Consider the following 71,470-nt stretch of genomic DNA (forward strand, 5'->3'; position numbering starts at 1 on the left):
AGACAGGAGCATGGGCGTTTCAGGGCCAGCCACAGCAACTTAGCAAGACCCTGTTTCAAAATGAAGAATAAACCGGGCGCGTGGTGGCGCACGCTTGTAATCCCCGCGCTCGGGAGGTGGAGACAGGAGGATCGCGCAGGTTCGAAGCCAGTCTCGCTGGCTTAAGAGACCCTGTTTCCACATAAAACATAAAATAGGTCTGGGAGTATAGCCCGGAGGCAGAAGGGTTCCATCCCCAGTATCACTAATAATTAATAATAATAATAATAATAATAATAATAATAAGGACTGGGGGAGTCACTCGGATGTAGAATGCCCCTGGATTCAATTTCCAGAACCAGAAAAATTAAGTACCCCTTCCCCAAAAGAGTGGAAAGTGATGAGAGGAAAGCATGTCGACAGAGCCCAAAATGGACATGATGGAGTTCTGAATGTGGTTTACACCAGGGAGTGTTAGGATCTGAACATATAGTGTTGATTCACGAAGGCAAAACAGTCAAATATCAGGGCAAGATCTGAGGTGCGCGCGAAATCAGAGGCCTTGGTGGCTGAGGAAAGGGGGGAGGTGCTATCAGGAAAGCAGCGGAGAGCAAGATGCCCGGTGCTAATTGCCTCTGGTAAGCAGGAAGAGGCGGATATAAACGAAGAACGGTGAGCACCAACGCCCGGTGCGTCTGGGGGCAGGAGAGGGTGGCAGGTTGCTGGGAACGGTTGGTCGCTGGTCAAAGTGGTAACTGGGGATCTGAGCTCGGCAGTGACGCGCGGCCCTCACGTGACCGGGAGCCTATGTCTGCCCAAGTCCCTCTCGTCCTGGTCCTTTTGCCTGTCCAGACACCATCTCCCTATTACCGTTGGGTCGAGAGGGAAAGCAGAAAGAAGTAAGTTCCCTCCATCCTCTGAAATCGCTGTGAGTGTCTGTGCGGCCTGGTAACCCTGGGAACAGATCCGGATGGCTGAGTCCAGGCCTTTCCGCAGGCTCCAGCCCCGCCCCCCCGCGCCCACAATTTTGGAGCAGAAAATGGTGGTCTTGGGGGTTGGGGGAGAAGATGAGTGAAGCCCCCTCACTGGGAGGGGATGTCCAGACACTTGGAAATTTTCTACGTAACCCCCCACCACGGCTTCCACGTTCCCCCCAGAAAAGAACTGATGAGCTTGTGGAGGGATGGGGCGGTGAGGACACAGAGGACCACGCTGGATGTGCGTTCTGGGCGAGGAGGCGAACCCCAAGGGGGCCGGCCTGGGGGCGACGGCTGATGCCCAGAGAGGGGGTGTGCGTCAGTCCGCCCGAACCTCCTCCCTCTCCCCGCCCCCTACCCTGTCTGGCGTCGGTGTGCAGGTCTGCAGGTCGCAGCGGGGCACCTCGAGGAGGGGGTGCCTAGGGACCCTCGGGTGGGAGATGTCCGGTTCGGGGAAAGGGTGAGAGGTGGCCTAGGCAGGGGTGCGAGGGAAGACGCGGGATGGCACAGAGAGTGCGGGCCCCACCGCCCCGCCCCTGTCACTGCGGGAGAGGCCAGGGCAAGGCCTGCTGGGAAAATGGTGGGCTCCCTGGAAGGAGGGGGCTGCCGAGAGGCGACCGGGCCGGGCGGCCTCGGCGTGAGCGCACGTTTAATTTAAGGACCCGCGCTCGGCATCGGGGAAGGGCAGGTAGCAGAACCCGGGGGCTGGTCCAGCCGCCACGTATAGCGATTCGATTCTGGCTTTTCTTGTCTCCCAAGAATAACCGTGCCCGAAGACGAAAACTGTCAGCATGGAAAAATCATGCCAAGAAAACGAAGAGCAGCAGCAGAGCGCGCCCAAGGCCGATGAGGAGCCTCTGCTGGAGGAGGAGCAGTCTTCGGAGAAGCAGAGCTCCGAGGAGGAGCCGTCCTCGGAGGAGCAGTCCTCGGACGACGAGGAGGAGTTCTTCCCGGAGGAGCTCCTCCCGGAGCTGCTGCCCGAGATGCTGCGGAGCGAGGCGCGGCCTCCGCGGGAGCCGGGGCCCCGCAGGGACCTGCTGCAGGAGCGCCCCCCCATGGAGCAGCCCCCGTGCGGCGTGGGCAAGCACAAGCTGGAGGAGGGCAGCTTCCGAGAAAGGCTGGCCCGGTCCCGCCCGCAGTTCAGGGGGGACATCCACGGCAGGAATCTAAGCAACGAGGAGATGATCCAGGCGGCAGAAGAGATGGAAGAGATGAAGAGAGTCAGAAATAAGCTGCTGATAATGCACTGGAAAGCCAAACGGAGCCGCCCCTACCCCATCTAATGGGTCGCCTCTCCTGTTCTCACGACAGCAGAATCGCCGCCCGGACTCTCTGTCTGCGTCCTCCTAGATGCTATTTGGGACTCGTTGTGCCCCTGTCTTGGACGTGTCCTCCCTCGTAACCGGCATAAAATTGGCTTTGTTTGTTTGTTTGTTTTTAACCCCCTGAAGTCCGAGTCCCCCCTCTCATTTGCATGGAAAGATGTACATTATATATTGTGAAGTGAAAAAAGCAATTTTCAAAAGTATATAGAGTATCCTTTTTGTAAAAAAAAAAATCCCACACACATATATTTATATATTAATATGCAAAGAAAAACTGAAAGTATATACTTAAAAGTCTTAACAGTGGCGGTCACATGATAGGTCATTTATATATTTTTTTTTAATTTTGCTTCATCTGATTTCCCATTTTTCCGGACAAGCATATTCTATTTGTGCTGCAAAAGAAATAATATAGTGGAAAAAAATGTGGAAAGGTGTTGAAAAAATTATCTGTTGATCAGCTTATAAAGACAATGTGGCTCAATAAATATCTGTCAGAACTTAAAGTGAATCATATGTTTCTTCTAAATTTCCGAGGCAGAAATTTAAACACCGGTATTATATTTAAAGGTGATATTTTCCCACTGGACGTGGTGGCGCACACTTGTAAGCCTAGTATTTGGGAGGCTGAAATGGGAAGATGGCAGGTTCGTGGCCAGCCTCAACAACTTGTGAGGTCCTCTACAATTTAGTGAGACCCTGTTTCAAAAGAAAGAATAAAGCCGGGCGTGGTGGCGCACGCTTGTAATCCCCGCGCTTGGGAGGCTGAGACAGGAGGATCGCACAGGTTCGAAGCCAGCCTCAGCTACTTAGTGAGGCTCTCAGTAACTTAGTGAGACCCTGTTTCCAAATAAAATATAAAAAACAGGTCTGGGAGTATAGCCCGGAGGTAGAAAGACTCTGGGTTCCACCCCCAGTACCACAAAAGAAATAAAAATAAAAAAATAAAGAAAGAATAAACACCAGGCATGGTGGCACAAGCTTGTAATCCCCATGCTTGAGAGGCTGAGGCAGGAGGATCGCACAGGTTGGAAGCCAGCCTCAGCTACTTGGTGAGGCTCTCAGCAACTTAATAAAGACCCTATTTCCAAATAAAATATAAAATAGGTCTGGAAGTGTAGCCTAGAGGTAGAAATCCCCTGGGTTTCATCCCCAGTACCACAAAAATAAATAAATAAATACAAAAAATAAAGAATAAAATGGGGCTGGGGGTGCTGCTCAGAGGTAGAATGCCCCTGGGTTCCATCTCTAGTAATAAATAAATAAATGAGTAAATAGATAAGATTAGGACCTGTCTTGCAGTGCTGCTGTGGAACCAGATCATTTAGACATGATGTAAGCTGGGTCTTTTTTCCCCCACCTAATGTGCAGGTGAGAAAAAGACCCCAAGTCCTATAGAGTCCCTTCAGACACAGGGGATAGTGCCAAAAGGAGCTCTTACTGATGTTCACAAATTCCTATGAGATTTCGGGTAAGGGCCACCTTCTGTTCGTGCCCACATCCTGCTCTACCTGCCAGGTACAGCTGCCCATTCTGGATGCTGCTCCTGTCATCGGTCCCCATCCCTGCTGATGCCTTCAACATGCAAACCCTCGGCTGTTGCCCTCCATTTCCTGGTAAGCAGAAGCTGCGCCGTGTCTCCTGCAGGTAAGTGGAGAGAATGCCCCCTTCAAGCTTGGGTATAGCACTTATCCAGGTGTATCCAGAATGCCCCCTTCGGGCTTGGGGATCCATTTATCCAGCACTTATCCATCCCAATCCTGCTTAAACCTTGGTATTTTAAAGAATGCTTAGTTTAAAAAGCATTCAGGGGAGCCAGGTGTGGATACGCTTGTAATCCCAGCATTTGGGAGGCTGAGACAGGAGGACTGCGGTTCAAGGACAGCCTCAGCTATTTAGTGAAGCCATTTGAAACTCAGTGAGATCCTGTTTCAAAATAAAGAATAAAAAATAGGGCTGAAGGTTTAACTTGGAGGTAGAATGCCTCCAGGTTCCATCCCAAGTACTGAAAAAAAAAAAAAAAAAGGAGCAGGTCTGGAATCCCAGTACCCAGGAGGCTGAGACAGAAGGATTGCAGCTTCGAGGACAACCTCAGCAATTAGTGAGACTCTCGTCAACTTAGCGAGACCCTGTTTCAAAATAAAAATGAAATAAGGTTGGCAGTGTAGCTCGGAGGTAAAATGTCCCTGGTTCAATCCCCAGTAATACACACACCCACTGCAGAGTAACCCCGGTGTGGTGGCTCACACCTGTAATCCCAGTACTTATGAGGCTGAAACTGGTGGATCACAGGTTCAAGGCCAACCTCAGCAACTTAGTTAGACCCTTAGCAATTTAGTGAGCCCCTGTTCCCAAATAAAATAAAAAGGACTGGGAATATAGCTAAGAGATTGGATGCCCTTGGGTTCAATCCTCAGCACCAAACAAACAAAAAATAAACAAATAGGCTTGGGATGGAGCTCAGAAGTAGAACTCCCCTAGGATTATTCCCCAGTAACACACACACAGACACACACACACACACACACACACACACACACATACACACACACAGGAAAAACGCAGGCCCTCTGGTGCTGAGGGTATGGGGGGGGCCTTCCCCAAGCCACACTCCTCTTGGGGGCCGGCCTGCCTTTGCTTCTTCTGCTCCAGCCGGCAGCAGGCACCAGGCCCTCCAGGGCTGGTGGCCGGGCTGCCCTGGACAGACTTACCTGCAGGAGGGCGACTGTCCCCGCTGCAGGGCAGGGCACGTGGCCTGTCCCGCCTTTGACCTTTCTCTCTTTTTTTTTTTTGGTGGTACTGGGGGTGGAACCCAGAGGCTTTCTACCTCCGGGCTATACTCCCAGACCTTTTTTATATTTTATTTGGAAACAGGGTCTCACTCAGTTACTGACAGCCTCACTCAGTAGCTGAGGCTGGCTTCGAACCTGCACGATCCTCCTGTCTCAGCCTCCCAAGCGCGGGGATTACAAGCTTGCGCCACCACACCCGGCTTAGAGACCTATTTTATATTTTAATTTGGAAGCAGGGTCTCACTAAGGTGCTGAGAGCATCACTAAGTAGCTGAGGCTGGCTTCGAACCCGTGTGATCCTCCTGTCTCAGCCTCCCAAGTGCTGGGATTACAAGAGTGCACCACCACGCCTGCCTTATTCTTTATTTTGAAACAGAGTCTCAATGAGTTGCAAAGGACCTCACCAAGTAGCTGAGACTGTCCTCAAACAGCGATCCTCCTGTCTCAGCCTCCCAAATGCTGGGATCACATGCATGTGCCACCACGCCCGGCTTGCCCTTTCTCTTTTGAGGATGGTTTTGTAGAGGAGGTCAAGGCCCAGAGCTTCCTGACTGGGAACACTGGTCAGGACAGCCTTTGGGCATGGGGCGTGACCCTCCCCTCAGGCCAGTGAAGTAGCCTCCAAACCAACTGGGGCAAAGACGAGGCTAGCCAGCAGACAAGACGTCACCCATGCGTCTCCCACCCACCTTGCTCAGCCTCCCAGAGCGCCTGGGATATGCCCTGGCCTGTTGTGTTGGTTCTGGGATGACTTAGCTCAGTGTCTGCCTGGCACAGGGCAGCTGATGTGTGAGTCAGCCCAGGCCCACGAGTGCGGGAGACCCCAGCTAAAGGGAGCTGGCAAAACACATGGTCCCGTTGGGAATAGTGGCACATACTGTGATTCCAATACTTGGGAGGCTGAAACAGGAGAATCACAGGTTTGAGGCCAGCTTCAGCAATTTCATGAGACCCTCTACAACTTAGTGAGACCCTGTTTCAAAATAAAAAATAAAGGCAAGCATGATGGTGCATGCTTGTAATCCCAGCATTTGGGAGGCTGAGGCAGGAAGATTGTGGTTTGAGGACAGCCTCAGCGACTTAGTGAGGCCGTTGGCAACTCACAAAGACCCTATTTTTTTTTTTTGTGGTACTGGGGTTGGAACCCTTCTATCTCCGGGCTACACTCCCAGGCCTATTTTATATTTTATTTGGAAACAGAGTCTCTTAAGCCAGCGAGGCTGGCTTCGAACCTGCGCGATCCTCCTGTCTCTGCCTCTCAAGTATGGGGATTACAAGCGTGCGCCACCACGCCCGGCTACCCTATTTCAAAATAAAGAATAAAAAATAGAGCTGGGGTTATAGCTCAGAGGTAGAATGTCTCTGGGTTCAATCCCCAGTCTCTCTCTCTCTCTCTCTCTCTCTCTCTCTCTCTCTCTCTCTCTCTCTCGCACGCACACACGCACACACACACACGATGGGAGTGTAGCTTAGGAGTAAGCCTCCCTCTTCCCCCAGATTCAGTCTCCAAGACCACAAACAAGAAAAGGCACAGCCGGGCGTGATGGCGCACGCTTGTAATTCCCTGCGCTTGGGAGGCTGAGACAGGAGGATCGCACGGGTTCGAAGCCAGCCTCAGCTACTTAGTGAGGCTCTCAGCAACTTAGTGAGACCCTGTTTCCAAATAAAATATAAAAAAGGTCTGGGAGTGTAGCCCGGAGGTAGAAAGCCTCTGGGTTCCACCCCCAGCACCACCAAAAAAAAAAAAAAAAAAAAAGAAGACACACATGGTCCAACAAGTCAGGAGAAAGGGATGTCACCTCCTTTGAGAACACAGACACACACTGCAGCCCCAGTCTGTGCCTTGGGGCCAGGAAAGTCTAGTATAATCTGTAACTGGTGTGAAAGTTTTCAAGTTTTTGTCATAGTAGAGACTAAAGCCAGAGGAGTTCCACCACTAAACTGCATCCCCAGTCTTTTTCTTTTTTTGTGTGTGTGTTGGGGATTGAACCCAGAAGTATTCTACCTCCAAGCTACACCCCCCCAATCCTATTTTAGTTTTTATTTGGAAACAGGGTCTCACTAAATTGGGAAGGGCCTCACTGAGTTGCTGAAGCTACCTTCGAACCTGCGATCCTATTTCAGCCTCCCAAATACTAGGATTACAAGCATGCACCACCATAACCGGCTCTCAGCCCTTTTTATTTTTATTTTGAGACAGGATCTCACTAAATTGCCAAGGCTGACCTCGAACTTGCAATATTCCTGCCTCAGCCTCTCAAGTTACTGGGATTACAGGTGTGTGCTAGAACTTGGTGTGAAAGTTGTTGGGTTTTTTTGGGGGGAGTACTGGGAATTGATTCCAGGGGCATTTTGCCTTTGTGCCATGTCCCCAATACTTTATTTAATTTTTTGGTACTGGGAATTGAATCCAGAGGCATTCTACCTCCAAGCTACACCATCAGCCCTATTTTATTTTTTAATATTGAAAACAGGCTCTCACTACATTGCTGAGACCCTTGCCAAGTTGCTGAGGCTGGCTTTGGATACTGCAATCCTCTGTCTCAGCCTCCCAAGTACTGGGATTACAAATGTGCTCCATGACACCCAACTCTTATTTTTTATTTTATTTATTCACTCATTCATTCATTGTTGCAGTACTGGAGATGGAACTCAGGGGCATTCGACCTCCAAGCTACACTCCTAGCCCTATTTTTATTCTTTACTTTGAAACAGGGTCTCACTGAGTTGCAAAGAACCTCACTAAGAAGCTGAGGCTGTCCTCGAACCGCCATCCTCCTGTCTCAGCCTCCCAAATGTTCCACCACGCCTGGCCTTTATTTTCATTTTGAAACGCTTTCGCTAAGTTCCTGAGGGTCTTGCTAAATTGCTGCCGCCAGTTTCAAGTCTGTAATCCTCCTGTCTCATCCTCCTCCATACTGGAATTACAGGTGTGTACCACTGTATCCTCTGAGTTTTCACATTTTTATTTTGCTCTGCACTATGTCCAACAGGCAGCTGTGCATATGTGATTGGAATTGTGGAAAGAGATTGGACTGTAATTATGGATCATGGCTGTGTACCTGGCACAGGGAAAAATATTCTACGAAGAATTTGTTGAATTGAATGAATGAATGATCCAATTGTATATATCCTTCTACCCTTTTTGTGAGTATATTTTCTTTTTTTAAAAAATTTATTTATTTTTTTAGTTGGTGCATTGTAGTCATATATCATTCACATTGGAGTACAAGACTTGAGAGGATATATAAGCACACATCATCCAATTAGCCCTCATCCAGCCCCCATCCCCTTCCTTCCCCTTCCCTCATCCCATGCTTGTTTGGTGATTAACTTTGATACATTTGTTTATGTACCTCCTGTGTTTTAAAGAGGCTCCGTCCTCCACTATTCCATACCCTCTGATTGGTCACATTAGTTGCTTCACTGTAGGGCCCTTTCTATAGCTCAACCTCTTTCTGTTGATTAGGGGAAGCATCTGATTTATATTTTTTGCAATATTTCTCTGTGCATGCCGCGTTGCAAGTACTGATCCCACTCTTGACGGCCCCAGTAGTGGCCTGGCTACCCAGTGGATTGATCCAGACCTCGCTGGCTCAAGCAGCGGCCTTGCCTCATGGGAGGCCGCAATTCTGGTCTCGCTGGCCCCGACACCAGCCTAACTCCTCAGCTAGCTCCGATCCCGGCCTCGGAGGCCGCAATAGCGGCCTTGCCTCACGGCAGGCTCCGATGCCAGCCATTGGCCCCGGCACCGGCCTAACCCCTTGGCAGGCTCCGATCCCGGCCTCGGAGGCCACAGTAGCGGCCTTGCCTCCTGTCAGGCTCCGATGCTGGCCGTTGGCCCCAGCATCGGCCTAACCCCTCGGCAGGCTCCGATCCCAGACTCCGAGGCCCCAGCACCGGCCTTGCCTCACGGCAGGCTCCGATGCCAGCCTCTCTGGCCCCAGCACTGGTCTAACCCCTCGGCAAGCTCCAGTTCAGGCCTTGGAGGCCTCAGTAATGGCCTTGCCTCATGGAAGGCTCCGATGCCGGCCATTGGCCCTGGCACTGGCCTAACTCCTCGGCAGGCTCTTATCCCGGCCTCAGAGGCCCCAGTAGCAGCCTTGCCTCATGGCAGGCTCCGCTGCTGGCCTCTGGCCCCGGTCGGCCTAACCCCTTTGCAGGCTCTGATCCCAGCCTCGGAGGCCCCAGTAGTGGCCTTGCCTCATGGCAGGCTCTGATGTCGGCCATTGGCCCCGGCACCGGCCTAACCCCTCGGCAGGCTCCGATCCCAGCCTCGGAGCTTCCAGCACCGGCCTTGCCTCACGGCAGGCTCCAATCCCAGCTTTGCTGTGTCCGTCGCCGCCTCACCCAATCCGAGCACCCTCTTCGCCCAACCATTTGTCCCACGTTCTCGATGGTGTGTGGTGGTAGCATTCTGCCTCTGGGGTCATTACTTCAAAGGTTCCAGGTGTAATGCATCAGATCTCTGCCTCTCCTGAGTACTGGCCACTGCCATTGCCACTGCCTCCACCATTTCAAATCTTTCCCAAGCTCTTTTTCCACTCTGAATGTTGCCCAGTGTTCCTAAGCATGCGCGACGGTAGCATTCAACATTTGGTGTAATTTCTCCAAAAAAATAAGGTTGGTAGGATCCGGTTTCTGCTCCTCCTGAATACAAGTCTCCACCACCATCACGGAGACCGCTTTCAACACCGCCTTTCTTCTTGGTCTCCGCTAGACTCTCTCCTTACAGGTGATGTTTCTAGATTCTTAACAATATAGAGAAACAGCAGTCCTCCTTCACGGAGAATTTTTCCATAAGTTCCAGTGCATTTGGATAAGTTTTGTCTACATCTCCAGTGTCCTGGCATCTGCAACGGCTTTCTTAACTCCTCTCCAATATTTTTCTTTTTCTTTTCCTGTTTTTTCTTTAGTTGGGCTCCTTGACGTTGCAATATGACTTTAACCACCTCGTGGTGTCTCAGCTAAGAAAGCCTGTCTCAGTTCGGCCTGGAAATCCACCACAGGTATCTGCTGCTGCTGGGAATGCCTTGGGTACAAGTGACACTCTTGGTTGCTCAGTGAGGCGGTCCTCCGACGTTTCACTTGGACTTCTACCTCTGGCACGTGCTGCTCAGTCGTCCGTCTCAGGTGTAAGCGATCCCTGGCTCACTCCATGGCGTCGCTGACAGGTCTCTGCTCAGGCTGAGGCGCCGTGCATCTCCAGGGCCGCTCCCCCTGCTCTTGTGAGTATATTTTCAAGCAGAAGTAGGATTCTATTATATGCACTGCTTTCTAACCTGTGTGTAGGCAGGTTTGGGACACTCACTTGTAATCTAGTGCTTGGGAGGCTGAGACAGGAGAATCTCGGATTCGCACCCAGCCTCAGCAACTTAGTGAAACCCTCGGCAACTTAGTGAGGCCATTCCCATATAAAAAATGGCTGGGTGTGATGGCACAGGCTTATAATCCCAGTACATGGGAGGCTGAGACAGAAGGATCCCAGGTTTGAGGATAGCCTCAGCAAGTAGTGAGACTCTCATTAACCTAGTGAGACTCTGTTTCAAAATAAAAATAAAAATAGGGCTGGGTATGTAGCTGAGAGGAAGAATAGCCCTGGTTCAATCCCCAGTACCACAAAAGAGGAAGAAGAAGAAGAAGAAGAAGAAGAAGAAGAAGAAGAAGAAGAAGAAGAAGAAGAAGAAGGAGAAGAAGGAGGAGAAGAAGGAGGAGGAGGAGGAGGAGGAGGAGGAGGAGGAGGAGGAGGAGGAGAAGAAAGAAGAAAGAAGGAAAGAAAGAAAGAAAAGCTAGCTGGATGCTATAGTACACGCCTGTAATACCAGTACTTGGGAAGTTGAGACAGTAGAATCCCAAGTTTGGATACAACCTCAGCAACCGAGAGATAACCCTGTTTCCAAATAAAAACTAAAATAGGACTGAGTGTAGCTCAGAGGTAGAACGCCCTGAGTTCAATAATACACACAGGGAAAAAAATCCTGTCTGTAAAAAGGTGCAATTTTATGAACACTTGCCTAGACAATACCTGTTTGGAGACAGATACAGAAAGAGAGTGTGGGGCCAGAATTGCTGGCTAACAAAGGAGGGGGAGGAGGGAAGCTGAGGAGGTAAGGCTTCCCGGAGGGTCCTGCCCAGGTAAGTAAGTACTGGCAGTGGCCAGTACTCAGGGGAGGCAGAGATCTGATGCATTACACCTGGGAATTATGTATATGCAACACATAGTCAGGTGTTTTTTCAGTGTTTCAAGTCACAAGAGTATATGCATGCATGTGTGTGCATGTGTGGATGTTATAAATGGATGCTCTTGGGGCATATGGTGGTACACACCTCTACTGGGTCTTTTAGTAAGTCACTGAGGTGAGGTGTCTCTGTGGCTGAGTTGGAGGCAGCAGGGAAGGCCATCTCAGGGCAAGTACCACCACGCCCGGCTGACTTAGACTTCTTATAAGGATGTGTTAAATGATTTTTCAGTATCTACCTCCTCTTTAAGTCAATGAACTCCTCCAGAACACCTGGATCTAATTTATCGGCATAGATGGTAACAGCAGAACAACAGTCTCTATGAACTCATTGAGCCACAGAGCCAAGATTGGACACAATTTCCTCTCTTCCAACCTCTGTCACCCACACCTCAGACTAGGGTGGTTCTGGGGTCCTTTAGAGAGTCCCTGAGGTGAGGCGTCTCTGTGGCTGAGTTGGAGGCAGCAGGGAAGGCCATCTCAGGGCAAGCGCTGTGCCCCGCCCTGTCTGGACTCCAGGAAGGCAGTCGCAGCTACTGCCAAATGGCATCCCTGAAACCAAGCAGAGGCCTGCTCTGCCTTCTCATGACAGAAGCCAGTACGTCCAGAGGCAAGGTGCTGGTAGAGAAAGGTCTCTATTAGGACGAGCTAGGTCGTGGGGGAACGGCCCGACTATCATCCGATGGCCGATCTTAGCTAAAAAGTACAGGTGACAACCTGATATAGGAAAAAAGTGTTGCTGGTACTGGGGGTAGAACCCAGGGGCATTCCACTTCTGAGTTACACCCCTACTTCTTTTAAATTTTATTTTGAAACAGGATCTCCTTGCTAAGTCACAGCAACTGGCCTCGAACCTTCGATCGTCTTGTCTCAGTCTCCTGAACACCAGGGATTGTAGGCATGGGCCACTGCATCTTACTATTGGGAATTTTAGGAAAGTTTTTTCTTTTCTTTTCTCTTTGTGTGTGGTATTAAGGATTGAACTCAGGGGCATTCTACCTCTGAGCTCCACCCACAGCTCGATTTTATTTTCTATTTTGAAACAGGGTCTCGTTAAGTTGCAGAGGGCCTCATGAGGTTGCTGAGGCTGGCCTTGAACCTGTGATCCTCCTATCTCTGCCTCCCAAGTACTGGGACTGAGGGAGTTTTGTTCTTTTCTTTTTTCTGTGGGTGGGGGTACTGGCTGCTGAACCAGGGGCATTCTACCTCTAAGCTACATTCCTAGCCCTACTTTATCATTATTTGGAAACAGACTCTCACTAAGCTGCCGAGGACCTCAGTAAGTTCTTATCTCAGCCTCCCAAATCCTGGAATTACAGGCATACACACCACACCTGGCTAAGGGAGTGTATTTTTTTGGCCCAGATGGATGGATGGATGGATGGATGGATGGATGGATGGATGGATGGTAGAGTAATCATCAATTCCACCGAGGTCTCTTTCTCTAACTCACATGCTGATGTTATCTGAGGTCACCAGATGCTCTGAGTTCTGAAAATCTCAAGAAAGATGAGCGACGAGGAGGTCTTAGGACCAATGTTTCTCTGGTTGCTTTATCTGGAACAACAGGGCTCCAGCAGGTCATCTCTTAACCATGCGGGTGCCGCTTGTCTTGAGAATTTAAATTGCTCGGGAAAAGGCAAAGAAAACAAGAAGGCAGAGGGCACAGGACGATTTGCAGTGGACAGGTTGACCCTTTAGCTGGCTTCCTTCCTCAGAGAAGGCCGCCTCAGCGGCGTGGGCAGCGTGGAGCCAGCGTGCTAGCGCGGGAAGGGACCTGACTCAGGGCAAGGAGAGGGAAGGAGGCCCCCGAGTGTCCAGAGCCCCGGAGGGTCCTGCCCAGGCGCTCCCTCTTCAGCCCAGCTGTGGGCCTGCCTTCCCTGGCCTGAGTGTTTCCTGCAGACTGAGTTGCTGCCCTCCCACCCACCCAGAGATGCTTCTTTGCTTCCTGGGCACAGACTGTGTGTGCGTGCGTGTGCCTGCGTGTGGAGATCATAGACACAGTCTCTAGGTCTCAGGCAGGATGCGGCCAGAAGCAGAAAAGAGCAGGCTCCGCCGGGTGCGGTGGCCACACCTGTGATCCCAGTACCCGGGAAACTGAGAGGACAGGAGGATCACAGGTTCGAAGCCAGAGGGTGGTGACTTAGTGGGACCCTAGGGAGGGCAGCTCCTGCAGTCCAGGAAAGCAAGGGGACTGGGAGGGGGAAGGGGAGAGGGAGGCAGGGCGGGGCCAGGCCTCTGCTTCTCCTGCAGAAGCGCAGCCCCACCTACCTTTTAGGAGGAAACCCCAGGTCAGGCAGGGAGAGGGGGAGGAGCCTCCCGGGTGCCCAGAGCCCCTGAGAGTGGGTGGTGGTGAATCCCTGCCCCAGAAACCACCCTGGGCTTCCTGGGATCCCCTGAGGAGTGCAGGGCCCTGGAGACTGTTGTCATGGCAGCAGCTGCCCTCTTTCTGCATGGCTGCCCTGCCTGCCTGCTGATGCTTTCAGCATGTGCTTCCAGAAAAGGTTCTTGCTTATTGAGGTTCTTTATAACTTAGTGAGACCCTATTTCAAAATAAAAGAATAAATTGGGCTGCGGATATGACTTAGAAGTAGAATGCCCCCTGGGTTCCATCCCTATTACCACACATATACACACAAAAAAAAGAAAAGAAAAAAAGAAGAAAAAAGTCCCTGCTCTTAGCCACTTAGGAAGACTATGTTGACCATTTTGCAAAGTAAAATTAAAAGGACTGGAGGTGTAACTTGGAAGAGGAAGCGTCCTGCTGTCCAGGAGCAGCTTTACAAAGCTTTTAAAGGCACTGCTTCTCAAGTCACAATACCTAGGTGCTTTATTTTGTTTTGTTTCGTAGTGCTGGAGGTGAAACCCAGGGCCTCATACTCTATTCATGCATCCTAGTCCAGTGCTCTACCCCTGAATCAAACTCCAGCAATATTTTTGTTGTTGTTGTTGTTGTACTAGGGATTGAACTCCAGTCCCATTTTTTAAAATTTGCAAACAGGGTGTTTCTTTGTTGCTGAGGGCCTTTTTAAATTGCTGATGCTGGCCTCACATTTGTGATTCTCCAGCTTTCCCAAGTAATGGGATTACAGTTTTACACCACTATGCCCATCTACCCCCAGCTCTTTAAAAATTTTTATTTTGCTAGGCATTGTGGCACACGCTTGTAATCTCCGCGCTTGGGAGGCTGAGACAGGAAGATGGTGCAGGTTTGACTCCAGCCTCGGCTACTTAGTGAGGCTCTCAGCAACTTAGCGAGACCCTGTTTCCAAATAAAAATATAAAATAGGTCTAGGAGTATACCCCAGAGGTTGAAGGCCTCTGGGTTCCACCCCCAGTACCACCAAAAAAATTTTTTTTTATTTTTATTTTTTTAATTTATTTTTTATTGGTGCACAGTATTCATACATCATAATGGAATTAAAAAAAACTTTTGTAGACATACATGCACACATCGCCCAATTAGCCCCTACCTGATCCCCACCCCGTTCCCTCCCCATCCCTCCATCCCATTTTTGGCTTAGTGGTTGACATCTAGTATTATAGCAATTTATCCAAAATTAACAATGATAATCTCACAGAACAGTTTCATTTGTCTGATACCAAACTTTTGATGACTTAAAGATAACATTTCAACATTCTTTTTGCTTTCTTTCTTACCAGAGAATATTTTTTCTTTTTCTTTTTTTTAGGTGAAACTATCATACATTTATTTACTTATTTTTCAGAAAAAAAAATCTATCCTAATGTGGAATATGGACTCTAGATACCCAAAATGATCTTGAAAAAGAACAAAGCTAGAAGATATATATTTTCTGATTTCAAACCATATACAACTACAATAATTGAAACAGTGTAGTACTGTTCTAAAGGCAGATATATAAAACATTGGAGTTAAATAAAAGCCTAGAGATAAGCCGGGCGTGGTGGCGCACGCTTGTAATCCCCGCGCTTGGGAGGCTGAGACAGGAGGATCGCGCAGGTTCAAAGCCAGCCGCGCGCGCTGGCTTAGGAGACCCTGTTTCCAAATAAAAATGTAAAAATAGGTCTGGGAGTGTAGCCCAGAAGTAGAAGGGCTTCCAGGAACCCCAGTACCACCAAAAAAAAAAAAAAGCCTAGAGATAAATTCATCTATATATTGTCAAGTTATTTTTGACAAGGTTTCCACGAACATTTGGTGGAGGAAATAATTATCTTTTAACTAAATATTGTTGAAAAATAATAATTACATAAAAAAGAATAAAATTGGACCCTTACCTAACACCATATACAATTATTAACTCAAAATAGATAAAAGACCTAAATATAAATCTTAAGACTATAAACTTTTAGAAGAAAATCTGGGTCATTAAACCTCACAACATTGAAATTGGCAGTGATGTCTTGGATATGATTTCAATGGCACAGGCAACAGAAGGGTAAAAAAACTCCCTAAAAATTAAAAAATATCGTATATCCAAAGACAATGTAAACAGAGTTAAAAGTTACTGATAGAATGGGATAAAATATTTCCAAATGCTATATCTGAAGGTATATTAATATTCCAACTAGAAACCTAAAAATTAGCAACAATAAAAGCAAACAATACAATTTAGAGATAGGTAAAAGACTAACATAAATAATGAATCTCCACAGATAACCAATCTTAGTTGTCTGTTGGATGGAAACTCTTGTTTCTCTGGCTCTGGTGTGTGTTACCTATTTCTTCTTTGTAGTTAATCTCTTTGAGTATTTTCTCTAGTGCTGGTTTTGAAGACATAAATTCCTTCAGTTTCTGTTTGTCATGGAAGCTTCTTATTTCTCCATCTAATTTGATAGAAAGTTTTGCTGGGTAGGAAATTTTTGGCTGGAAGTTGTTTTCTTTCAGAGTTTGGAATATGTTACTCCAAGCCCTTCTGGCTCTCATAACTTGGTTTGGGAAGTCTGGAGTGATTCTAATTGGTTTGCCTCTGAATGTCACTTGGCCCTTTGCTTTTGTTGCCTTTAAGATTCTCTGCTTGGTTCCACATTGGTCATTTTGACAATTATGTGGCGTGGGGATCCTCTTCTCCGATCCTCTCCATGTGGTCTAATCGGTTGTTTGTACTTTGAATTGAGGACTTTACTTCATTAATGGCATCCTTTATCTCTTTTTGGCTCTCTCTCAATTCTTTTCGAAACACCTCTATTATTTCTACAGTTATTTTCCTGATTTGATCTTCTAGAAATCTCTGAATTTCTGTTTTATCGGGTTCTGAAGTTGTGGGGTTGTGGGCATTCATTGCTCCAATGCTATTCCTCTTTCCCATGATTTCGGAAGTTTGTGCCTTCTCTGGGTTCTTCCCTTGGGTCACTAAGACTTTACTTAAGGTGCTCTGGATCTCGAGTCTGTGGTATCTCAGTCCTCACTACTCCTTTACTAGGTTGTATCGCAGAGTTTCAGACCCAGGGAGTCAATCGAGGCTGCTTTAGACCATGGGGAGGTGCCAGGTTGGGCATTCTCCTATGGTGTGATATCTCTGCCACCGCCACTCCCCCACTGGGTCAAGTCCCTGGGAGTACAGTACTTGGATTTCTTCTCTAGGAACCACAATTTGACTCACTGTTGTTGAGTGTGCCGATGGAGCTGTAGTGGACTTGGTGAATTCGCTGCTGCTACCGCTGGTGGCAATATGGTGCTGCTGCCACGCCCTCGGCCATGAGGCTGGTGTATTTCTTCTCTGGTTTTGCGCTCCGCTCTGAGTCCCTACAGGGTGTGCTGAGCCTAGCCACTGGGAGCTTTAGATGCTCCCTGCACCGAAAAATCTGCCGAATCCTGCCCGGCTGTTCTGCAGCGGCTCACCTCGGCTCGCTGTCCGCTGCTCCTCTCTGGAGCCTGGTGGGTTATTGAGTGCGTTGGTCTGGAGCTGTCCGGTGAACTCACCGCTGCCGCCGGCAGTAAGGCACTGCTGCCGCGTCCTCGAGCGTGAGGCCGGTGTTTCTCCTCTGTGGCTCTGAGCTCCGTTCTGAGTCCCCCTCCTCTTTGGGGCCTGGTGCTGCAAGGGAAGATGTCGCCCGCTGCTCCACGCCGCGGCTCCAGCCGCAGCACTGCGATCTGGTTTCTTTCTGGTGTCTCGTTTTTCCAGCCCTCTTTTTCTCTGTCCCTTGTAATTACATTTTTGTTTCTCTGCTGATGGTGTTTTCTGACTATGAAAGGCGCTGATTTTGTAGTAATAGAGATTGGTTGTTAGCGGGGCTCGTAAGCCCCGCTTTTTCTCCGTTGCCATCTTCCCGGAAGTTCTTTTTTTTTTTTTTTTTGAGAAAAGGTCTTGCTAAGTTGCCCAGGTTGGCTTCCAGCTAGTGGTGTTTCTGACTCAGCATGCCCAGTAGCTGAGAGTATAGGTGTATGCTACCTTACCTGGCTCCTGCCTGGAGAGTGTGTGTGTGTGTGTGTGTGTGTGTGTGTGTGTGTGTGTGTGTGAATGGGGATTGAACCCAGGGACATTCTATCTCTGAGCTACATTCCCACCCCTATTTTATCTTTTATTTTGAAACATAATCTTGCTTAATTGCTTAGGCCATCCTCAAACCTGTGATCCTCCTGTCTTAGCTTCCCAAGTACTAGGATTACAGATGTGCTCCATCAAACCCAGCTCCTGCCAGAATTTTATTTATATATGTATTTTTTGTCGAATTGGGAATTGAACCCAAGAGCCCTCTACAGCTGAGATATACCCCCCCAGCCCCACTTTTTTTAGTACCAAGGCTTGAACCTAGGGGCATTCTGCCTCTGAGCTGCACCCTCAGCCCTTTTTATTTTTTATTTTGGAACAGGGTCTCCCTAAATTGTTGAGAATCTCACTAAGTTGCTAAGGCTGGCCTTGAACCTGATATCCTCCTTTCTCAGCCTCCCAAGCACTGCAGTTACAGGCATGTGCCACCACGCCTAGCTCACAGCTCTTTTTAAATTTATTTTGAGACATAGTATCTCTAAGTTTCCCAACCTGGCATCAGGTTCCTTAATTATTGGGATTACAGAAATGCGCCAAAGCACCCAGAAACCAGTATATTAATGAATGTCAATGAGAGAACAAACATTATTTTGTGATTCCCAATCCTAATAAAAAAATTTCAGTTTTCACTAAGTATGATGTTATCTATAGTGTTTTTCTTAGGTGCCCTATTTCAGATTAAGAAATTTTCTTTTTATTCATAGTTTTCTGAGAGTTTATTTTTCTCAGTGTGTTGATAGAACATTTTATAACTGATCCTTCTGAAAGATTTGAAAGATTTGATTATAAATGAGTACTGAGCTTTATTAAATGCTTTTTTCTTTTTCCTTTTTTTTTGTTTTTGTGGTTTGTTTTTGTGGTACTAGAGATGGAAACCAGGGGCATTCTACCTCCGAACTACACTCCCAGCCCTATTTTATTTATTTATTTATTTATTTATTTATTTATTTATTTATTTATTTTGGTGGTACTGGAGTTCCTGGAAGCCCTTCTACCTCCGGGCTACATTCCCAGACCTATTTTATATTTTATATTTTTGAAACAGGGTCTCTTACACCAGCGAGGCCGGCTTTGAACCTGCGCGATCCTCCTGTCTCCGCCTCCCAAGCGCGGGGATTACAAGCGTGCGACACCACGCCCGGTGCCCTATTTTTTATTATTTGTTTTTTTGGGTTTTTTTTTTTTTTTGGTGGTATTGGGGGTGGAACCCAGAGGCTTTCTACCTCCGGGCTATACTCCCAGACCTTTTTTTATATTTTATTTGGAAACAGGGTCTCACTAGGTTGCTGAAAGCCTCACTCAGTAGCTGAGGCTGGCTTCGAACCTGTGCGATCCTCCTGTGTCAGCCTCCCAAGCGCGGGGATTACAAGCGTGCACCACCACGCCCGTCCTCTTATTTTATTTTTATTTCAAAACAGGGTCTTGTCACCAGGCTGAGACAGGAGGATCACACAGGTTCAAAGCCAGCCTCAGCTACTTAGTGAGACTCTCGGCAACTTAGTGAGACCCTGTTTCCAAATAAAGTATAAAATAGGTCTGGGCATATAGTAGAAAAGCCCCTGGGTTACACCCCCAGTACCACCAAAAAAAAAAAAAAAAAGGACTGAGGGTATAGCTGGGAGGTAGATTGCCCCTGAGTTCAATCCCGAATACCTCAAAAAAAAATTGCATCTAGCCAGGTGTGGTAGCACAAACCTGTAATCCCAGTACTTGGGAAGCTGAGCCAGGAGGATACCAAGTTTGAGTCCAGTCTCCGCAGTGTAAGGAGACAATCAGCAACTCGTGAGATCGTGTTTTGTTTTGTTTTCTTGAGATACTGAGGATTGAACCCAAGGGTATTCTACCTCCGAAATATACCCCAAGTCCTATTTTTTAAAATTCTATTCTTTATTTGGAAACAGAGTCTCACTAAATTGCAGAGAGCCTCACTAAGTAGTCAAACCTGTGACCAATCCTCCTGTCTTAACCTCTCAAGTGCTGGGATTACAAGCATGCACCATCACACATGGCTCCCAGCCCTTATTTTTATTTTTTATTTTTTGGTGGTACTGGGGTTCCTGGAAACCCTTTTACTTCTGGGCTACTCATTACACTTTTTTAAAATTTGGAAACAGGGTCTCTTAAGCCAGCGTGGCTGACTTCAAACCTTCGTGATCCTCCTATCTTTGCCTCCAAGCGTGCTTATTTTTGTTTTGAAACAGGGACTGGCTAAATTGCTTAGAGTCTCACTAAATTTTTGAGGCAGGCCTTGAACCTGTAATTCTTCTGTCTCAGCCTTCCAAGTACTGGGATTACAGGCATGTGCCACCATGCCTGGCTCAAAACTGTTTTTAAAAAGAATTGAGCCAAGTGTTGTGGTGCAAGTTTGTAATCCCAGTACTTGGGAGGCTGAGACAGGAGGATCACAATTTGCGGACAGCCTCAGTTACTTAGTGAGGCCCTCTGCAACTCAGTGAGATCCTGTTTCAAAAAGAGAATAAAAATTAGTGCTGGGGATGTAGCTTGGAAGTAGAATGCCCATGGGTTCTATACCCAGTACTGCAAATAAATAAATAAATAAGTATATAAATAAATAAATAAATAAAATAAGGGCTGGGAGTGTAGCTCTGAGGTAGAACGTTCCTGGGTCCAATCCCTAGTACTAAAATAAACTAATTAAAAAAGCATTTTAATAAGGTATTATTCCATAATACAGAGTTCATTCATCAAAGGTATACAGTTCGGTGACAATATTTTCACAGATACAAGTTACCATCAACTAAAGCCCATTTTTTCTACTATATGATTGTAGCATGATTTATTTATCTAGAATGATCTGCTGATGAAGTTTGGTTATTTTTATTTTTTATTTGTGTGTGTGTGTGTGTGTGTGTGTGTGTGTGTGTTACTGGGGATGGAACCTAGGGGCCTTTTACCTCTGGGCTGCACCTCCAAGACCTATTTTATTTTTTATTTGGAAACAGGGTCTTACTGAGTTGTTGCCAACCTCACTAAGTTGTTAATGCTGTCCACAAACCCGTGATCTTCCTGTCTCAGCCTCCCAAGTTCTAGGAACACAAGAATACGTCACCGTGTCTGGCTACTAAAGCCAATTTTAGAACATTTTCACCTAAAAAAAAAAAAAGGCGTTCCTACTCTAACTACGACTCTACAACCCCATCCTCTCCAGTCCTAGCCAGCTGCTAATCTTCCTGTCTCCATGAAATTGCCTGTTCCCCACATTTCATATAAATGGGTTCATGTAACATACGGTCATTTGTGATTGGCTTCTTTCTGTTCACACAGTGTTTGCCAGGTCCATCCATGCTATAGCATCTCTAAGGACATTAATTTGTATAGCTAAATAATATCCCACCATCTGGAAACACCACATTTTGTTTGTCCATTTATCAGTTATGAACATTTGGATTGTCCTCTCTCTCTCTCTCTCTCTCTCTCTCTCTCTCTCTCTCTCGTACTGGGGATTGAATCCTGGGGCATTCTACCCCTGAGCTACCCCTCCCCAGCCCTATTTTTTATACTCTATTTTGAAACAGGGTCTGAGCCGGGAGTGGTAGCACACGCTTGTAATCTTAGTATTTGGGAGGCTGAGTCAAGAGGATCGCAGATTCACTAGACAGCCTCAGCTACTTAGTGTGAAGCCCTCCACAAATTAGTGAGATCCTGTTTTATTTTTTTATTATTATTATTTTTTGGTGGTACTGGGATTCCTGGAAGCCCTTCTACCTCCGGGCTATACTCCCAGACCTAGAAATAGGGTCTCTTAAGCTAGAGCGGCTGGCTTCGAAACTGCGCCTCCCAAGCACGGGGATTACAAGCGTGTACCACCACGCCCGGCTGAGACCCTGTTTTAAAATGAAAGAATAAAAATAGGACTGGGAAAAAATTGGGTGTGGTGACACAGATTCGTAATCCCAGTACTTGGAAGGCTAAGACAGGAGGATCACAGGTTCGAGGACAACCTCAGCAAGTAGTGAGACTCTCATCAACCTAGTGAGACCCTGTTTCCAAATGAGAAATAAAAAGGGCTGGGGGTGTGGGTTGAAGGTGAGATGCCTCTGAGTTCAATCCCCAGTACCAAAAAAAAAATGAAGGAAGGAAGGAAGGATGGAAGGAAGGAAGGAAGGAAGGAAGAAAGAGGGCTGGGAATGTGGCTCACAGGTAGAATGCCTTATTCAAACCCAGAACTTCAAAACAAGAAAAAGAAAAGAAACAGGGTCTTACTAAGTTGCGGAGGGCCTCACTAAGTAGCTGATACTGTCTACAAACCTGCAGTCCTCCGGTCTCAGCCTCCCAAAGGCTGAGATTACAAGCCTGTACTGCCACACCCAGCTTTCTAGCCAATATTAATCTTTTTGTTGTTGTTGTTGTTGTACTGGTGTTAGAACCCAGGGGCATTCTATCTCTGAGTTACACCCCCAGCCCTCTTTTTAATTCTTTATTGTGAAAGAGTCTCACTAAATTGTGGAGGGCCTAAGTAGCTGAGGTTGTCCGCGATCCTGCTGTCTCAGCCTCCTAGTACTGGGATTACAAGAATGAACCACAACCATACCCAGCTTGCTCTCTCTCTCTCTCTCTCTCTCTCTCTCTCTCTCTCTCTCTAGCAAAGAAATGTATGGAATGAAATGAATCTTGAATGCATTAACAACAAAACAGTGAAGGATCACTAAGTACAATTTGAGCGTACTGTTTGTTTTGGTACTGGGGATCAAATCCAGGGCCTCATGCATGAGGCCGAAAGCAAGCTCTTTGCTACAGAGCTATACCTCCAGCCATTTTTTTTTTTTTTTTTGGTGGTACTGGGGTTCCTGGAAGCCCTCTACCTCCGGGCTACACTCCCAGACCTATTTTTACATTTTTATTTGGAAACAGGGTCTCCTAAGCCAGCGCGCGCGGCTGGCTTCGAACCTGCGCGATCCTCCTGTCTCCGCCTCCCAAGCGCGGGGATTACAAGCGTGCGCCACCACGCCCAGCTCCCTCCAGTCTTTTTTTGAATTTTTATTTTCCAGATGGGATTTTGCTAAGTTGTCAGGCTGTAAGCTTTGTTTATTTGTTTGTTTGTTTTCTTTTCTTTTTTTTTGTGGTACTGGAGATTGAACCCAAGGGTGATTATGCCTCTGAGCTAAATCCCCAGCTCTATTTTTTTTTTGTGTGTGTGTGTGGTACTAGAGATTGAACTCAGGGCATTCTACCTCCAAGCTACACCTCCAGCCCTATTTTATTCTTCCTTTTTTTACTTTTTTTTTTGTAGTTCTGCGGATTGAACCCAGGGGTACTCTACCTCTGTGCTACCCCCTATTTTATCCTTCTTTCTTTTTTTATTTTTATTTTATTTTATTTTTACTTTTTTGTGGTACTGGGGTTTGAACCTAGCAGTATTCTACTTCTGAGTATTCTACTCTGAGCTACACTCTGAGCTCTATTTTTTATTCTTTCTTACTTTATTTTTCTGTGGTACTGGGGATGGAACCCAGGGGCTTTCTACCTGTGGGCTACACTCCCAGACCTATTTTATACTTTATTTGGAAACAGGGTCTCACTAAGTTGCTGAGAGCCTCACTAAGTAGCTGAGGCTGGCTTCGAACCTGTGCGATCCTCCTGTCTCAGCCTCCCAAGCGCAGGAATACAAGCATGCTTTTGGTCTTTATTTTGAAACAGAGTCTCACTGAGTTGCAAAGGGCCTCGCTAAGTAGCTAAATCTGACCCCGAACATATGATCTTCCAAAGTACTGGGATTACAAGTGTGCACTACCACACACAGTTGATTCTTTTCTTTACTTTTTAAATAGAGTTTCACCAAGTTGCAGAGGGCCTCACAAGTTGCTGATGCTAGCCGCAAACCTGTGATCCTCCTGTCTCAGCCTCCCAAGTACTGGGATTACAAGAATGTGCCACTATGCCCAGCTGCCGTACGTATTTTATATTTATTTATTTCTCAGTGTGTGTGTGTGTGTGTGTGTGTGTGTGTGTGTGTGTGTGTGTGTGCTGCTGGGGATTGAACCCAGAGGCAATCTACCTCCAAGCTATACCCCATCCCTATTTTATTTGTGCCATGACACCTGGTTATAGCCATACATTTCCCTTCCTCCCTCCCTCCCTCCCTCCCTCCCTCCCTCCCTCCTTTCTTTCTTTCTTTCTTTCTTTCCTTCTTTCTTTCTTTCTTTCTTTTTGTGGTACTGGGATGGAACCCAGGGGCCTTCTACCTCCGGGCTACACTCCCATATCTATTTTATATTTTATTTGGAAACAGGGCCTCACTAAGTTGCTGAGGATGGCTTCAAACCTTCACAATCCTCCTTTCTAAGCCTCCTAAGTACTGGGATTACAAGTGTGTGCCACCACGCCCCACTCCTATGGCATACATTTCTTTTCGTTTCTTTTCGTTTTTTCTTTTTTTTTTTTTGCAGGTCTGGGGATGGAACCCAGGGACATTCTACCTCCGAGCTACACCCCCAGCCCTATTTTTTTAATCTTTATTTTGAAACTAGGTCTCACTGAGTTGCAGAGGGCCTCACTAAGTAGCTGAGGCTGTCTGCGAACCGTGATCCTCTACTCTCAGACTCCTGAATGCTGGGATTACAAAAGTGCACCACCATACCAGCGGGTCTTCATCCTTTTTGCCTCACAAATGGGATCTGATCCTCCAGGTTCCTGTTTTGCAGATGGAGCTGCCCAGCTTCTGCATGCAGGGATCTCAGACCTATCTCATCTCCTCGATGTTGGCCTGGGTTTTCTGTGGAGCTTTGGTCTCTCTTCTCGAGGAGCCAAGGCAGCTGAGACTCCTCTCTGGTGGTTCTCTATCATGAGATTTTTTTTTTTTTTTGGTACTGGGGGTGGAACCCAGAGGCTTTCTACCTCCGGGCTATACTCCCAGACCTATTTTATAATTTTATTTGTAGACAGGGTCTCACTAAGTTGCTAAGAGGCTCACTAAATAACTGAGGCTGGCTTCAAACCTGTGCGATCCTCCTGTCTCAGCCTCCCAAGCACGGGGATTATAAGGGTGCACCACCGTGCCCAGCTTGTCATGAGATTTTCAAACTGGCCTGAGAACAACCTTCTCTTAGCAGGGCGCAGTGGCGCATACCTACATTCCTGAAACTTGAGAGGCTAAGACAGGAGGATCAAAGATGAGGAAGTAGAACACACTAATTTACTGAGACCTGTTTCAGAATAAAAATGAAGCTGGATGTGGTGGTGTTTTCTTGTAATCCCAGTACTTGGGAGGCTGAGACAGGAGGATCACAGGTTCATGGCCAGCCTCAGCTACTTAGTGAAGCCATCTGCAATTTAGTGAGACCCTGTTTCAAAATAAGGAATAAAAAAATAGGGCTGGAAATGTAGCTCAAAGGTAGAATGTCCCTGGGTTCCATCTCCAGTACCACCAAAAAAAAAAAAAAAAAAAAGAATTTCTCTGGTTCCTCGGTCTCCTCCACAGTCTGTCTGTCTGTTTGTCTGTCTGTCTCTTTCTCTGTCTCTCTTGGTGATGCTGGAGATTGAACCCAGTGGCATTCTACCTCTGACCTACACCTCTAGCCCTTTTTATATTTTTGTTTGCAAACAGGGTCTTGCTAGGTTGCTGAGAGTTTCACTAAGTTGCTGAGGCTATACCCCAACCTGCAATCCTCCTGTTTCCGCCTCCCAAGGACTGGGATTATAGGTATGCACCACCACCCATATCCCGCTCACAAAGTATCTCTTTAAAGTCACCTGTGACAGGTGGTGTTGTGGTGGCACAAGCTTGTAATCCCAGTATTTGGGAGGCAAAGACAGAAGAATTTTAGATTTGAGGCCACTGTTCAGTAATTTATGGAGATACCGGTTCAAAATAAAAAATAAAAAAAAAAACTGGCCAGGGGTGTAGCTCAGGGGTAAAACACCCCTGGCTTCAATCTTCAGTTCCATAATACATAAAGTCACCTGAGTCCCTTCTGTAGCCAAAAAATGTGGTACGTGCTAGCACTTCAGTCATGTGGAGGCTCTAATCAGAATAGCAGAGTCCATGCCCACATTGTCCTTGAAATGAGATCCTCAGATTCACGGGTTCCAGTTCTTCATTCCTTGGGTCTATAAGCTGATAAGAGCTGTTACTCCTTAGCAGAGGGAGAAGAAAAGGGGGAGGAGGAAAAGGAGGAGGAGGAGGAAAAAATGTCAGCTTTGAAACGGGCCATTCAAGCCAGGCATAGTGGTGCCTGCCTGTGATCCTAGTACTTGGGAGGCTGAGACAGGAGGATTGCAGGTTCGCCCCCAGCCCCAACTACTTAGTGACGCTCTCTCTGAAACTTAGTGAGATCCTGTTTCAAAATAAAAAACAATAACGCAGGGCGTGGTGGCGCACGCTTGTAATCCCCGCGCTTGGGAGGCGGAGACAGGAGGATCGCGCTGGTTCAGAGCCAGCCTCGCTGGTTTAAGAGACTCTGTTTCCACATAAAAATGTTAAAAAAAAATAGGTCTGGGAGTATAGCCCGTGGGAGTGTATACCGGAGGTAGAAGGGCTTCCAGGAACCCCAGTACCACCAAAAAATAAAATAAATAAATAAAAATAAATAAATAAAATAAAAAACAATAAAAAAATTGGCCGGGCATGGTGGTGCATGTTTGTAATCCCAGCATTTGGGAGGCTAAGACAGGAGGATCGAGGTTCGCAGACAGCCTCTGCTATTTAGTGAAGTCTTTTGCAACTCAGTGAGACCCTGTTTCAAAATAAAGAATAAAAAATAGCTGGGTGTGGTGGCGCACGCTTGTAATCCCAGCGTTTGGGAGGCTGAGACAGGAGGATCCGGGTTCGTGGACAGCCTCTGCTACTACTTAGTGAGGCCCTCTGCAACTCAGTGAGACTCTGTTTCCAAATAAAGAATTAAAAACTAGGGATGAGCCGGGCATGGCGGCGCACGCTTGTAATCCCCGCACTTGGGAGGCTGAGACAGGAGGATCGCACAGGTTCAAAGCCAGCCTCAGCTACTTAGTGAGGCTCTCAGCAACCTAGTGAAACCCTGTTTCCAAATAAAATATAAAATAGGTCTGGGAGTATAGCCCGGAGGTAGAAAGCCTCTGGGTTCCACCACCAGTACCAAAAAAAAAAAAAAAAAAAAAAACTAGGGTTGTGGGTGTAGCTACGAGGTTGAATGTCCCTGGGTTCCATCCTCAGTACCACAAAAATAATTAATTAATTAAAACAGTAATAAAATAAAATAATAGGACTGGGAGTATAGCTCAGAGGTAGAATGCTCCTGGGTTCAATTCCCAGTACCACACACAGCTTTTAGCTGGCAAGGTCTGCTTTGCCTGACAGTCCAGAGCCAGAGAAAAAGGATTTTATTGTTTTGCCTAAGTATAGCTATTCGTATTAGCAATTAATACTACTCTCATTAGGAATCAATATCAACTCAATCTCCATCATCGTGTGTGTGTGTGTGTGTGTGTGTGTGTGTGTGTGTGTGTACAAATGTGTGCATCACTGGGGATTGAGCCCAGCATTCCACCTCCAAAATATACTCCAGCCCTTTTTATTTTTTATTTGGAAACATGGCCTTGCTAAATTGCTGGAATTGTCTTTTAGAACCTGCCATCCTCCTATCTCAGCCTCCCAAGTACTGTGATTATAGGTGTGTGCCACCAGGCCCCCAGGGCTGGCTCCATTTTACTTCTCTTTTCTTTCTTTCTTTCTTTCTTTTCTTTTCTTTTCTTTTCTTTTGTTTTCTTTTCTTTTCTTTCCTGTGGTACTGGGGGTGGACACAGGGGCTTTCTACCTCAGGCTCAGGGATAACTCCCAGACTTTTTTTTTTTAAGGTACTGGGGACGGAACCTAGAGGTATTCTACCTCCAAGCCACACCCACAACCCCAGCCGTATTTTTTATTCTATTTTATAACTTTATTTGGAAACAGGGTCTCACTAAGTTGCTGAGAGCCTCACTAAGTAGCTGAGGCTGGCTTCCAACCTGTGTGATCCTCCTGTCTCAGCCTCCCAAGTGCTGGGAATACAAGTGTGTGCCACCACGCCCGGCTCTATTATTTTTTCTTTATTTTGAAACAGGGTCTCACTGAATTGCAAAGGGCCTCTCACTAAGTAGCTGAGGCTGTCCACAAACCGCAATCCTCCTGTCTTAGCCTCCCAAATGCTGGGATTACAAGCGTGTGTCACCATGCCCAGCTTCCATACTTATTTTCTATTTTTATTTATTTTAAAACAGGGTCTTCCTAAGTAGCTGAGGCTGGCCTCGAACCTGCATGATCCTCCTGTCTCAGCCTCCCAAGTACTGGGATTACAAGGGTGTGTCACCTGTCACCACACCTGGCTTACTTTTTTTTTCTTTTGCAGTACTGGAGATGGAACCCAGGGGCATTCTACCTCCAAGCTACATACCCCCAGCCCTATTTTTTTTTATTCTTTTATTACTTTTTTCATTTTCTTTTTTCTTTCTTTTCTTTTTTTTTTTTGCGGTACTAGGAATGAAACCCAGGAGCATTCTACCTCTCACTACACCCCCAGCCCTATTTCTTTTTATTCTTTATTTTGAGACAGGGTCTCACTGAGTTGCAAAGGGCCTCACTAAGTAGCTGAGGCTGTCTGCAAATGGCGATCCTCCTGTCTCAGCCTCCCAACTAATTGATGTTGCCGGCATGCGCCATTGTGCATGGTTCAGCAAGCATGTTATTAATATCCAGTCGTCTGTTCCAATGTCCTCCTACCTACACTGCCAGCTGTGGTGAACATCGCACCTCCCATATTTTTTGTTATATTAACCCCTTGTGTATAACTCTTATTTTATTATTTTATTTTTGTACTGGGGATTAAACCAAGCAGCATTCTACCTCCAAGCTACATCCCTGGCCCACTTTTTTTTTTTTTTTGGTACTGGGATGGAACCCAGACGCATTCTATCTCCAAGCTGCACCCCCAGCCCTATTTTTTATTCTTTATTTTGAAACTGGGTCTCACTGAGTTGCAAAGGGCCTCACTAAGGAGCTGAGGCTGTCCGAGAATCACAATCCTTTGGTCTCAGCCTCTCAAATGCTGGGATTACAAGCGTGCGCCACCACGCCCGCCTCATCCCCATCTTTATTTTTATTTTATTTTATTTTTGACAGTATTGGGGATGGAACCCAGGGGCATTCTACCTCTGAGCTACACCCCCAGCCTTATTTTTATTTTTTATTTGGAAACAGGGTCTCACTAAGTGGCGGAGAGTCTCAGTAAGTAGCTGAGGCTGGCCGCGAACCTGCGATCTTCCTGTCTCAGCCTCTTAAATACTGTGATTACAAGTGTGCGCCACCACGCCCGGCTTTTCTTCTTTCTATTCCAACAGGGTTTTAGCAAGTTGCTGAGGCTGGCCTCCTTGGATCTCAGCTTCCCAAGTACTAGGATTACAGGTGTGCAGCACTGTAGCCAGTTTGCTTTACTTTTGTGTGTGTATGGTACTGGAGCTTGAGCCCAGGGGTGTTCTACGTCTGAGGTACAGTCCCAGGTGCTGAAAGTCTCATGGCAACATTTCTGAGGCTGGCCTTAAGCCTGTGAGCCGTGATCTCTGCATCTCAAGAAGGGAGATTACACTACTCCAGGGCACTTGGCTTGCCTTTACTTTTTCTTCTTTTTCTTTTTCTTTTTCTTTTCTTTTTTTTTTTTTTTTTTTTTTTTTTTGGGTGGTACTGGGGTTCCTGGAAGCCCTTCTACCTCCGGGCTACACTCCCAGACCTATTTTATTTTATTTTATTTTATTTTATTTTTATTTATTTATTTTGGTGGTACTGGGGTTCCTGAAGCCCTTCTACCTCCAGGCTACACTCCCAGACCTATTTTTTACATTTTTATTTGGAAACAGGGTCTCCTAAGCCAGCACGCGCGGCTGGCTTCGAACCTGTGTGATCCTCCTGTCTCTGCCTCCCAAGCGCGGGGATTACAAGCGTGCACCACGCCCGGCTTTTCCTTTACTTCTTTAGCCATGATTTCGTTTAGTTCTGTGAACACAATGTGCAGCTAAAGTTCCCTGAAGAAGCCATATATATATATATATATATATATATATATATATATATATATATATTAGAGATCCTGCAGGCTGTCTGACCCTGGCTGAGTAGAGCATCCTGATTGTGGAGGGAAAGAACATTGCAAGCTGGGCTTGGTGGCGCACATTTGTAATCCCAATCCCAGTACTTGGGAGGCTGAGATAAGAGAGTCCCAGGTTCAAGACCAATCTTAATATCTTAGGTCCTCCGTAACTTAGTGAGACCCAGTTTCAAAATAAAAAGAATAAAATAGGGCTGGGGGTTTAGCTCAGAGGTAGAATATCCCTGGGTTCCATCCCCAGTATCACACACACACACACACACACACACACACACACACACACATTGCAGGTTGGGTGCCAAAATTATCTTGGACTATCGTAGGCCCTTTAGAAAAACTGCCATTTATTTTCAATTTTTGTATCTGACCTCACTCTCTCATGACTATTATGTAAACCTCTTGGAATGTGTTGCTAAGCTTAGCAGACCGCTAGCCTCCATCAACCTAAAGCTAAGAACGCAGTAGGATGACATGAAACCCAGAGGAAAGATTTCCGCGTTCGCTGCCAACCGCCCGCCTGTCTAATGCCCCCAGCGGCATGCTCGTAGAGTACATGGACTTAGCTCTTTCCTGGTTCTTTGGCTACTTTGTGTAACCACTTTCTCTTTGGAACATGTCATTAAGGGTAACTGAATCCTTGCTCCCAGGCAATGGTCATTTGTTTTGCTCAGAATAAACTAAATTCTCATTTCCTTTAAAAGAGTTATTTTACATGGGCGAGATTTAGAATATATACTCTGATGTCTTTTTGTGTGTGTGTGGGTCTGGGGGTGGAACCCAAGGGGATTTGACCTCCGAGCTACACCCCCTGCCCTATTTTTTATTCTTTATTTTGAAGCAGGGTCTCACTGAGTTGCGGAGGGCCTCACTAAGTAGCTGAGGCTGTCCGTGAACCGCGATCCTCCTGTCTCAGCCTCCCGAACGCTGGGATTACGAGCGTGCACCACCACGCCCGGCTACTTTGGTGTCGTTGTTAAACTGATTATTGGTCATTCTCTGTTGTCTGGTTTTTGTTTTGGTTTGTTTATTTTCTGGCGTCTGGGTCAACATTTCTATTTCTTTGCAAATCTTGAAATTTCTGCTTTAAATTGGACTTTTATTTTATTTTATTTATTTTTTTTTTTGCAGTATCGGGGATGAAACTCAGGGGCATTCTACCTCCAAGCTACACCCCCAGTCCTATTTTATTTTTATTCTTTATTTTGAAACAGAGGCTCACTGAGTTGCAGGGTCTCAGTAAGTAGCTAAAGCTGTCTGCGAACGACAATCCTCCTGTCTCAGCCTTCCAAATGTTGGGATTACAAGCGTGTGCCACCACATCCGGGTTATTTTATTTATTTATTTATTTATTTATTTATTTATTTTTGCGGCTCTGGGAATAGAGCCCAGGGGCATTTGACCCCCTAGCTACACCCCCTGCCCTATATTTTAGTCTTTATTTTCAAACAGGGTCTCACTGAGTTGCGGAGGGCCTCACTAAATAGCTGAGGCTGTCTGCGAACCGCGATCATCCAGTCTCAGCCTCCCATGTGCTGGGATTACAAGCGTGTATCACCATGCCCAGCTTTATTTTTTATTTTTGAAACAGGATCTCACTAAGTTGCTGAGGCTGGCCTCAAACCTCCTATCCTCTAGTCTCAGTTTCCCAAATACTGGGATTACAGCCATGAGTCACCAAACCCAGCTGAACATTTTATTTTATTTTTTTATTTTTATTGGTGCATTGTAATCATACATCACATTGGAACACAAGACTTGAGTGTATATACAAGCACACATCATCCAATTAGCCCTCATCCAGCCCCCATCCCATTCCCTCCCCCTCCCTCAATCCCATGCCTGATTGGTGATTATCTTTGATACATTTGTTTACATGTTTTAAATAATATATTATAAATCGGACATCCCAGTACTGTCTCCCAGTACTTGGGAGACTGAGACAGGATCATCCTTAGGATCAGGGCCAGTGAGGACTAATTTGTGGAGACCTTTATTTATTTATTTATTTATTTATTTATTTATTTATTTTTTGGTACCAGGGATTGAATCCTGGGGCACTCTACCTCCTAGCCACAGCCCCCATTCCCAGCCCTATTTTTAATTTTTTAAATAATTAATTAATTAATTAATTTTGGTGGTACTGGAGTTCCTGGAAGCCCTTCTACCTCTGGGCTACACTCCCAGATCCATTTATATATATATATATATTTTTTTTTTTTTTTGGAAACAGGATCTCTTAAGCCAGAGAGGCTGGCTTCGAACCTGCACGATCCTCCTGTCTCGGCCTCCCAAGCGTGGGGATTACAAGCGTGCGCCACCACGCCCGGCCCTATTTTTTATTTTTAAACAGGGTCTCACTAGTTGCAGAAGGCCTCACTAAGTAATTTAGGCTAGCTGCAAATCTAGCAAATTACAAGCATGCACCACCATGCCTGGCAAGACTGTTTCAAAATAAAAAGTAAAACAAATAAAACCCCAGAAACAAAAACAAACACAGAAGTGGGGAAGGTAGGGATTGTGTATGTGTCTAAAATGCCCCTGGGTTCAATCCCCAGAACCACCAAATGAATAATATGTTAGCCAGGCACAATGGTGCATGCCTACTATCCCAGTACTTGGGAGGCTGAGACTCGAGAATCCTAGGTTCTAGGGACAGCCTCAGCGACTTTGTGACACCCTCAGGAATTTAGGAAGAAATTGTTTTCAAATACAAAAATAAAAAGAGTTTAGGGTGTAACACAAAGATAAAATACCCCTTGCTTCTATCCCCACTACCAAAAAAAAAATTTTTTTTATTGTGGTAACTCTGGATACTGGTTCCCCCATTCCCTATTTGGGTCTCCTTATTGTTAGTTCCAAGCGTATTTGTTTAGCGATTAGCTGAATTGTTTTAGTAAATACGCACACACACACGCACGCACGCACGCACATGCACACACACACACAGGAGGCCTCTTTTCTTACTCCTCAAGAGGCACAACCTTGGCTCTTCCCACAGTCTCCCTGGGACAAGGGTGCTTTTGGCCGGGCTCGCTTTAGCAGTCTCCCTTCCCTGACCACACCCGCTATTAAACTCCACTAATTGCCTGTTGATTGCTTCATTGCTGTCAACAAAGCTCTGGGGCATAAATTATTCCACAGAGAGATTTTTTTTTTTCGGATCCCAGAAGGTTTCCTCCCAGCCCCGTCTTTCTCAGTTGTCTCTGGGAAACTAGCGGTCCTGTAACTTTAGAACATGTTTCTAGTGAACCGACTTACACCCTCTCAACTGTCTTTCCTCGTGTGCGGTGTTTTTAGGTACTGCTTCTGGCGTCAGATGTGTGATGTTTTCCAGCACCAACCAATTTTCTAATTCTCCTACACCAACTGAATGCCCTACAATTCTATTCAAAAATTGTGTGCGTGTGTGTGTGTGTGTGTGTGTGTGTGTGTGTGTGTGTGGCACTGGGGGTTGAACCCAAAAGGCACTTTACCTCTGAGCTACACCCCCAGGTCTATTTTATTTTTTAATTAATTAATTTATTTTTTGAGGGTCTGGGGATGAAACCCAGGGGCATTCAACTTCTGAGCTACACCCCAGCCCTATTTTTTATTCTTTATTTTGAAACAGGGTCTCACTGAGTTGCGGAGGGTCTCACTAAGTAGTTGAGGCTGGCTGTCAACCACGAGCCTCCAGTCTCAGCCTCTCAGCCTCCCGAATGCTGGGATTACAAGTGTGCACCACCATGCCTGGCACTTATAAGAGTCTTGTGTGTCAAAAAAGGAAAGGAAGAAAGATGGGCGTGGTGGCACACACTTGTAATCCCAGTACTTGGGAGGCTGAAACAGAAGGATTGCAGGTTCGCAGCCAGCCTTAGCTATTTAGTGAGGCTCTCTGCAATTTAGTGAGACCCTGTTTCCAAATAAAGAATAAAAAAAAATAGGAATAGGGCTGGGGTGTAGCTTGGAGGTAGAGTGCCCCTGGGTCCAATCCCCAGTACAAAAAAAAAAAAAAAGAAAGGAAGGAAGGATGATAAAGTCATTTAGGGGACATATTTAATTTGAGGTGTTTCAGGGATATCTAGGTGGTTATATCTAGTAGGTGTTTTATTTATTTATTTATTTATTTATTTATTTATTTATTTTGCGGAACTGGAACTTGAACCCAGGGACATTCTACTTCCGAGATACACCTCCAGCCCTATTTTTTATTCTGTGTGTGGGGGGGTACTGGGGGTGGAACCCAGGGGCTTTTCTACCTCCAGGGCTATACTATACTCCCAGACCTATTTTATACTTTATTTGGAAACACCGTCTCACTAAGTTGCTGAGAGCCTCACTAAGTAGCTGAGGCTGGCTTCGAACCTGCGCAGTCCTCCTGTCTCAGCCTCCCAAGCACTGGAATACAAGCGTGCACCACCACGCCCCGCTAATAGCTGTTTTGAATGGATCTGAATGGAGCTGAGTGTGGTGGCACACACCTGTAATCCCAGTACTTGGTATGTGTGTGGATGGGTTGACATAGGAGGATCACAGTAAAGAATAAAAAATAGGGCTGGGGGTGTAGCTCAGGGGCAGAATGCCCTGAGGTTCAATTCCCAGTACCACAAAAAAGGGGGACTGAGTGTGTAGCATGGAGGTAGGATGCCCCTCGGTTCAATTCTCAATACCCCGAATAAATAAATCAAATAAAAATAATAAATGGATCTGAATCAGGTTGAGACTAAAGTACAAGTGAAAAATAAACATGCAAGAACATACAGAAAAGAATCTGAAGAAAAAAATCACAGGGGCACTAGCTTGACTCGATATATGAATTATTATAAATCCTCTATAATTCGGACTGGTGGTATGAGTGTCAAAGACACCAATGGAATAGAATGAAAAGCTCAGAAAGTTTCCAAAGTAAATACAGAAATTGATTGATTGATTAATTTATTTATAAATTATGGTATTAGGGATTGAACCTAGGGACATTTATATCAGAGCTACCTTACCTCTCCAGCCCTTTTTTTTAATTAATTAATTTATTTATTTAGTGGTACTGGGAATTGAACCAAGGGGTGTTCTGCCTCCATGCTATACCCCCACAGCCTCTTATTTTATTTACTTTGGGTATTGGAGATGGAACCCAGGGGCATTCTACTTGTGAGCTACACTCCCAGCCCTTTTTTAAATTTTTGTTTTGTTTTGTTTTGTTGTGGTACTGGGGATGGAACCCAGGGGCATTCTACCTCCGAGCTACACCCCCTGCCCCTTTTTTTTTTTATTCTTTATTTTGAAATAGGGACTAACTGAGTTGCAGAGGGCCTCACTGAGTAGCTGAGGCCAGCCGTGAACTGCGATCCTCCTGTCTCAGCCTCCCAAATGCTGGGATTACAAGCGTGCGCCAGCACACCCATCTATATTTTTTTTTGTTTTGAAACAGTCTCTCTAAGTTGCTGAGACTGGCTTTGAACCTGCAATCCTCCTGTTTGAGTACTGAGAATTCAGGTATACATCATCCTGCCTGGTTTTTTTTTTTCTCTGTTTGTTTACTGTGGTACTGAGGATTGAACCCAGGTAGGGACAATTTATCTCTGAGCTATACTCTCATCCCTTTTTTATTCTTTATTTATTCGTTTATTTTTGTGGCACATGGGTTGAATGCAGGGGCATTCTACCACCGAGCTACACCCTCAGTCCTATTTTTTTTTTTAATTTTGAAATAGGGTCTCACTAAGTTGCGGAGTGCCTCACTAAGTAGCTGAGGATGGTCATGAACCTGTGATTATCCTGTCTCAGCTCCCCCAATACTGGAATTTTTTGTTGTTTTGAAAAAAGGTCTCATTAGGTTGCTAGAGTCTTGCAAAATGTCTGAGGCTGATCTTGAACTTGCGGTCCTCCTGTCTCAGCCTTCCAAGCACTAGGATTACAGGCACGCAACACCACACTCAGTTTATTTTTTATTTTGGAACAGAGTCTTGCTAAGTTACTACATACTGGCCTTGAAACTGCTATCCTTCTATTTTAGCCTCCCAAATACTGGGATTATAGGCATGTGCCACCACATTCAGCTGGTAATTTTTTTTTGTCAATTCATAAACCAATTGAGACTTTGATATGTTTATTTTTTTATTTTTTATTTTGGGTGGTACTGGGGTTCCTGGAAGCCCTTCTACCTCCGGGCTACACTCCCAGACCTATTCTATACTTTTTATTTGGAAACAGGGTCTCTTAAGTCAGTGAGGCTGGCTTTGAACCTTCGCGATCCTCCTGTCTCTGCCTCCCAAGCGTGGGGATTACAAGCGTGCGCCACCACGCCCGGCTATCAGCTTGTACATTTATTTTATTTTATGTATTTATTTTGGTACTACTGGAGATTGAACCCAGGGAAATTCTATCTCGGGGCTACATCCCATCCCTATTTTTATTCTTTTTTATTTTGAAACAGGGTCTCACTAAGTTGCTGAGGCTGGCCGCGAACCTGGATCCTCCTGTGTCAGTCTCCCAAGCACTAGGATTACAAATGTGTACCACCACACCCAGCTCAGCTTGTAAATGTAATATGTAACAAAGATGGCATTTCAAATTGCTGGGGCAAAGATGAAGTGTTGTTTTTTTAACTGGGGATTGAACCCAGAGGTGCTTTACCACTGAGCTATATCCCTCACATGTGCGTGTAGGGGGGTTCCTGGGGATCGAACTCAGGGGCACCCTATCTCCAAATTACACCCCAGGGCCCCCTTTTTTGTTTTGAAATGGTCTTGTTAGGTTGCTGACGTTCTTGCTGCTTGCAGAGGTTGTCCTTGAACCTGAGATCCCCCCGTCTCACCTTCCAAGTACTGGGTTACAGGCATGCACAACCTCACCCAGCTCCCTAGTCTTTCTTATTTTTTATCTTTTTTTTTTTTTTTTTGAGATGGGTCTCCCTAAATTGTCCAGACTTGCCCTGAATTTATAGTCATCCTGCCTCAGCCTCCCAAGAAGCTGGAATTACAGGTATGCACCACCACACCCCACGGAAGATGGAGTTTTAAATAAATAATGCTTGAGTCTGGCGTGGTGGGGCACGCTTGGTATCCCAGCATTCGGGAGGCTGAGACAGGAGGATCGCGGTTCCTGGACGGCCTCAGATACTTAGTGAGGCTCTTTGCAACTCAGTGAGACCCTGTTTCAAAATAAAGAATAAAAAAAAAAAAATAGGGCTGGGGTGTAGCTCAGAGGCAGAATACCCTGGGTTCCATCCCCAGTACTGCAGTAAGTAAGTAAGTAAGTAAGTAAGTAATGCTAGCCAGGTGTGGTGGTACAGGTTTGTAATTCCAGAAATTGGGAGGGTTCGCAGCCAGCCTCAGCTACTTAGTGAGGCCCTTTGCAACTCAGTGAGACTCTGTTTCAAAATAAAGAATAAAAAACAGGGTTGAGGGTGTAGCTCAGAGGAAGAATGCCCTTGGGTTCCATCCCCAGTACTGAAAAAAAAGATAAATAAATGATGTTGGAACAAATGAAAAGGCAATTGGAAAAAGAAAATCTGGCTTGTGGTGTAGAAATCCATACTTCACACCGTACACAAGTATAAACTCTAAATGTAAATAAGACCATATGCATGGTAAGAAAAAACGTGTGAATTTTCCTTTGATCACATGTGAAAAAATATTTTTTACTTTTTTTTTATGGTACTGGGGATTGAACCCAGGGGCATTCTACCCCTGAGCTAAACCTCCAGACTGATTTTTTATTCTTTATTTTTGAAATGGTCTCACTAAGCCAGGCGTGGTGGTGCACGTGTGTAATCTCAGCATTCAGGAGGCTGAGACCGGAGGATCCCGGTTCTCCGACAGCCTCAGCTACTTGGTGAGGTCCTCCATAACTCAGTGAGACCCTTCAAAATAAAGAATAAAAAATAGGGCAGGGAGTGTAAGCTCAGAGGTCAAATGCCCCTGGGTTGCACCCCCAGATTTGCAAAAAAGAAAGAAAAAAAAGAAAAAATGAAATGGTCTCACTAAGTTGCGGAGAGTCGCACTAAGTAGCTGAGGCTGGCCTTGAATCTGTGATCCTCCTATCTCTGCCTCCCAAGTACAGGCACGTGCCACCATGTCTGGGTGAGAAAATATTTCTTAACTATGAATCAAAATCTGGAGACCATAAAGTTTGATAAACTTGACTATATTTTTAATGCACTGCAGAAAAACGCCGTAAACGAAACCAAAAAGCAACCAACAAACAGGAAGAAAATAGTTGCAACATATTCAACAGATAGAGACCTAATAAAGTTACTGTATAAAGAATACTTGGGTACAAACCTTACTTGGGAGGCTGAGACAGGAGGATCGTACAGGTTCGAGGCCAGCCTCAGCTACTTAGTGAGGCTCTCAGCATCTTAGTGAGATCCTGTTTCCAAATTAAAAAAAAAATATGTCCAGGGGTATATGCCAGAAGTAGAAGGCCTCTGGGTTCCATCCCCAGTACAAAGAAAGAAAGAAAGAAAGAAAGAAAGAAAGAAAGAAAGAAAGAAAGAAAGAAAGAAAGAATAGCTGGGCGTGGTGGCACATGTTTGTAAACCCAGCACTTGGGAGGCTAAGAATTGCAAACACAGATTAATTTGTAGCTTGAAATGCTCCAAAGCTCGACAAAATGAAAGTTTCTTTCCTGACCAACAGTCCTCCATCCCACTCCATAAAGATAATCACTGGCATAATTTGCTCTGCACTTGGCATGGTTTTCCTGAGCATGTGTAAATATACATGCATGTATACATACTCTGGTCTATTCATTGACCGATTTATTTTTTTTACTTTTAAAATACCAAACTGGGCCGGGCATGGTGGCGCACACTTGTAATCCCCGCGCTTGGGAGGCTGAGACAGGAGGATCGCACAGGTTCGAAGCCAGCCTCAGCTACTTAGTGAGGCTCTCGGCAACTTAGTGAGACCCTGTTTCTAAGTAAAATATAAAATAGGTCTGGGAGGATAACCCAGAGGTAGAAAGCTCCTGAGTTCCAGCCCGGTACCACAAAAAAAAAAAAAAAAAAAAAAAAAAAAAAAAATAGGGCTGGGCTGGGGGTGTAGCTCAGAGGTAGAATGCCCCTGGGTTATTCCCAGTAACACACACACACACACACACACACACACACACACACACACACACACACCACTTGGAAAACAAGGGGAGATAGATCAACAGCTTACACTAGAAAAATGTGGAAAAGACATGAACACAAAGAGAGACATTTAACTCCTTCTTAACCACAGAGAAAAGCAAAACGGAACGCCATTGAGATACTAAGCAACCATCATACCGATGCAAATTTAAATGAATGTGATATATGTTGGGAAGTGTGCCCGTAACGAGTCGTATTATTACTGGTAGGAATGCAAAAACGGGTCTAAGACTGGGGAAGGGAATATGCTGGAGATGCGAGGGTGGGAGTCGTTCGTGTTTAGAAGCAAACAAATAAGATCAGCCAGGGAGGGAGAAGCCTGTGAGATGAAGAGAGAAGGGGTGGGGGGACGGAACCCCAGAAAACGGCGCCATTCCGGGTGGCGGTGTAGCTCTGGCAGGCACCGCCAGCGTGCTCTGGAGTCGGGCAGAGCTGGCTTTGCAAGCCGGCTGTTTGGGATTCGGGAGCTGAGCTGTCTTCTCTGGTCAGCTCTCCCACCTGTCCTGAGCATCTGGAAATGATGCTTCACGAGGATGCTGGGAGATGCGTCCAGTAAAGCAGCTGGGGTCTGGAAGCCTCCCCTCCTCTTCTCGGAGCCCCCCCCCCCCCCGCCACACACACCTCCCGCCGTCTGCATTTTCTTTCCCTCGAGGATGGGGGTTGAGGTGGGTCAAGAAAGCCGGGCGGGGGGAGCTAGGGTGACGCGGCTCTCACGTGACCGGCCGGGCGCCGACGTGGGCACCAGCCCCCGCGCCCGCCTGCCCGCCCTGCGGTCCGGTCCCGGCGCCCGCGCGGAACCAGCTCCCTGCGCTGCCCGGGCGGCGGGCGAGCGGTGAGCGGGCTTCTGCGAGCCCGAGAAGGCGCGGGCCTGTCCCGGGTCCTCGCAGGTCAGTGCGAAGGTGGGTGCTGCGGGCAGACCCGGGGCGGGAGTGCGGGCAGGTGTACGGCAGCAGGATCCCGCAGCAGCGAGGAGGGGGCAGGAAACGGGATCAGAGATACGGGTGAGGAGGGGGCTCCGAGAGCGCGGAGATGGGGATGCGTGTGGGAGACGAGGACGGAGGACCCGGTGACAGTCCTGCTGCCTCTCGACACCCCCATCCCTCCATCCATTTTAGAGCAAGCTATGGGGGGGCGCCCCCGCAGTGCGACAGTGAAACGTAGACGCATTCTGGAAGTCACCCCCTTCTCACAATCTGCACCTCTAAAGCCAATGGCACTGACCCGTGCGAAAGGGGGGCTGGGGGCGGGGCAGGTGTCTCTGGGGAGGGGGGACCCGCAGACTCTAACGCAGTTTGGAAAGCATCCTGGTTTGGTGCCCAAGGCCTGAAAAGAAATGGCGGCTGGGGTGCGGGAGGGGGTGGCGGAGAAGGTTGGAGGAGGAGGTCTGGGATTTAGGGCCGGGTCCTGGTGTCCCCGCGAAGGCACTGAGCGCGCAGCCCTCGCCCCTGTGTGTCCCGCCTGTCTGCAGGTCTGCGCGTCTGTTGTTTCCTGCGCCCTACGAAGCCCGAAAAGGAGAAGCAGTCAGCGCAGAATCCCTGCAGGTCAGTGGAAGGGCGAGAGCGTGGCAGGGACCCCCAAGGGCCGAGAGTGCGCGGGGTGCCCGGCCCGGGCGGGACGCTGCCGCCCCACCCCCCACCCCCCGCCGCCGCAGGGGGCAGGCGCACCTGGCCGCGCTCAGCGCCCTGGACCAGGTGGCAGGGTCTGGCCGGCCAGGTGGGCTCCCGCGAGGGAGGAGCGGGGCCGAGGGACGCTTGGAGGGCAGGGCCAGCCTAGGGGACCCTCCCAAGGGCGGGATGCGAGTGCCCTGGGAACTGCCTTCCACCCTTTCGCCCTCGGTCTCCCAAGTCTCTGTCTCCTCTTCTCTCCACCCCTACCCCCTAGGGACAGGAAACCATGGAAAAACTCCACAGTGAAAATGAAGTCAAACTGGAAAAGGAGGGAAAGGCAGAAGACGAAGTAGAGCCTGAAGAAGGGAAGTCGGAAAAGGAGGAGAAGCCGGCGGCGGAGGGGCAGCCGGCGGGCGAGGGCAAGGCGGAGGGCCAGGGAGAGGACGGGGAACAGCGGGGAGCCCAGGGCAAGCCAGACAAGCAGGGCCAGTCTGAGGCTGCGGGCCAGCCCCAGGGCGAGGGCCCGCCAGAGTCCCAGGCCAAGCCGGCCGCCAGCGAGCCGCGGGCCGCCGAGAAGCGCCCGGCCGAGGATTACGTGCCCCGCAAGGCGAAAAGGAAAACGGACAGGGGGACGACGGACGACTCCCCCAAGAACTCTCGGGAGGACTTGCAGGACAGGCATCTGAGCAGTGAGGAGATGAGAGAGTGTGCAGATGTGTCGAGGGCTCAGGAGGAGCTAAGGAAAAAACAGAGAATGGGTGGTTTTCACTGGATGCAAAGGGATGCTCAGGATGCGTTCGCCCCCAGGGGCCAACGGGGTGTCCGGGGAGTGAGGGGCGGAGGAAGGGGCCAGAGGGGCTTACATGACATCCCATACCTTTAATGCCTCTGGCCTCCGATGCCGGCTTCTCCGATGAGCATATTGCCACCCTGCTTTCCCTGGTAGATGCGTGCCAGGCCCTGTGCTTTAACCTTAAGCTGACACTTGGCTTAGGTGTCACTGTCCTTACCAGCAGCCTTTTGACCCAAACCACAGCGCTCTGTCTGTCTTTTAGTACAGGATTTTCACCCGTGTGCATGTACATTGTAAAATAACAATAAAAAGTGTGCAGAACCGCATATACAGTATCTGCCCATTTTTATAACTATGTGTTTGTGCTTAAAGAAAACCCTGAACGTGTGTACACTGAAAAGGACACAGTCATTATTCCTACATGGTGACCAAGAATAAGTCTCACTTGTGCCCAAAAATGAGTCTGAAAGCTGGGCGTGGTGGCGCACGCTTGTAATCCCAGCATTTGGGAGGCTGAGACCGGAGGATCGTGGTACAAGGACGGCCTCCGCTACTTAGTGAGGCCCTTTGCAACTCAGTGAGCCCTGGTTTCAAAATAAAGAATAAAAAATAGGGCTGGGATGTAGCTCAGAGGTAAAATGCCCCTGGGTTCCATCCCCAGGACCACCCCCCCACACACACACACACAAGTCTGTCAGACTCACCAATGGTTAAATATCTCCATGCCAGTCCTCTGCTGGTGTGCTCACCCAGGATGTAACCAGATTAGTGGGCACTGCTGCTCCTTCTCCTGGGCTCTCAATCATCCTGATTCTCCAATGTGTAACACACTCTCTACTCTTTCTTTCTTTCTTTTCTTCTTTCCTTCTTTCCTTCTTTCTTTCATGGTACTAGGGATTGAACCCAGGGACATTCTACCTCCAAGCTACACCCCCAGCCCTAATTTTTTATTCTTTATTTTGAATCAGAGTCTCACTAAGTTGCAGAGGTCCTCACTCAGTAGCTGAGGCTGACCTGCAATCCTCCCGTCTCAGCCTCCCAAGTCCTGGGATTATACCATGCCCTGCTTCTCACTCTTTCTTTCTTTCTTCCCTTCCTTCTCATTCATCTCCATTTTTTCCTAAAGAATATGAATTATGTTTGCTATAATAATTTTTTAAATTTTATAGTGGCATTTTATTGTATAAAAACGTGAAAATCTGGCAAAACCAGAGATGCAGTTATACTTTCCTGGGCTTTCACATTTGTTGATTTTTAATTGCAATCTTTTCTTTTTCAATACAATTTACAACCTCAGCCCCATTTCCATTCTGACTATACAAATGCTAAGTGGCAGACAGATCTGGAATAGATATATCCCCTGCCCCCAAAAAATGCCAAGCCGCAAAAGTTGCATGCAACAGGTCCTAGGAGGGTAAGGAGTCTGTGAAATAAAATAGAGTATGATAATGTAACTGGAAGGTTTTAGCTATAGCTCTTTCAATCATAATGCAGGAAATACACATTCAAGAGAGAATGTGGGCAGCCCCATAAGTGAAGAGAGGCTGCTATAATCATTTTTTTCAACTAAAACCAGAAAACGATGTGTGATAAGCATTGAATTGTTGAGTGAACTCACGAGGATGATGAAGATACTTAAAATTCTTGCTGCCAGCCAGGCATGGTAGCGCACGCTTGTAATCCCAGCATTCGGGAGGCTGAGACAGGAGGACTGCAGATCGTGGACAGCCTCAGCTACTACTTAGTGAGGCCCTCTGCAACTCAGTGAGACCCTGTTTCAAAATAAAGACTAAAAAAAAAAAAAAAGGGCTGAGGGTGTAGCTCGGAAGTAGAATGCCAGAATGTAAACTAAAATTTACATTACTTCAGGGACTCATAGCTAGAGGAATCAACCCAGCACTTAGATCCATTATGTTTCAGCACCTTCGAACCACATGTCAGTCTTGTGGTCTGTGAAATGGGGATAATATTTGCCTCACAGAGCCACCAAGTGGATCAGATGACATGCGCAATACATGATCTGTGTTGAGCTGGTTGCCTTCCAGTAGCAGGATCCAACCAGCGTTCGGCGGCAGGCTGAAGGTAGTTCTCCAGGGCGCCCAGGACCAATCCCAAGCAGGGAGGGGGAGATGCCACTCTTCCCGTATAGCACCTTATCTGCAAGGAAATCCTATCCCTCCGTACCCTGCAACTGTGTTCCCTACTGTCAACCAGTAAGTCAACCAATTCTATAAATGAGTTCCCATGATGGCAAGGTCCTTTTGATTCCACAGTCTCCAAAGAGCTAAAGCCCTGACCTGACCCTTAAGCGAGTAGGCATAAAGCCCCTCTCCCATCTGCAAGATTTTGGAGCGTCTTGGATTTCAGATTTTTGATTTAGAGGTGCTCAACAGGTAACATCTTATGTAAGCATTCTCAGATTCAAAAAATTCTGAAGTCTAAAGCCGGGCGTGGTGGCACACGCTTGTAATCCCCGCGCTTGGGAGGCTGAAACAGGAAGATGGCGCCGGTTCGAAGCCAGCCTCCGCTACTGAGACCCTGTTTCCAAATTAAATATTAAAAAAAATAGGTCTGGGAGTGTAGCCTGGAAGTAGAAGGGTTCCATCCCCAGTACCACCAAAAATAATAATAATAATAATAATAATAATAATAATAATTCTGAGGTCTAAAACACTTCTGGATCCAAACGTTTCTGGTAAGGGATCCCAGCCTATAGCAACATGTATTTTCCTTGCCAGAACAACATGTAAAGCCTTGAATTTTTGTTCAGTCAAATGTTACTGAAATTTATCAGGAATAAAATTCAAAGTTATCTTTCTGTGCTGAGTTTACAAAATGGTCAAGTCGGCATTACGCTCTCACTTTTAAAAGATTATCTCAATTACTTTTCAAAGGAGAGATTTGCCCATCTGATCCCAGAGAAGAAAAGGTTTATTGTCCAAAATTTGGAAGGGAGATAGTCCTCTTGCCAATCAGTCTTCACAGACTCTTTGAAGAGTATTATTTGTCAGTGGGGATACTCTGGGGTTTTTTTGTGTGTGTGGTACTGGGGGTGGAACCCAGAAGCTTTCTACCTCCGGGCTATACTCCCAGACCTATTTTATACTTTATTTGGAAACAGGGTCTCACTGAGTTGCTGAGAGCCTCACTAAGTAGCTGAGGCTGGCTTCGAACCTGCACGATCCTCCTGTCTGAGCCTCCCAAGCGCGGGGATCACAAGCGTGCACCACCACGCCCGGCCAGTGGGGATACTCTGAAGAGGCCATATGAGAGCGATCAGGCTCGTCCTCCCTGTGTGGTTTTGGTATCATCTCCCAGAAGGCATCTGAAACAGAGATGGTAGCAAAGAAGCAAAGACATTGGTTGATATCCATGATTCAATTCCTTGACGTGTGTGTGTGTGTGTGTGTGTGTGTGTGTGTGTGTGTGTGTGTGTGTGTGTTTTACTGGGAATTGAGCCCAGAGGCATTTTACTTTTCTTTTTTTCTTTTTGCAGTACTGGGGATGGAACCCAGGGGTATTCTACCTCCAAGCTACACCCCTAGCCCTAATTTTTATTCTTTATTTTTGAAACAAGGTCTCACTGAGTTGCAAAGGGCCTCGCTAAGTAGCTGAGGCTGTCCACGAACCGCGATCCTCCAGTTTCAGCCTCCCAAATGCTGGGATTACAAGTGTGTGCAATCATGCCCGGCCCAGGCATTCTACCTCTGACTACACCCCCAGCCTGATTTTACTTTCTTATTTGGAAACAGGGTCTTGCAAGGTTGATAAGAGTCTCACTACTTGTTGAGGCTGTCCTCCAACTTGTGATCCTCCTGTCTCAGCCTCCCAAATACTGGGATTATAGGCATGCACCACCATTGCCAGCCTAAACAGCCTATCTGTTTATAACAGTCTGTTTAAAAGTCCTTTAAAAAGTCTTTTTGTGTGTGTGTGTGTGGTACTGGGGGTGGAACCCAGAGGCTTTCTACCTCCCGGCTATACTCCCAGACCTATTTTTTATATTTTATTTGGAAACAGGGTCTCACTAAATTGCTGAGAGCTTCACTAAGTAGCTGAAGCTGGCTTCGAACCTGTGTGATCCTCCTGTCTCAGCCTCCCAAGCGCAGGGATTACAAGCATGCTCCACCAACGCCCGGCTAAAAAAAAGTCTGTTTTTAACCGTTGGGTGGATCTTGAAATTTATTTATTTATTTATTTATTTGGTGGTACTGGAGTTCCTGGAAGCCCTTCTACCTCCTCCGGGCTACATTCCCAGACGTATTTTTACATTTTTATTTTGAAACAGGGTCTCCTAAGCCAGCGCGTGGCTGGCTTCGAACCTGCGCGATCCTCCTGTCTCGGCCTCCCAAGTGCGGGAATTACAAGCGTGCGCCACCACTCCCGGCTGGATCTTGAAATTTAAACCAGACATGGTGCACACAGCTGTAATCCCAATCCTTGGGATCTGAGACAGGAGGATTGCAGGTTCGAAGCCAGCCTCAGCCTCAGGTTCAAGGACATTCTCAGCAATGTAGAGAGGCTCGGCAACTTAGCAAGACCTTGTTTAAAAACAAAATCTTTCTTAAAAGGGAGTCTGGAGGTGCAAATTGGAGGTAGAATGCCCCTGGGATTAATCCTCAGTATCACACACACACGCAAAATTCATTGACCAAGCCGGGCGTTGTGGCGCACACTTGTAATCCCAGAACTTGGGAGGCTGAAACCGGAGGATCGCACGGGTTCGAAGCCAGCCTCAGCAGCTTAGTGAGGCTCTCAGCAACTTAATGAGACCCTGTTTCCGAATAAAAATATAAAATAGGTCTGGGAGTAGAGCCCGGAGGTAGAAGGCTCTTGGGTTGCATCCCAAATACCACAAATAAATCCACTGACCATAAATATGAAGGTATAGTTCTATACTCCTGATTCTATTTTATTAATCTATTTCTCTGTCATTATGTCAGTACCATGCTGCCTTGATTATTGTAGCTTTTTCCGGAAGTTTAGAAAAATATGTGAGGCCACCAACTTTCTTCTCCATTTTCAATATTACTTTAGCTATTTTGGTGGTACTGGGGTGGAACCCAGAGGCTTACTACCTCCGGGCTACACTCCCAGACCCATTTTCTATTTTATTTGGAAACAGGGTCTCACTAAGTTGCTGAGAGCCTCACTCAGTAGCTGAGGCTGGCTTCCAACCTGAGCGATCCTCTTGTCTCAGCCTCCCAAGCGCGGGGATTACAAGCGTGCGTCACCACGCCCGGCACTTTAGCTATTTTGGATATAATGAATACTCATGGTAGTTTTTGGATAAGCTCATCAATTTCTGCAAAGGTGCTTGCTGGGATTTTTTTTTGTGTGTGTAAGAAACCTCTGAGCTACACTCCCAGCCCTATTGCATTTTTAAATTTGGAAACAGGATCTGGCTAAGTTGCTAAGGGCCTCACTAAATGGCCGAGGCTGTCCTCAAACCTACCAAGTACTAGGGTTACAGGTGTGCACCACCATACCTGGCCAGCCAGCTGGAATTGTGATAAGGATTGCAGCGAATCTGTAGGCTAATTGAGGAGTACTACTGCCTTATTAAATCGTCCAATACACAAAACAATGTGTTTTTCCATGTATTTAGGTCTTCACTGCTTCAATTTTGTTTTCATTTTCAGTATATAATTCTTGTACTTTTTCTTGTACCTTTTCTTTCTTTGGTACTGATTGAACCCAGGGACATTCTATCTCTGAGTTACACCCCCAGCCTTTTTTTTTTTTTGGTGGTACTGGGGTTCCTGGAAGCCCTTCTACCTCCGGGCTACACTCCCAGACCTATTTTTACATTTTTATTTGGAAACAGGGTCTCTTAAGCCAGCGCGCGCGGCTGGCTTCGAACCTGCGCGATCCTCCTGTCTCCGCCTCCCAAGCGCGGGGATTACAAGCGTGCGCCACCACGCCCGGCTACACCCCCAGCCTTTTTTAATTTTTATTTTGAAACAGGGTCTCACTAAGTTGCTAAGGATCTCTCGAAATTGCTGAGGCTGATCTTGAACCTGTGATTTTCCTGTCTCAGCGTACAAAATACTGGGATTCTAGGCACCTGGTTTTTGTACTTTTTTAATTCATTGTTCACTGTCTTATATATATATATATATATATATATATATATATATATATATATATTTTTTTTTTTTTTTTTTTTTTTTTTTTTTTTGCTTTGCTTTACTTTGTTTTATAGTACTGGAGATTGAACCCCGGGCTTTGCGCATGCTAGAAAAGCACTCTAACACGGAATCACACCCCTACCTACACCCAAAGCCACTGTGCCCGGCTTTTAAATCACTTTCTTAATTTCATTTTCAGATAATTATTCATGGCTGGTGTATATAAATACAATTCTATGCACCAGATGTGGTGGCACATACCTGTAATCCCAGCGATTTAAGAGGCCAAGGCAGAAGTATCACAAATTTGAGGCCAACCTGGGCAACTCAGTGAGACCCTGTTTCAAAAATAAAGAATCAAGCCGGGTGTGGTGGCGCTCGCTTGTAATCCCAGTACTTGGGAGGCTGAGACAGGAGGATCGCGCAGGTTCGAAGCCAGCCTCAGCTACTTAGGCTCTCAGCAACTTAATGAGACCCTGTTTCCAAATAAAATATAAAAAAGGTCTAGGAGTATAGCCCAGAGGTAGAAAGCCCCTGGGTTCCATCCCCAGTACCACAAAAAATAAAATGAAAATAAATAAATAAAAAAGTCAAAAGTTCTAAGGATGTAATTTAGTGGCAGTGTGCCTGGGTTCTTTCAAGAAGAAAAAGAAGATAGACATGGTGGCACGTGCCTGTCATCCCAGTACTTGAGAGGCTGAGACATGAGGAAGAAAGGTTTGAACCCAGTCTTGGCTACTTAGTGCCAGCCTCAGCAATTTAATGTTTTGTTTTGTTTTGTTTTGTTTGCGGTACTGGGGATGGAACCCAGGGCCATTCTACCTCTGAGAGACACTCCCAGCTCTAATTTTTTATTCTTTATTTTTGAAACAGGGTCTCACTGAGTTGCAAACTGCCTCATTAAGTAGCTGAGACTGTCCGCAAACCGCGATCCTCTGGTCTTCACCTTCTGAATGCTGGGATTACAAGCATGTGCCACCACGCTCAGCTGAGATTCTGGGTTTTTTGTTTTGTTTTGTTTTTCGTGATACTGGGAATGGAACCCAGGGGCTTTCTACCTCCAGGCTACACTTCCAGACCTATTTTATATTTTATTTGCAAACAAGTTCTCACTAAGTTACTGAGAGCCTAAGTAGCTGAGGCTGGTTGAACATGCGCAGTCCTCCTGTCTTAGCCTCCCAAGTGCTAGGATTACAAGCATGCGCCACCACGCCCTTCCTGAGATTCTATTTTAAAATAAAAAATAAAATAGTGCTACAGGTATAGCTTGGAGATAGAATGGCCGTGGGCTTTATCCCTAGTACTATAAAAATAAATAAATCACCAAAGTATCTGGGCCTAGATTTTTCTTTGTGAGATTTTTTCTTACTAATTCAATGTACTCAGTAGTTATAAATCTATTTCAACTTTTTAATTCTCCCTGAGTCAGTTTCAGTACATAGTATCTTTTTAGAAAATGTCTATATTTGCCTGGTGCTATGAAGCACACTTACAATCCCAGTACTTGAGACGCTGAGACAGAAGGATCATAGTATTATACTCAAAGTCCAGGACCCCAGGGTGACAGACACCACCACCACACAATAATGCAAAAACAGGAAGGGGTTTATTGGGGAACTAGCTCGAGCTAGGGTCCAAGTCTCATCCAGAATGAAATCTTGACAAGGACCCCGAGTCTTTGTTCCAAGGCAGTTTTATACATTTCAGTCACTCGGGCTGTGATTTACAAAGGAGTTATCAAAAGGAATTTTTACTGCTGTTATCACAAGCAATGGACAGGATACTTGGTGCCTCCCATTTGGTTTGTGCCTCCTGGGGTTGATTGGGAGTTTTTCATCCTGACCCAGGTGCCAAAACCGGCACTTAACTGTTAGTTGTATTCCTAGGAAACTGAAACTTAGGCCTAGCGTGTTTGCTGTATGAATGAAGCCTGTCATGGCCCCGCTTTGGTCCTACAATAGGTTCAAGGCCAGCCTCAGAAATTTAGTTGGGAGCTGGATATGGTGGTGCAGGCTTGTAATCCTGGCATTTGGAAGGCCGAGACAGGAGGATCACAGTTCAAGGACAGCCTTAGCTACTTACTGAGTCCATTTGCAGTGAGACCCTGTTTAAAAATAAAAAATAAAGCTGGGCGTGGTGGCGCACGCTTGTAATCCCAACATCTGGGAGGTTGAGACAGGAGGATTGCGGTTTGCGGACAGCCCTCTGCAACTCAGTGAGACCCTGTTTCAAAATGAAGAATAAAAAATTGGGCAGGGGTGTAGCTCAGAGGTCAAATGCCTCTGGGTTCCATCCCCAAACCCACAAAAATAAAATAAAATAAAATAAATAAAATATAGGGATGGGGATGTGGCTTGGAGGTAGAATGCCCGTGGGTTCCATCCCCAGTATCAAAGAAAGAAAGAAAGAAAGAAAGAAAGAAAGAAAGAAAGAAAGAAAGAAAGAGAGAGAAAGAAAGAAAGAGAGAAAGAAAGAAAGAAGGGAAGAGAAGGAACTCAGTTGAGGATGTAGCTCAGAGGTAGACAGACCCTGGGTTTAATCCCTAGTAACATACACACAAAAAAGAAGAAAACATAGATATAAGTATTCATGCTTTGGGTTAGGCAATTTTTTTTTTTTTGCTATGGCAACAAAAACATACAAAACAGCTGGGTGGTGCATGCTGATAAGTAAAATAAAAAATTAAATGCGAGTAAAATAAAAATAAGTGAGTACGGCGGAGTGTGAAAAACACGAGAGAGGTCCGGTACACGTGGCATGTAAAGTTTTAATGGCACGGCTCTCCCGGGGATCAGGGCGAGGCACCGTGGGGCCCGCGCGCCTGTCCGAAGCTTGAGGACGCGGGCTCTCCTTTTCAAGGTATGCATCTCGCGAGATGAGGGTTTACTCGCGGGAACGCCCAATTCTCGCGGGGGTTTCAGCCCCTCCCTTGCCCTGCAGAGGTCATGTGACACAAAGTCACATGAGTGCAGGACCCAACTTAACATTCCGGCCTTTTGATGGTAGGGATAATGGATGACGATTGGACCCTCTAGCTTCTTCCTGCTGTCAAGGGGCGTCGTCAGGGGCCCCAGGCCGGGAGGAGTCGGGAGTCCAGTCCCCCAGAAGGGGATGCAGGTGGGTGCATAGCTGCAGTGCGAATTGGAGGTTACCCTGGACAGCTTAGTGATGTGCGCTTGAGGAGGCTTGAACAGGCAAGGGCTATTAAAGAAAAAAACAAATCATGAGATTGAGCAGGCGACCAAAAAGGAGACTGGTTTACTCAGTACCTGGAGAGTTACCCTGAGCTGGCAAAGAGGATGGAGGTTGAGGGATCCAGGAGCCATCAGTCTTCAGCCAGGCTGAGTAGGGCCAGCGGCGGGGCCTGGTCTGGAAAGGTGCTCCCCCTGTGTTGAGGCACCTGGGGCTCACCCTTTTCCAAGGGCATTGTTCCAGTGGCCCTCCTGGCCACATGCCGAGCAGTTAGGCGTGGCTTTGCCCCACTTGAGGCAGGCTCCTGGAGGTAGTTGTTGTTGCAGTCCTCCACACCTAGGTGGCGCTCCAGGGGGCTGAGCCGCCACCGCCAGCCGAAGGGCAGCTACCAGGGATCTGCTTTTTGGCAAAGTCGGAGTGTATGCTCCATTTCCGCCTGTTTCTCTCTGGAATTAAAACTTAGATGCTATGTTAAGGTTCTGTCAGCTGCGACGGACCTATACTCACAAAGAGCAAGTCCCGAGACGGGTGTCCAGCAAGAATGGCAACGCGGACTCCGCACGGACAGACAGAGAGTGTCGCCCCAGCCCCGGCCTGTCGTTTCCCGCAGCACCTAGGGCGCGCCCGAGCGGGCCACCCAGCAAAATTGCAGTCTGGCGCAGGCCAAGATGGTGACTGTGACATCACCAGGCAGTGACTATGCGCCATCACAAAATGGCAGCTGGCGGGAAAATAAATGGAAGCTGATGGGGGAGAGCATTTGGAGGGATGCCAGACCGCTTATAAAAGTTCCTAACTATTCCTGGGCCACCGCAACCTATTTCCCAACTCGTATCAAGGCAGACAGGCTCTCAGGGCATCTGCTAGTATAAAGGTTCGACTTCCCATAATTGTTTCGCGGGCGGAAACGAAGAACAGGAAATGGGCGTCCCCGATTTCCCTGCTCAATCGTTCGGAAACAGAGGTTAAGAGATAGGGAAGAACGTCTTCATTCCTTCTCAAAACCGGAGGATGACCTGGTCATCCGCAGCGTGGTCCCAGTGGACCGGGGGACAATGGGTCACCAAGCGCTTGGATTTTTGGGTCCCAGTGGACCGGAAGACCCAAGTCCGGAACCCGCTAACCAAGGGAAGGAGGCAGTTTACCGGAGTGAAGTGTTGCCAGCCAGCGCTGGCTGCGACAGAAGCACTGAGAAGCTGCTGGGAGCGTGGTGGAGCTGGGGCTCGTGGATGCCGGTGGCTGGTGTGGACGGCACTGGCGGCTGGCGCAGGTAGGATCAGTGGGGGTGCGCAGGCGGCATGGCTTGCCGGGCAGGCGGCGTGGAGACAAAATGGCTTTCAGGCACGCACCAGACGCTGAGGCTGGGCCCCGAGGAGCACCGCCAGTGAGCCTGGCTCGGGGCGGGTGGGGCAAACCGGCCAGAGGTCCCGGCGGTGACCGGAGAACCAAGCTGGAACGGTGCTTTAGGAGGTCCAAGCGGCAGGCAGAGGTCCTGGCCCGCGCAGGCAGTTGGCAGGCAGAGCAAGTGCCAAGCTGCCTGGCTCGGGCCGGAAAGATGGCCGCCGACTCCTAGGATTGGTTAGGAGTGGAAAGTGGGAGGGATTAAAGATTGTGAGGCCTCCAGTGAGGCCATGAGGTGGGAAGGGTTAAAGATGGCGAGGCCTCCAGTGAGGCCATGAGGTGGGAGGGGTTAAGGATGGCGAGGCCTCCAGTGAGGCCATGAGGGGAGGGGTTAAGGATGGCGAGGCCTCCAGTGAGGCCATGAGGTGGGAGGGGTTAAGGATGGCGAGGCCTCCAGTGAGGCCATGAGGTGGGAGGGGTTAAAGATGGCGAGGCCTCCAGTGAGGCCATGAGGTGGGAGGGGTTAAGGATGGTGAGGCCTCCAGTGAGGCCATGAGGTGGGAGGGGTTAAAGATGGCGAGGCCTCCAGTGAGGCCATGAGGTGGGAGGGGTTAAGGATGGAGAGGCCTCCAGTGAGGCCATGAGGTGGGAGGGGTTAAGGATGGCGAGGCCTCCAGTGAGGCCATGAGGTGGGAGGGGTAAAAGATGGTGGGGCCAAGATGGCGGCCCCCCAGTGATTCCACGTGTGCAAGATGGCGGGCCAAAGCTGGCGACCCCCCCCCCCCCCAGTAATCCCATGTGGCTGCTTACCGGAATGGCCAGGCCCAGGCAGCAGGGGTGGGCAGGCACAGGGTGAAGGGCGCCAGGGCGCGAGTCCGAGTGGAGGAACCAGCTGGAGCGTGGGCTGGACTTGGCGGGCTGGGGGCTGTTTAGCAGAGTGGCGGCCGCCTAGATGGAGGAGGCAGGCGGCCCTGGCAGGCGGGTCTAAGCAACGCCAGGCGTGGAGAAGACATAGGTGCACGGCGTGGCGCAGTCCGCGGGCGGCGCGTTCCCATTCCAGCGGCGGGCGGCGTGGGCAGGCGGGAACGGCGGTTTTAGGAGGTCCAAGCAGCAGGCAGAGGTCCTGGCCCGTGCAGGAGGTCAGCAAGTAGAACAGGTGCCAGCATCACCCAAGGAGCCTGGCTCTGGGCGGGTGGAACTAGCAGCCTGGCGGCCAGTGGAGCCTGCACGCCCCAGCGGTGGTGGCCGCGGAAGATGGCCGCCGGCGCTCCGGAAGAGAGCACATGGGCGGGAAAAGATGGCCACCGGCTCTCAGCAGAGCGCGGGGCCGAAAAGATGGCTGCGGGCTCTCAGCAGAGCGCGGGGCTGAAAAGATGGCCGCGAGCTCTCAGCAGAGCTTGGGGCTGGAAAGATGGCCGTGAGCTCTCAGCAGAGCTCGTGGCTGGAAAGATGGCCGCGAGCTCTCAGCAGAGCCCGGGGCGGGAAGAAGGCCGCCGGCTCTCCCGGAGAGCGCGGGGCCGGAAAGACGGCCTTGAGCTCTCAGCAGAGCGCGGGGCCGAAAAGATGGCCGTGAGCTCTCAGCAGAGCTCGGGGCTGGAAAGATGGCCGCGGACTCTCAGCAGAGCCCGGGGCAGGAAGAAGGCCGCCGGCTCTCCCGGAGAGCGCGGGGCTGAAAAGATGGCTTACGGTCCGGGCAGGCACGGGGCAGCAGTGGCGGCAGTGGCGGGAGCAACGCCTGCAAGCGGAGCGCTGGTGTGGGACCTCACAGTCGAGCTGCTGGCGGGTCGGAGAGTCCGGGGCTCAAAAAGAGAGTAAAAATAAAAAGAGAAAACAGAAAAAAAAAGGAAAAAAAAATGGGGAGGGACCCAAGAGTTCTCCCGGTTCGGCACCAAATGATAAGTAAAATAAAAAATTAAATGCGAGTAAAATAAAAATAAGTGAGTACGGCGGAGTGTGAAAAACACGAGAGAGGTCCGGTACACGTGGCATGTAAAGTTTTAATGGCACGGCTCTCCCGGGGATCAGGGCGAGGCACCGTGGGGCCCGCGCGCCTGTCCGAAGCTAGAGGACGCGGGCTCTCCTTTTAAAGGCATGCATCTCGCGAGATGAGGGTTTACTCGCGGGAACGCCCAATTCTCGCGGGGGTTTCAGCCCCTCCCTTGCCCTGCAGAGGTCATGTGACACAAAGTCACATGAGTGCAGGACCCAACTTAACACATGCTTGTAATCCCAGCATTTGGGAGGCTGAGATAGGAGGATCACAGTTTACAGACAGCTTCAAATACTACTTAGTGAGACCCTTCGCAACTCAATGAGACTTTGTTTCAAAATAAAAATTAAAGCCAAGCACAGAAAGAGAAGGGACTTACATTACTCTAATATGCCCAAACTAGGGAGTATTGGGGATACCAGAGGGACTCCAGATAATGGAGGGGAAACCTCAGCAAAGCTGAAATGGAAGGATAGGAGAGAAAGAAGGCTGAGGTTAATGAAGGAGCTAAATTCAAATTTGTGTAAAAATATAAATATAGTATGGTTAACCTGCACACTCATTGTTGGGAGGAGGGAAGGGAAGGGGAGAGGGTACCAAGCACAGTTGGAATGTATGCCATTTTCAATATGTTCCACATAAAAATAAAAAACATTAAAAGTAAAACAAAAACAAACCAAAATAAATAAAGAAAGAACAAAGCCGGGCCTGGTGGCACCACTTGTAATCCCAGCATTCGGGAGGCAGAGACCAGAGGAACAAGGTTCGGGGACAGCCTCAGCTACTTAGGAGACCCTTTGCAACTCAGTGAGATCCTGTTTCAAAAAATAAAGAACAAAAAACAGCTGGGGGTGTAGCTCGAAGGTAGAATGCCCCTGGGTTCCAACCCTAGTACCGTAAAACAAACAAACAAAAAATACAGACCATGAGAAAACATGACACAAGATAAGATACACTCAGCTTCAAAATGAAACCTTGTTGTGCTTCAAATGATAACATCAAGGAAGCAGAAAGAAAAAACTCCAATGACTCAACCAAGAAGAACAAATACTCCAATTTTATTTTTTATTTTATTTTATTTTATTTGCGGAATACCCCAATTTTTTGTGTGTGGGTCTGGGGATGGAACCCAGGGGAATTCGACCTCCAAGCTACACCCCCTGCCCTATTTTTTATTCTTTATTTTGAAACAGGGTCTCACTAAGCAGATGAGTCTGTCCGTGAACCGCGATCCTCCAGTCTCAGCCTCCCGAATGCTGGGATTACAAGCGTGCGCCACCACGCCAAGCTGGAATACCAGTTTTAAAGCAGGAAGGACCTTGTGGTATAACACGGTGGCAGAAGGCTTGCCTTCTGAGTTTGACACAAAATGGTTTGTAAAGGATTCCGTTTTCAACTGTAATAGAGGACAATGGTATGTGACAAATCTGTCCATGAAGGTTGACCGGCTTCAGTTCCACTTTCTGCAATGTGTTTAGTTAACAAAACCTCAAGAGACCAGAGGTTTACTTCCTTGGAGAGTCCGGACTTTAAGCAGGTACAGGGATATCAGAGTAGAGCTTCTTGCAGCATCTGCTTGCTGTTCCCTGAGTTTCTTTAAAACAATCAGAGCCAGATGTAGTAGAGTTTCACATTGGTTTAGAATTAGAATGACAGTTAGCGTTAGGGCGAATATAACATTTAGTTTCGTTTCCTATATGCGCTAGTTTCAGCTATGTTTAAAAGCTCGGGAAAGTGTTTTACATGTCATATATATGTGCAATTATGTTCAATTTCAGTGTATTGTAAGACTTTCACATACGTTTAGAATTAGGATTAAAGTTAGCATTAGGACGAATATAGCATTTAGCTTAGTTTCTTATATGCGTTAGTTTCAGCTATGTTTAAAAGCTTGGAAAAGTGTTTTACATATGATATATATGTGAAATCATGTTCAATTACAGTGCATTGTAAGAGTTTGACGTACGTTTACAATTAAGATTACAGTTAGCGTTAGGACGAATATAACATTTAGTTTAATTTCTTATATGCGTTAGTTTCAGCTATGTTTAAAAGCTCGGAAAAGTGTTTTCATATCATATATATGTGCAATTATGTTCAATTTCAGTGTATTTAAGATTTTCCCATACGTTTAGAACTAGGATTACAGTTAGCGTTAGGGCGAATATAACATTTAGTTTAGTTTCTTATATGCATTAGTTTCAGCTATGTTTAAAAGCTCGGAAAAGTGTTTTATATATCATATATATGTGCAAAAAATAAATATATAAATTTTCTGAAAAAAAGACATAAAAATAAAATAAAATAAAAGGGGCTGGGGTGTAGCTTGGAGGTAGAGTGCCCCTGGGATCAACTGCCAGTATTCCCTCCTGAATAGTTGAAAATCGAGTTAGGGGGTTTAGAAGGGAGGTAAAAACACCAACCGGGTTATCAGAGACCGCCGATTCAGACCCGGCCCCTCCGGAGAGTCAGCTGGCTGTGGGGGAAGGGACCCATGGGCCATGTGTCTGGAGAGTTGCGCATAGTCCTGATCGGCTGGCTGAGTCACATGGTGGATCAGAGGCACTGATGTTTTATTGGCATGCCGATTCTCTCCCGCCATCTGTAGTCTTGGGATGTTTGGAGTATCAAGGCACCTGGAGTCTCGCGATATCTCTGCTTCTGGCTTCTGGGGTTCCGCTGCGAGATCACGTTGGGGAGGGACCCAACTTATCACCTCCCACAAAAATCAGCACACCAGGGAACCACATATTGGGGTGACAGTTCCTGGGTATCCCCCAGATCATAGAATTGCACGATTTGCTTGGATGAATTATTTAGCATATGAATTATATCTCCAGGTTGTTGAAGAAAAATAATTTCATATGCTAAGAAATAACAATGTGTGGTTCTAAATATTTGTAAAAATAAAATGTACAACAAAAGAAAAATAATAGGGAAGAAAATACACAGTTGTAGAGTATCAGAGTCTTGCTGAGTCTTCTATTACCTGTGAAATCATATATTATTTGATGATAGACCGTGATTACTTAAGATAAATATTAAAATATCCAGAGCCATGGTTCACTTATTTTGTCTGGCTGTGTGTGAGGCAGTGAGGATATAAAACACAAAGTAGAGCTGGGTGTGGTGGTTCATGCTTGTAATTCCAGTACTTAGGAGGCTGAGACAGGAGGATCACAGGTTTGTGGCCAACCTCTGCTACTTAGTGAGGCCTGCTGTGACTTAGACTCTATTTCAAAATAAAGAATTAAGCCGGGCATGGCAGAGCATGCTTGTAATCCCTGTGCTTGGGAGGCTGAGACAGGAGGATCGCACAGGTTCGAAGCCAGCCTCAGCTACTTAGTGAGACTTTCAGCAACTTAGTGAGACCCTGTTTCCAAAAAATTATGAAAAAGGTCTGGGAGTATAGCCCGGAGGTAGAAAGCCTCTGGGTTCCACCCCCAGTACCACCAATAAATAAATAAATAAATAAATAAATAAATAAATACAAAATAAAGAATTAAAAATATGTCTAGGGATGTAGCTCAGAGGTAGAATGGCACGTAGAAACCAGAAAAATGTGAAGTTTAATTGATGGTGATGTGCAAGGTTATGTTCAAGGTTCTCCTTGGGTTCAATTTCCAGTACTGAAAAAATAAATAAATATAACAGAAAGTTCTAAATCTCTTCTGTGGGGAGCCATTAAAGTCTTCCCCTTATCTTTACTAAAAGAATACTTCTGACTGTCCTTCCTCCCAGAGACAACAAGGTTTGGGGTCATGGAGGTTTCAAAGTAATTAAGACTCTCTCAGAACTAATGATGCTATTGTTCTGTCTGAGCTAAGATTTGGTTTGTGTTGTTTGTGTTGCACCAGGGTATTGTTTGACCTGCCTGGACTTTGGACTTGTCTTTCTTGTATTCCAGGGTAACCTGAAGCTAGAAATGGTACAAATAACCACAAGAAAATAAACCCAGTTATCGGCCAGTAGAGATATTGACCCGGGAGTGGACTGGCGATCCTTCCATGCTAGAATTAAATATTCTTTGAATTAAATTCTTAGGGTTATATTCTTTCATCCTCTCTTCGGAACCTGTACTTTTGCCGGCTGGCTCCGGCACTCTTCATTAAGAGAGCTCTAAAAATAGCGGAGGTTGGGTAACCAGGCATAGTGGTATACACCTGTAATCTCAGTACTTGGAAGATAGGAGGATCTCAGGTTTGAGACCAGCCTCAGTAACTCAGCAAGATTCTGTCTCAAAATAAAAAATAAAAGAGCTGGGGTATAGCTCAGAGGTAGAAGGCCCCTAGGTTCAATCTCCAGTGCCAAAAAAATATTAAAAAAAAAGAGATTAAAGTGCCATAGCTGTGTGTGTGTATGGTGTACTGGGGACTGAACCCAGAGGCATTCTACCTCCAAGCTATACCCCAGCCCGATTTTTTGTTCTTTATTTTGAAACAGGGTCTCACTAAGTAGCTGAGGCTGGCCGCGAACTGGGATCCTCCTGTCTCAGCCTCCCAAGTACCAGGATTACAAGCGTGCACCACCACGCCTGACTTAGCTTCTTTCAATAAACCTTGCACATAACCATCAAATTAAATATCACTCTTTCCTGGTTTCAACCTATCATTCTCCAATTTGAAAGTCCCAGATATCAAGGCCATCACTCACAGAGTATATTTTAAACTCCTTAACCTGACATTAAGCATCCATCAGAATTGAGCCCCAGGACACATGTCCCCAACCTATTCATGCCCATCCCTGCTCTCATTCCTGGTGACCCAAGTATGCTTTATTCTTCCCTGTTATTGTTCTTAGATGCCATTTCCCCCCCTTCCACCTGCCCTTTTCTTCCTTCTAGATCTTGGTCCTACTCATTATTAGAGGCTGGTTCTCATCCCTCAGCCTCTGAAACCACCCCAGCTGGAAGTGATCTTTCCCTCCATGCTACTGCTGCATGTCCAGTCTGTGCCCTTCACGTGGCCCTTAGCCACTGCCTTGTACCTTTCCCCTTTTCTCTCTCTCTCTCTCTCTCTCTCTCTCTCTCTCTCTCTCTCTCTCTCTCTTGCACTCTCTCTGTGTGTCAGTGTTGGCTCATCAGAAAGGTGGGCAGCTAGCCGGACGTGGTGGCACAGGCTTGTAATCCCAGCATTCGGGAGGCTGAGACAGGAGGATCCGGGTTCACAGATAGCCTCAGCTACTTAGTGAGGCCCTCTGCAACTCAGTGAGACTGTTTCAAAATAAAGAATAAAAAATAGGGCAGGGGTTGTAGCTCGGAGGTAGAATGCTTCTGGTTCCATCACCAGTAACTGCAAAAAAGGAAGGAAAGAAAGAAAGGAAGGAAGAAGGAAAAAGAGAGAGAGAGAAAGAAAGAAAGAAAGAAAGAGAGAGAGAGAGAGAAAGAAAGAAAGAAAGAAAGAAAGAAAGAAAGAAAGAAAGAAAGAAAGAAAAAGTGGGCAGCTGTACCTGACCAGATGTGATCTTTTCCTGCTTTTGTTTGTAGTACTGGGGATGGAACCTGGCGCCTCAGGCCTGCCGCTTTACGTGCTCTACCACTGAGCTGCATCCCAGCCTTATCCTGCTTTGATAATCCCTATGCTGACACATGGTGTTATACTCTGAAATCGGTCTCAGAAGAAGCTGTTTTCGAATTTGCACACAACGGAACTTAATGCACAAAGATGGGAACAGATTTGGTGGGAGGTACTGAGGATTGAATCCAGGGGTATTCTACTTCCATGCTACAGCCTTTGCCTTATTTATTTATTTATTTATTTATTTATTTATTTATTTATGGGTCTGGGGATGGAACCCAGGGGCATTCGACCTCTGAGCCACACCCTCAGCCCTATCTTTTAGTCTCTTTTATTTTTTTAAACAGGGTCTCACTAAGTTGCAGAGGGCCTCACTAAGTAGCTGAGGCTGTCCACAAACTGTGATCCTCCGGTCTCAGCCTCCAGAATGCTGGGATTAAAAGCTTGCACCACCATGCCCGGCTTTTATTTTTTATTTTGAAACAGGATCTAATTAATTTGCTGAGGCTGGCCTTGATTCTGCAACCCTCCTGTCTCAGCCTCCCAAGTACTGGGGTTACAGGCGTGAGCCACTGCATTCAGCTTGAAATTGTTTAACTCATCTTCTGTTTAATGGGCACTTGCTAGAAAAGAAATTACTCACACTGTTAAAGGGAAGTCATCTCTGAATCCATGCATCTCTCCATTCTTTCTTGGTTCTCTTCTGGTACTTTTATTTTCCTTTTTTTTTTTTTTTTTTTTGCAGTACTGGGGATGGAACCCAGGGGCATTCTTCCTCCAAGCTACACTCCCAGTACTATTTTTTAGTCTTTATTTTGAAACAGGGTCTCACTGAGTTGCAAAGGGCCTCACTAAGTAGCTGAGGCTGTCCGTGAACTGTGATCCTCTGTCTCAGCCTCCCGAATGCTGGGATGACAAGCGTGCTTTCCTGGCACTCTTATCTCCCCTTTGCTTCCACCCATTATTAGGTTTTGTAATGGGTTTTCCCATCTCTGTTTCCCCCAGCACCCTGTAAGTCCCTACAAAGGACTTACAAAGATTGACTGTATCATACTTATCTTCGCCACATTTAGCATAATTGTTCAAATATTCAGTTGATGAAAAAATCTAAATGTGCACCAACAATTAGATACTGTAGAATGATTTGCTTTCATGAAGAAAATGTGACTCTATTTGTATTGACATGACATTATGTCCAATATACATTATTACTAAAATATCAAGTGGCGAGACAATATGAGCAGTTTAATTCCTTCTGATAGTATATATATGGACTTCTTTTCTGTAATGTAATATATATGGACTTTTTTCAAAGAGTCTCTTTGAAAATAAATTTTTTTGTATGTGTGGTACTGGGGATTGAACTCAGGGAAAGTCTACCTCCCAGCTACACCTCCAGACCTTTTTATTTTTTATTTTTATTTTTTTGCTTTAAAACAGGGTCATTCAGCTGGGCGTGGTGGCACACGCTTGTAATCCCCGCGCTTGGGAGGCGGAGACAGGAGGATCACGCAGGTTCGAAGCCAGCCTCAGCTACTGAGTGAGGCTCTCAGCAACTTAGTGAGACCCTGTTTCCAAATAAAATATAAAAATAGGTCTGGGAGTATAACCCGGAGGTAGAAAAGCCTCTGGGTTCCACCCCCAGTACCACAAAAAAAGAAAAAATGTAAAAGAAAACTGCATACAGTAAATGGAGCCATGAAACATTTTGCTAATATTGACTATGCTTTATGCCATCAAAATATCTCAACAAATATGAAAAGATTGAAATTATATATACTATATTCTCTTACTCTAATACACTTTCATGGGAGCCAATAATCAATGACAAAAAGAAAACTATAAAATCCCCTGCTTTGGGAATTTTTTTTTCCCGTTGCACACATCATTTCTTCTGCCATTCTATACTGCTGAAATCTAACTTGGTGTTTAAAATTCAGGCCCTACCAAGGGCATACTTGTGTTTTTGTTTTGTTTGTAGTACCACCTAGCTACACTCCAAACCCTATTTATTTTTTTATTTATTTTGTGGTACTGATGATTGGAGCCAGGGGCATTCTACCTCTAAGCTACACCCCCAAACTTTTTCTTTCTTTCTTTCTTTCTTTCTTTCTTTCTTTCTTTCTTTCTTTCTTTCTTTCCTTATTTATTTATTTTGGTGGTACTGGGGGTGGAACCCAGAGGCTTTCTACCTCCGGGCTATACTCCCAGACCTTTTTATATTTTATTTGGAAACAGGGTTTCACTAAGTTGCTGCAAGCCTCACTGAGTAGCTGAGGCTGGCTTCGAACCTGTGCAATCCTCCTGTCTCAGCCTCCCAAGCACAGGGATTATAAACGTGCGCCACCACGCCCAGCCTATTTTTTTGTTTTAAATAGTCTTGCTAGGTTACTGAGAGTCTAGCTAAGTTGTTGAGGCTTTCCTTGAACCTGTGATCCACCTGTATCTGCCTCGCGAGTAATGGGATTACAAGCATGAACCACCACACAGGGCCACCCCAAACCCTTTTAATTAATTAATTTTTGTGGTACTGGGGATTGAACCCAGGGGAGTTCTACCTATGACCTCTACCCATAGCCCCATTTAATTTTTAATTTGAGACAAGGTCTCATTAGGTTGCTGAGGAATCTAAGTTGCTAAGGCTAAGCCTCCCAAGTAATGGGATTATAGACATGGATTACCATGCCCAACTATCCAACATTTTTTTGTGTGTGTGGGTCTGGGGATGGAACCCAGGGGCATTCTGCCTCCGAGCTACACCCCCTGCCCTATTTTTTTTTTATTTTGAAACCGGGTCTCACTGAGTTGCAGAGGGCCTCACTTAGTAGCTGAGGCTGTCCGCGAACCACGATCCTCCGGTCTCAGCCTCCCAAATGCTGGGATTACAAGCGTGCGCCACCACGCCCGGCTAACATTTTTTATTTTTTTATTTTTTATTTATTTATTTTGTGTGGTAATGGGGTTGGAACTTAGGGGCTTTTCTACCTCCAGGCTATACTCCCAGACTTATTTTATAATTTATTTGGAAACAGGGTCTCACTAAATTGCTGATAGCCTCACTAAGTAGCCGCGGCTGGCTTTGAACCTATGCAATCCTCCTGACTCAGCTACTTTGAGGCCCTCTGCAACTCAGTGAGACCCGGTTTCAAAATAAAGAATAAAAACTAGGGCAGGGGGTGTGGCTCAGAGGCTGAATGCCCCTGGGTTCCATCCCCAGACCCACAAAATAAAATAAATAAATAAATAAATAAAAAGGGAAAGGAGAGTCAGAAACACCACTATAAACGGGCCTGTACTTCCAGTACTTAAGAGGCAGACACAGGAGGATCGCAGGTTCAAGACCAGCCTCAGCAACTTAGCCAAGAATCTCAACAACCTAGCAAGATCCTGTTTCAAAATAAAAGTAAGCCGGGCGTGGTGGCGCACGCTTGTAATCCCCGCGCTTGGGAGGCGGAGACAGGAGGATCGCGGAGGTTCGAAGCCAGCCGCGCTGGCGTAAGAGACCCTGTTTCAAAAATATAAAATAGGTCTGGGAGCGTAGCCCGGAGGTAGAAGGGCTTCCAGGAACCCCAGTACCACCAAAAAAAAAAAAAATAAAAAAAAATAAAAGTAAAATAGAACTGCGGGTATAGCTTCCTCTGGGTTCAATTTCCAGTACAAAATGAAACAAAGAAACAAACAAACAAAAACCACCACTATGCATGCAAGATAACTATATTTTAGGAAGGTTAAAGATGGTCCCAAGATCCAAGAGCTGATGGTAAGTAGTAGGAATGGAATTGAAACTGAGTTTGACTCAGTAGTCCATGACCTTAAAAGCCTGCTATTCCTTCCTTCTGTCCGTATTATCAGCTTGTGGGCTGTATGTGTGGTGGGGAGGAGGGTCAGCTACTTTTGACTCCTTTATGAAGACAAAAAGACTGAGCCACTCCTGGAACCAATGTCTCTGACCTCCCAGCTCTTCCCAGTAGACCCCATGATAAGTCTTCGTAATTCAAGAAGGCTTTGCTGTCCCCGTCTCAGAGCTTTCTTCATAACAAAGGTCTACTCTCTAGTAGAATATTTTTTACCAGAGCTTTGCTCAGAATTGTGCTGGAATGAGTATTACACATCTCCATCATCCAATACGCTTCCTGGGTCACCTCAGTGGAGGTTAGAAGATGTACAAAAAGATACTTATGCCCGGCCTTAGCAACTAGGCTCTTAGCAACTTAGTGAAACTCTGCTTCCAAATGAAAAATACAGCAGGAAAAGCCAGGTGTGGTGGCACAGGCTTGTAATCCCAGCATTTGGGAAGCTGAGACAGAAGGATCGCAGTTCGCAGACAGCCTCAGCTACTTAGTGAGGCCCTTTGCAACTCAGCGAGACCTTGTTTCAAAATCAAGAATAAAAATAGGGCTGGAGGTGTAGCTCGAAGGTAGAATGCCCCTGGGTTCAATCCCCAGTGCCACAAAAATAAATAAATAAATAAATAAATAAATGAATAAATAAATGAATAAATAAATAAAATAGGACTGGGATAGTGAAGCTCAGAGAGAGAATGCTCCTGAGTTCAATCCCCAGTATACAGACATACACACACACTATTTTTTAGTTTTTGGCCTGAAGTCACAGGCCAAAAACTAAAAAATGGAGATTTAATTGGAAGATTAAATCCTTCTCCCCTTCTCCCACACCTTACCACTACACTATTAAGACTCTAGCATGAAGCCAGGTACAGTGGCCCGCACCATATGATCCAGCTTTCCGCTCCTGGGTATCTTTCCAAAGGGACCGAAATCAGAAAATTATAGTAATACATGCATATCCACATGTGTATAGCAGCACAATTCACAAAGCCAAATTATGGAACCAAAGCAGGTGTCCATCAATAGCTGAATGGGTAACAAAATTATACACAGAATGGAATTCTATTCGACAATCAAGAAGAAAAAAATTATGTCATTTGCAGGAAAATGGATGAGCCTCAAAGACATTATGTTAAGTGAGATTAGCCAGTCACAGGGAATGAAGGCTCATAAGTTTTCTCTCTTATGTGGAAGCTAGGGAATAATTGGGATACAAGAGGAACTTTAGACAATAGAGGAGAAGCCCCAGTGGAGCCAGGGAGGTGGTCTAGGAAAGGGGAGAGGGGAGATGGAGGATCAATGAAGGAATCACTTCTATTGATGTTGAGTACATATGTGAGAATATCAGTGTCAATCTCAATATCCTCTATGGAGAAGGGGAGAGAGTGGGAGGAAGCCAGGGAAAAGCCCACAAGCTTTGTGCATGTGTGTCGCTATCACTGCAAACTGCCTTATGATGTCAGACTACGGTGCATCGATAAAAGTACAAAAATATCAGAAAGGAAAAGTGGGGTTATTCTACTGATCCCAGACATTAAGAGGATAGTGAAGGAACACTGAACAATTCTGTTCCCACACAGTGTATGTGTGTGTGTGTGTGTGTGTGTGTGTGTGTGTGTGTGTTGCTGGGGATGAAACCCAGGGGCATTCTACCTTCCAGCTACACTCACAGCTGGATTTTTATTCTTTATTTTGAAACAGGGTCTCATTAAGTTGCAGAGGGCCTCACTAAGTAGCTAAGGTTGGCCGTGAACTCGCAATCCTCCTGTCTCAGTCTCCCAAGTTCTGGGATTACAAGCGTGTGCCACCATGCCCGGCCCCACATTTGTTAATATACATAAAATGTGTCCCTTCCTTAAAAGATAGATTTAAAAAAAATTTTTTTTGCAGATCTGAGAATGGAACTCAGGGGCATTCGCCCTCCGAGCTGCATCCCCTGCCCTATTTGTTTATTCATTATTTTTAAACGGGGTCTCACTAAGTTGCAGAGGGCCTCACTAGCTGAGGCTGTCTGCGAACCACAAGGTCTCAGCCTCCCAAATGCTGAGATTACAAACATGTGCCACCACGCCTGGCTGACAGATTATGAAAATTTACACAAGAAGCAAATAATCTGAATAGCCTTACATCTATTAAATAAATTCAATCGATAAATAATAACCTGTCACAAATACATGTCATTGAACATTTAAACAATAGAATAAAGCCACATGGTGGCACACACTTGTAATCCCAGTACTTAGGAGGCTGTGACAGGAGGATCACAGGTTCAGAGTCAGCCTCAGCAATTCAGTGGGGCTCTCAGCAGCCTAGCGAGACCCTGTAACGGGTCCAGCCCGTCAGCGGTGGGGCTTAGCGGGAAGGAGAGTGCTGACGGCCCGAACAGCAACACACGAGTCGGGAGACGTGTCGAGCAGAATCTCATTTATTTCTCTCAAGCAACCCAATTTAAAGCAAAAAACTCCAAGGGGGATTTCCAACAGGAAACTATTCTAACCTATCAAGCTAAAGGTCACTCTTGCATGCGCAAAGCACATAACTTGCAGCCAATCATTATCCAATGCACGAGGGGTTCCCGAGCACGGAAGCATTATTTGAGCCAATAAGGCTCAACATTACCAAATTGGGTTAGCGGGGGCAAGGGGAGTAGTTACGCCCTCCGTATCCGCTCGGCGCTACATGTTGCCGATTCATCAGAAGTTCTGTCAGGCAGTTGTGCAGACCCCAACAACCCTGTTTAAAAAATAAATAAATAAATAGCCCAGCGTGGTGGCACTCGCTTGTAATCCCAGCATTTGGGAGGCTGAGATAGTAGGATCACGGTTCGCAGACAGCCTCAGCTACTACTTAGTGAGGCCCTTTGCAACTCAGTGAGACCCTGTTTCAAAATAAAGAATAAAACATAGGGCTGGAGGTGTAGCTCGGAGGTAGAATGCCGGTGGGTTCCATCCCCAGTACTGCAAAAAATAATAAATAAATAAATAAATAAATAAATAAATAAATAAAAGCTGGGTATGGTGGTACATGCTTGTTATCCCAGTACTTGGGAGGCTGAGACAGGAGGATCACAGATCCAAGGACAGTCTCAGCAATCTAGTGAGACCTTGTTTCAAAATAAAAATAAAATAGGGCTGGGGGTGTATCTTGGAGATAGAATGCCCCTGGGTTCAATCCCCAATACAAAAAAATTACAAAAATTAAATAAAATAAGGCTGGGGTGTATCTTAGAGGCAGAATGTCTCTGCATTCAATCCCTAGCACCATACACACACAAAAGAAAGAAATAATGACAATTTTCCACAATCTCTCTCATAAAATAAAAGGAGAAAGAACTTTCAGACACACTTCCAGGCAAGAATTACTGCAATCCCCAAAGCAGATAGAGACATTTCAAGAGAGGCAAACTACAGGTCAATATCTATCATGAAAACAGATACAAAAATCCTCATATAGTACTGGCAAATAAATTCTAATATTGTATAAATATTTATGAAAAGCTTATTTAAGAAAGGCATGGTGAAACACCCTTGTAATCCCAGTACTTGGGAGGCTGAGACAGAAGGTTTGCAGGATCGCTGCCAGCCTCAGCAAGTAGTGAGACTTACAGCAACGTAGCAAGACCCTGTTTCAAAATAAAAATAAAATAGGGCTGAGAGTATAGCTTGGAGGTAGAATGCCCCTGGGTTCAATCCCTAGTACTACACACACACACACACACACACACACACACACACACATACACACACACACACACTTGTACAACAGTTGGAAATCAGTCAACATAATCTTCTATATTAGATTATTTTGTTTGTGTATATGTGTCACTAGAGGTTGGATTCAGTGGTATTTTATCTCCAAACTATACCCAGCCCTATTATTATTATTATTATTATTATTATTATTATTATTATCATCATCATCATCATCATTATTTTGTGGGTCATTCGACCTATACCCCAGCCCTCTTTTTTATTCTTTATTTTGAAACAGGGTCTCACTAAGTTGTGGAGGGCCTCACTAAGTAGCTGAGGCTGGCCACAAACTACGATCCTCCTGTCTCAGCCTCCTGAATGCTAGGATTACAAATGTGCGCCATCACGCCCGGCCCATTTTATTTTTTTGTTTTGAAATAGTTCTTGCTAGGTTGCTAGGTGGCTAAGAGCCTCGCTTTGTTGCTATGGCTGGCTTCGAACCCGCGATCCTCTTGTCTCAGCCTCCCAAGTAGTGGGATGGCAAGTGTGTGAGATTAAGCCTGGCTGACCCTACGTCTCAAGTGTGGACTGCCAGTAGTGACTATTCCAATGTACATTTTGGAAATGAAGAAATATATTTAATTGAATCATGGAGAATCCTGACAAACACTACCTCAGCCAAGTGAACAAATTGACATCAACAATGGTAAGTAATGTCGATAGTACGTACCCTTTATTTATTTTAATTATTTTTCAGCACTGGGGATGGAACCCAGGGGCATTCTACCTTCGAGCTACACCCCCAGCCCTATTTTCTATTCTTTTTTTTTTTTTTTTTTTTTTTTTTTTGTGTGTGTGTGTGTGTGTAGTACTGGGGGTGGAACCCAGGGGCTTTTCTACCTCCGGGCTATACTCTCAAACCTATTTATATTTTATTTGGAAACAGGGTCTCACTAAGTTGCTGAGAGCCTCACTCAGTAGCTGAGGCTGGCTTTGAATCTGTGCGATCCTCCTGTCTCAGCCTCCCATGCACTAGGATTACAAGCGTGCGCCACCACGCCTGGCTATTCTTTATTTTTTGAAACAGGGTCTCACTGAGTTGCGAAGGACCTCACGAAGTAGCTGAGGCTGTCCATGAACCCTGATCCACCTGTCTCAGCCTCCCAAATGCTGGGATTACAAGCGAGCGCCACCACGCCCGGTTTATGTACCCTTTATTGGAGTGCTATGGACCAAACCTAGGGCCTTGTGCATGCCAGGGAAGCACCCTGTACTAAGCTCTGTCCACAGCCTAGTATGTACCTTTGAGAACTGTGTTTTACCTCAATGGCTGTATTCCCCCAAACACATATGCTTGTGTAATTATGAAAAAGATAAAGCCAACCGAAATTGCGGGGCATGAAATAGCTGACCAATACTTCTCAAAAGGGTTGAGCTAGGCGTGGTGAGGCACATTTGTAATCCCAGCATTCAGGAGGCTGAGACCGAAGGCTCACGGTTCACAGACAGCCTCAGCTACTTAGTGAGGCCCTCTGCAACTCAGTGAGACCCGGTTTCAAAATAAAGAATGAAAAATAGGGCAGGGGGTGTAGTTCAAAGGTAGAATGCCCCTGGCTTCCATCCCCAGACCTGAAAAAATAAAGTATTGTGGTAACCTGGATGGGATGCTGGAATAGAAAAGGGACATCAGGGGAAATCTGAATAAAGTATGTACTTTAGTTAAAAATAAGGTATTAGAAGCCAGGCAAGATTACACACCTATAATCCCAGTACTTAGGAGCCTGAGACAGGAAGATTGCAGGTTCGAGGCCAGCCTCAACAATTATTTAGTGAGACTCTCAGCAATCCAATTACAACCGTATTTCAAAAGAAAAAATAAGGGCTGGGGGTGTAGCTTGGAGGTAGAACACCCCTGGATTTATCCCCAGTACAAAAAGAACAAAACCAAAAACAGTATCAGTAGTGGTTTATAACAAATGTAATATACTAATGTAAGACATTAAAAATGGGGGAAGCCCTGCCGGGCGTGGTGGCGCACACTTGTAATCCCAGCGCTTGGGAGGCTGAGACAGGAGGATCGCACAGGTTCGAAGCCAGCCTCAGCTACTTAGTGAGGCTCTCAGCAACTCAGTGAGACCCTGTTTCCAAATAGAGTATAAAATAGGGCTGGAGTATAGCTTGGAGGTAGGAAAGCCCCTGGGTTCCACCGCCAGTACCACCAAAAAAAAGAGAGAGAGAGAGAGAGAGAGAAAAGAAAGAGTGGGAAGTCAGGAGAGCTTCGTAGTTGGGAGGCTGAGTAGGAGGATAACAAGTTGACAGTCTCAACAATTTATAGAGGCCATCTGCAACTTTGCAAGACTCTTCAAAATTTTAAAAAGTAATAAAATAAAATAGGGCTGGGGGTGCAATCCAGAGGTAGAATGCCCCTGGGTTTCCCAGTACACCCCCCAAAAGAATATGGGATAACAAGTATGGAGTATATACAAACTCTTTATTATCTTTACAATAATTCTAAATCTATAACTTTTCCTAGGGAAACGCTTATTGAAAAATACTGTTAATAGTTGGGTATAGTGGTACGCACCTATAACCCTAGTCATTAGGAGGTTGAGATAGGAGGATCACAGGTTCGAGGCCAGCCTCAGCAACCTAGTGAGACCCTGTATCAAAATAAAAAATTAAGCCAGGCGTGGTGGCACATGCCTGCAATCCTAGTACTTGGGAGGCTGAGACAGGAGGATCGCAGGTTCAAGGACAACCTCAGCAAGTAGTGAGACTCTCATCAACCTAGGGAGACCTATAAAATAAAATAAAAGAGCTAGGGGTATAGATGGGAGGTAGAATGCCCCTGGGCTCAATCTCCTGTACCACACATACACACAAAAAATATATAAAAATTTTAAAAAGGGCTGGGGTATAGCTTGGAGGTAGAATGTTCCTGAGTTCAATCCCCAGTATAAAATAATAACAATAACAATCCTCAGTACAAAGACAAAAAAAAAGGGGAAACATTGTAACCACCTGGGCATGGTGGTATATACTGGTAATCCCAGTACTTGGGAGACTGACACAGGAGGATTGCAGATTTGAAGCCAGCCTCAGAAACTTAGACTCTCATCAACCTAATGAGACCATTTCAAAACAAGACATTTGCCGGGCGTGGTGGCGCACGCTTGAAAACCCAGCATTCAGGAGGCTGAGACCAGAGGATTGAGGTTCATGGACAGCCTCAGCTACTTAGTGAGGCCCTCTGCAACTCAGTGAGACCCGGGTTCAAAATAAAGAAAAAAAATAGGGCAGGGGGTGTAGCTCAGAGGTCAAATGCCCCTGGGTTCTATCCCCAGACCCGCAAAAAACAAACAAAAAAAACACAAGACATTAAAAAGGGCTGAAGATGTAGCTTGGAGGTAGTGTCCCTGGGTTCAGTCCCCAGCACCACGCACACACACAATTATAGGCAAATAAAAGGCTACTGAAGAAGTGTGTTTGTGTGTGCGTGGGGTAGAGTCACATGGGAAGAGGATTCTGTTGAAATGGTAGGGCAGAGCTTAACAGAAATTTCTGGGGAGCCAATTCCTGAGCAAAATGTGTCAGCAGTTAAGAGATTACAAGTGAGATTAGCACAGCATCTGCTCACTCCAATTTTATTTTTTTCCTGGTTCGTTCTCCAGTATCTGAAAAGCCCATGGAGACTGCTATATGCAGAAACACGAAAAGCATGTTTTTATGAATTTTATAAATTCACAAAATTTTTTATAAATTTTATGAATTTTCTGAAGGTGTGGTTTTATGAATTTTAGATAGCATCGAGACCCACGAGACAACTGGGTACTACTCATGTGGGTTAAGGTAACTTTATTGTAGGTAAAGAGGAATTCTCCACCCTCTCGTTGACACAGTGTTGGTTTAATTCATCATGGTCTCTCGCCCACCAGCAGCAGGCACTTTGCGGGTGGGGGTTGCAGGATCCATGAGAAGAGCCGTAGTACCCAGGAGACAGAGCATTAGCCACGGGAAGGAGGCACACGCCACTCCGCTGCCTGGACTTATTCCTGGGCACAGGTGAGACTTCCCTCCGCCCATCCCCCAAGTATCTGATGGAACAGTAGTTCTGCTTGTGCAGGGGAGAGGGGTGGGAGCCAGTCCAATACACACCTCACACATCCTCTGTATCTAATTTAATCTCCTCTACAGCCCTGGCAAGCAAATTTCATCCCCATTTCATGACTGATAAAGTTGTCCCTTGAAGCAATGGATCTGTTGTACCCTTAAGGTTGATTCCTCCAGCATGGAGTCCCAGGGGGTAATGAAACCTTTACCTCCTGACTACCAAGTATTTTAAGCGTCTCCACTGCATTTATAACCTTACTGCGCGGTTCCTTTGCTTGTGTT

At 46.4% G+C, this 71,470-nt stretch overlaps 2 protein-coding genes and 1 pseudogene across 3 annotated transcripts; 2 read left to right on the forward strand and 1 right to left on the reverse strand.

The window, feature by feature from the left end:
- Positions 1-1,747: 1,747 nt before the first annotated feature.
- On the forward strand, positions 1,748-2,239 carry TCEAL1 (transcription elongation factor A like 1; the record flags this gene model as incomplete). Its single annotated transcript, XM_080719593.1, has 1 exon — positions 1,748-2,239. The coding sequence occupies one exon, from the start codon at positions 1,748-1,750 to the stop codon at positions 2,237-2,239; it is 492 nt and encodes a 163-aa protein (XP_080575719.1).
- Positions 2,240-9,957: 7,718 nt separating this feature from the next.
- On the reverse strand, positions 9,958-38,582 carry LOC308279000 (SNRPN upstream reading frame protein; the record flags this gene model as incomplete). Its single annotated transcript, XM_080718975.1, has 2 exons — positions 9,958-10,219; positions 38,569-38,582. The coding sequence occupies 2 exons, from the start codon at positions 38,580-38,582 to the stop codon at positions 10,018-10,020; spliced, it is 216 nt and encodes a 71-aa protein (XP_080575101.1). The 3' UTR covers positions 9,958-10,017.
- Positions 38,583-40,861: 2,279 nt separating this feature from the next.
- On the forward strand, positions 40,862-41,408 carry LOC308278771 (annotated as a pseudogene). Its single transcript has one exon. The product of its transcript is annotated as an uncharacterized misc_RNA (transcript).
- The last annotated feature ends 30,062 nt before the right edge of the window (positions 41,409-71,470 follow it).

Source organism: Muscardinus avellanarius (assembly GCF_963383645.1).
Source record: "Muscardinus avellanarius genome assembly, chromosome: X".
NCBI lineage: Eukaryota > Metazoa > Chordata > Mammalia > Rodentia > Gliridae > Muscardinus > Muscardinus avellanarius.